This window comes from Chaetodon trifascialis, chromosome 12, assembly GCF_039877785.1.
Source record: "Chaetodon trifascialis isolate fChaTrf1 chromosome 12, fChaTrf1.hap1, whole genome shotgun sequence".
Taxonomy (NCBI): Eukaryota; Metazoa; Chordata; class Actinopteri; order Chaetodontiformes; family Chaetodontidae; genus Chaetodon; species Chaetodon trifascialis.
This window is the reverse complement of record NC_092067.1, coordinates 8826991-8897898: the sequence shown is the minus strand read 5'-3', so window position 1 is coordinate 8897898 and position 70908 is coordinate 8826991. Positions and strand designations below refer to the sequence as shown.

The window sequence follows — 70908 nt, the reverse complement described above, 5'->3', positions numbered from 1 at the left end:
AATTGAACTTCAAGACAGGGATGTGCAAGAGGTGAAAACAAGTATAAAAATAAGAACTTCCAAAAGGTCATCATGGAAAATGTTGACAAAGCTATGTGAGTGCCGAGGAGGGAAAAAAAAAAAAAAAAAAGGCAACAAAGTGTTTGCCAGCTGTGATGAATGAGACGGAAGCTCTGAGGCTAATGTCATTTCTTTCTTTTGTTTTTTTTTCTAACAGCAAAACTGTTTGGAAGTGTTCCACTGCTTCAAAACAATGTACACAAAAATGAATGCATACAGAGAGAGAGAGAGAGAGAGAGAGAGAGAGAGAGAGAGAGAGCAGGGGAAGACAGAGGCAGCAGCAGCACAATACTGCCTGCTGCACTGCAGCAAAAATCTACACAGCATACCGTAGCCACCACACAACCTCCAGCACTGCACAGAACAGACCCCTGTTCAGAGGGAGAGGAGTGATGGAGAAAGAGTGAGGTAGACAATCTGCATATGTGTGGGGGTGGGGTGGGGGGGGGGACAAGACAATTGAATGACGAAAGAGAAAGCACAATCTTAATTTCTGTTGGGACGTTCAACAAATACCATGAATCAGTCACATCAATCAAAAACCAACAGGACTTTGTGTGTGTCTATGAAAATGTGCATAAAACACAGTTAAACAAAACTAGTGAGCTCCAACTGCTACAAAGGTCTGTGTTGACACTAGCTGGTCATTTATGGGCACAGGTCCTCCAAGTGAGTATTCAGACTGAAAACAGCCCTGCATTAAAAGCTCAGGTGCTGATGAGACAATAGAATATTATCCAGGAAGTCATGTTTCAGTAATTCATCTGCTTCAGGGCTAATCAGACACCAAAACACTGCACAGCAGTTTATAGTATTACAAGGAAGGAGTTTACTGCTCTGGAAACTTATCACAGAGGCATCAGTTGATGTCTCATGACAGTGACTGCAAGGTAAACAGGAGAGTGTGGAGTTACAAAGTAATCCACCAGAAAAGTACGCATTTGCATATTTTACTGGCCAACGCAGCACCTTGCTGGGTGATGTCACTTTTCGCAACGGCAAAAGATGAGCCAAGATTGACTTTTTTTTTGCAGGGGGCACCCTCTGCACCCCTGCTGCGTCGACGAACTGGCCTCATTCAAATGAATGAGAGGGCTGCGTTTTTTGTTTTTTTTTTCATGCGGGGCTTAAATCAGTGCACAGCCTCAGCAGAGACTTCGGAAAATCTGGAGCAAACAAATTACAGCCAGAAGAAAAGCACGTCAGTGCCTGGACATCACAAAAACTCAACGTGAACATCAAAGCAATTTAGCACTGAACAGACCATGCGGAGTGGCTGGAAACAGAGGACCTGAAAGACTGAAGTGGCCACAGCCTGGCCTCTGAGACACACCTGGCAACAACGAGGCACAGACAGAGCAACACCGCTATACTGCAGCCTGTGAAACAGACACATTCTTCATCAAAATAAATTGTAAACACCTAACACACTCCCAAACCAAAACTAAATTCAATATTTACTTGGGGAAAAATACCGGCATTGCCAGGAAAGCAGCAAAATACAGTATGTCAGAGCAGGTCACAGCCTGAGGGAAAACAAGCAGAGCAACATATGAAACCATCCCGAGCTCCTTCAAAATCTGACTCCTCTTTTTATCTGTTCGAGCTCAGTTTTCTTGTATAGTCCTCAGCATTACCGTTACATTCAACTGGTAAACCATATGTGCAAAGAGAGAGAGCGAGAGAGGGGGAGAGCATCCTGCTCAGCTTATCCCGTCAGCAGGGAGCACAGCCAATTGATGGACAACGGTAATAAATGAGCTGCAGACCAACAGTGAGTCATGAAATCATATCAGCAATCAATCATAATCAAGTCATTAAAATGTACTTCCAGCACAGGAAAGAAGCACACCCAGCTGACCTCGCTCTGTGCTTCCCTCCACCAGTCCTCACTGCTCTAAAAGCACAGCAGCACGCCATCGCCACAGCAGTGTGTCTCTGTGCTGTAGGATCTGTAGTAACGCATACTGTGGCTCAATAACACACACACACACACACACACACACAGAGACACGCCAGTATGTTCAGTCTGGTGTGTTTGATAAAGGTTAAAAACACTACGCTCCTGTCACCAGAGCCACGGGGAACATGACCCAACCTTCTCGCCGCGCAGCACAGCAACATGCTAATGTGGCTGCATCATATTGTGCTCCGAGATGACGGCCTGGAAACAACAGGACTGTTAAGACTCACTCAGCACACCCTGTCAGCCCTTAAACTCCTCAGTTCCTTAATTTTTCTCCTTGAACAACAGGGAAAATACCAACAGGCTCGATTAGCATATTGATGAAAAAGCTCAGTCAAATCTTTTTGTCTGTATCAAAATGACAATATTGGAAACTAACATTTCCCATGAATGCTGATTCTTCGATGTACCACTACCCCTGTTTTTTGTTTTTGCCATAATTTGTTTCCATAATCCATTTCAGTGGTTCAGTGTTAACATCTTTTATACTACATGTTATTTTTTTATTGAATTTATTTAACCTCAACTGCATCTGTATTTTTTTCTCTTCTGCAAACAGAAAAAAAATATATATATAAATGTATTACATTTGAAAAAAGTGTCGGTGGTAGTAGAAAGTCTTTTTCCCATGCACCGATGCAACATTTTTTCCTGGCTGAGAGAATACTGCATACCGATCCAATAACAGTGCTCTCATTTTCCCAAATTTGAAATCTGTGTATCACTGAGTGGAACTCCAAATTTTTATGTAGGTTCGCATGATGCCAGGGACAGCTGAGCCACTAAAAAGTGAGTCAGTCAGCTCAAAGTGAGTGAATGTATGTAACTGGTAGTAGAAAACAAAATTTTAAACCCAGTCCACCTAATGAGCTCAGTACAACTTTCCTTGAGAAATGCAATTTTCTTATTGTTTGCCTTGATTAAAGTTTAGTTTATTGTATTAATTCACATTATAAAGATTTCAATCAGAAAGGAAAAGTGATCAACATCATCTACAACCTCTTTTACTACATTTACTACAATACATTTCTGGGTATAGCCACATGTACTCAATGCACACACGTTAAGTTCTGTGCGTGTATTCAGCTTTTGCCATCTTGGATGACACTGTGATGACGCAAGTTACTCTTGACATCACTCAGCACACACTGGTGAGTGCTACCTGGAGGATTTTGGTATGTGGGCATTGCCTTTTACACCATCTCCAACGTGTTCTTCCATTCGAACGACAGTGTGACTGAACTGGAAGAGTTCCAGTGGTTTCAGTGAGCTACAGGTCACAGGAAAGCTCCTGTTGTGTTAAATTGTTTGTTTTCAGCACACACATAAATCAATGTGTTACAGTAATACGCATATCTCTGCGAGTTATAAAATCACAGCATTACTTTGGGTCGGATCCAGATCTGTGGTAATACTGGAGAGGAGAGGAGAGGAGAGGAGAGGAGAGGAGAGGAGAGGAGAGGAGAGGACTGTAGCGTGACTGTTAAGATAGAGGCAAACATCTTCAGACAAATGTGTGTGAGAGACTGAGCAACGATGGAGTGAAAGCAGGACAGCGAATGTGGATAGATTAAAAAGGCTAAGCAGTTAGCAGAGACTGGTCTGTAAGAGGTACAGTTTAAACCATGCAACATCTAAAAACACAGCATCAATCATACATTTCTCTGGGGGTATTTTGAAGTCTATTTTGCCAGTTTTTAGGAGCTTGTGTGGATTATGACATCTGCATCACTGATGAGGAATTATGGAGTCAGTACGTACGGCAAGCACGGCAAACAGCTTACAGCGGCGTGCATCAGAAAACTTAACAAATGGTGAGAGGACGAGGAGCTGAAATCCAGGTGAAAAGGAGTCTGTGCAAACCTGCTCTTTGCAGAATATCTGAATCATTTTCATCAATGAGCCTTGTCACAGCTTTTTGCCTCTGGTGACCATTTAAGGCGCCTCATATAGACAATCATATCTTTGCAGCTTCTCAGATTATGTTATGTTGACTTGCATGGCCGAAATTATAGCTCTCCAGGGTTTCTGTCAGCAGGAACTAAATACTCCCTTTAAGTACATCTCCACTATAATCAAGTCAGCTTTCAATCTAAAGAGGAGATGTCAGTGGGTGAGACGATTGTTTAGGAGTTGTTACCACAAGGCGAAGGGTGTTGTCACTGAACGAAGGGGACGGGCCTCAGCAAGAGTACACATGGAGAACAACAGCTCATTTATCAACACCAAAACAAATTTTACATTTAGCAGAATATGAAAAGAAATCCCTGGCCATTTAGTGGAGGTTTCACTCCAAATAAGGTGCACCCAAATAAACAAGCACTATAGAGCTGTAGCACTATAACACCACATAAATATGCATGACGTTCAAATACTAATAGCAGTAACGACTGCGCAGGAGTCAGGAAGTGTTACCAGTTCTCGCTAGAATTTCTAAGGGGCCACACTCTTGTAGGTGAATCACTGATCCCAAACACAGAGGAAAGCTTGCCACCTGCTGTGTTAAGTTTCTGAGGGTTGGCTTTTTATAGTGAATGCATAAACTGCCACAGATAATGGAAAACATTATTATATAAAGAGCATATTTTGTTCCTTCTTTCGTTTAATTACTGTACAATCACAGTACACCCTCACTGTTAAAAATATACTTAAATCACACTTTTCTAACAGACACAAAGTCACAGCTATTTCCTTTCTGAATACAACACTGCACCAGTGCTCAGAGTTAACTTTGCATTAGCCTCTGGTCCACTGGTTTCTGTAACTCAATGCAAACTCCCATTCAGTGTTGAAAAAATGAAGCGTGTTCCTGAACTTTCCAGAATGTAAGACGAATCACCCTGAACTACAGCACTCAAAGCCTTCATGATTTCAACAAAAGTGAAACATTAATTACTTCAGGAGCACAGAATGAAGCACAATTCCCATGAAACTTCTAAGAGCGGCAGCACGGGTACTTATTCTATTCTAAAGTCATTTTTCCAACTTCTTAGCTGTAATTGCTGCTGTTCTTCACTGTTCAGTCCTCTTTGTCTTGTTGTCATTTACGCCACATCTGAATTACCCACGACACAGGTCTGGATTTTCAGTTATTGGTGTTGTTACACATGTCAGATGGGTTTTGAATGGGGTTTTCTTACATGAGCATCTGCTGATGTCACAGCACTGGACCCGGGAGTTAATAACTTCTAGTTTCTCTCAGCAAATCATAAGGATGGGATCGCATTGTCACATTCAGCAAGACACAACTGAGAGTTTCAACAATGATGTCCATATTACGGCAGCAAAACATGGTAGATTGGTTATAGTGGCATCAAATCAGTGCTGATTCGATTTTAAACATGTTACCTGTATTTGACAGCGTTACATTACACTGAACTCTAACAGCAGTTTCATCGTCTGAACTTTAAGACAAAAGCTCTCTGTAGAGACAGAAGCCCTTCACACAGCCATTAAAACGCTCTCATCTGCTCTCACAGTGTTAACATCAATTGTACACAGAGGCATTTCTTTTGGTAATGATGATGAACTTCAAAAAGGCGCGTGTGTCTCTGTCAACTCTGCAGCGCAACTGTCTACAACTGTTCAAACTTCTGGTCCAGTAAATCAATAATCTCATAGTCTAACAGCATTATTCTCTCTTGCTCTTCATCTCTCCCTCTCATCACTTTGTCACTTTATAGTGATTTAGAGCACAGTACATCAGCCCTGCACAGCAGCTCCACAGCAGCTATCATGTGTCCCACCCTCTGGGATCCTGCAAGCAGCGAGCGTTAAAATGTGTCGTGTTGGAGAAAACCTGCTTAGAGTTGTGCTACACCCCTACCCCTCAAACAACTCCACACCTACACTCTCTGAAGTGGGATATGTCACACAGCTCCTACTATTAAGGGCAGAGGATGAGCCAAATTACAAGATGATTTATGGAGACTCCATAAGACACAGTGCAGAAAACCACGTGGGGACAAGCATAGGCTATATCCTGCTGTGATGACTATTTTGAGATGTACCTCAATTTCCCAGAGTTCCCAAGCTTTCAAAATCATGCGTGTCCTCAGTAAGGCCAGTTACGAACTATCGAGGTCAAATAACAACAGGAAGTCCTTGAGATGAATGTTATACGATCATTTTCAAAAAGTTACACTTGCACTTGCGTCTTCAATTTTAAGATAAGGTAAATAAGATAAAGGCACTGAATGTTCACAAATATTCAAATGCAAAGACAGATATATTAAGATACAATAAGTATAGTATCACAAACAGCTGCCCGTTCAGTAAACCAATCCCTCTGGCAGCATTGTCCAATCACGGCTTAGGAAATGTAATTAGGCACAGCGGGCATCAGTTTGACGCAACCAATCAAATAAGTGCACGCACACTTTCCTTGTAGATTACTATTGAGAGCGCCATATTTATTACTTCTGTCTAGTTTAGTTTTAGCATCTAATTAGCTTTCACATTTATGGATCCTTTACTTAAACTGGACTTCATGGATTGTCCCTCATTGTCTCGCTGTTGCCTGAAACAACACAACCGCACCAACGCAGCCCCTTGTGTTGCTGTGCTGCAGGGCTGTTTTCGGCCTGAACGCCTGCTCATATATGTAGAAGAGACCTAAAAATGTGCTTTGATGTCATTTCTGGTCTTGAGATCAGATATTGAAACATTTAAAATTCCTCTTTGGCATTGATTAAACCCCTAAAAACTCATCTCTGTTCATTTGAATTTCCATGAAATTCATGCAAATAGTCCCGGTCTATCTCCACCCACCCCTCCACCGCTCACCTGCAGCTTGAACATACCTGCTCACCTTTGACTCTGCTCATCAAACACAATCTTCTGCTTGTTGCCTGTTTCAGTAGCTACTGTATGCTACACCATGGCAATGCTCACATAGTTGCCTACAAGTTGATGTATCAGAATGGTGATGAATTTATAGTATTGCTCTATACAGTGTTAAACATAACGACCTGACAGTAACTGCTTATTTTGCTCATCATATGTCTTGTAATATATAAACTTCATCCCATGGACTTGTTAACAAGGTTAAAACTTGATTTTCACTGAAGCGGGTCTTTAAGGACCATGGTCAACATATCACTCATGGTCTAACTATTAGTTTCACTGACCTTAGATCACTCAGACTGATTTGAGACACAAAAGTTCGTAAAACTGACAACCGTGAAACAATTTATTATACTACCTTTCTTCAAATCTGACGAAACCATGCCAGTACCCATCCACAAATGGCCAATTTCATCCCCCTGAATCAAGCATAACTCAAACAGCAACAGAAACAGAGCTGCCGTCAGAAACCGTGGACAATAAAAAGTGTCAGATGCTTTTGAGCTTTTCTTAGAGGTTTTTCAGTATGACTGCTTTCATTCTGCTGAATATGGCATAAACAAAACACAAATAAAACACTTCCTCACAAAGCTGTCTTATTTTGATAAATCAGCACCTTGTAATTCGCGTTCAGTCACATGATGCTCCTCACAGCAACCTTTCACACCACGGAGAACTGTGTCTACGACTCAAATCACAAAGCAATCAGCTAATCGTTGCTCCTCGCTCACATTCTACTTGTGGTTCCTTTTCAGGATATTTGTTTGGCCTTTAACAAGGTTGCAACAACTGTCAGGCATTCAATGCGCTTCATAACGCCAAATTTGAGCAAGACAGGAATGTCATCTTTTTTGGCTTCAAGTGTTTTTTGTGGGAAAGGAAAGATGCATTAGATGGTCGACCAAAGAAAGATATAATACTTTTGAAATGGTTACCAGGGCTACCACAGCTTATTCAAAAAGACAACAATATCTCTAAAGTCCTCAATCTACTAAGTGCTAGTTACAGTAATGGTGGCCTCTTGCACCATTAGCTACAAACACAGATCCATCCTCTGTGCTTGGCCTGCATTGGGAAAGACCGACACTGTGTTATTATCTGATATGCAAGCCTATACTACTAACCCCATGAGCTGACAGAAAATCAATCACATAAGTCAAGATGGCTTTGAAGAGCAGACAGATCAGGTCAAAAACGAGCTCTCAAATGATGATGTTCAGTCTTTTCTCTCAAACTAAGCCCCATCCTTCAGTTTGCGTTAATGCACTGAAGGTTTAAACCTGCGTTCACAGACTTTTTTGGACACTTGTACCGACACATGTTGGTCCACTATTCTCCAGGGTTTTAGCTCTGTGGAATATCTAGCTGCTGAATGCTATGTCACTGCACTGCATCCATCAGCGAGCTGCTAACCACATCTGTCTGCTGTTTGGTATTGAGCAGATAGCATCAAGTGTGTTTTTAGAACTTTTTTTCTGAAAACTGCTGCCTGCTGCGACTGGAAGTGATGCTAATGAGAGCAGTGGGAATGAAGTACAACAGTGAAGTTGTTGTAAATTAAAAACAAAACGATGCAGACGGAGCTGAGAGGACCTGTGGGGTTGCTTGAGCAAAGACTTCACATTCATTAAGTCATTTGATCCGTTGTTAATCTCAAAACATTGATTATAGCAGCTCTAAATCCGATAATGAAATGTATAGTGCTTAAGAGAAGACATATAGAACATGTCTGTTTTCAAAAGGGTAAGATGCATGATCAAAGACATGTCGATATACACCGCATCAGTGCATTTTCCTTTGTGCACGCACACCGACACTAATAGACCTCTACCTAATTATAAACGTCAAACACCAGAGTTTCAGACAAACAGACCTGAGAGGACTGATCCTTTTCATTGTGTCTGCCCTTCAAGTGAACTTCCCATCAGGTTGAGAGAGCGGAGAGCAGCGAAAAAATCCACCTGCAGCTCCACTGGCCAGAGTCAGCCTTAAAGGCACCCAGCCAGGACCACATGTCCCATCATTCCTCTCACCACTGCAAACGGGAGTACCCAGAGCATCCTGGGAGATGCTTTGCGTAAATGCAGATTTATTTGCTACAGACATTAATCCTGCTCTTCCATAGCCCATTTCCTCCTCTTGCTCTCCTTTTTTCCATTTCCCTCTTCGTAAATGCTGTATATACATTTGCCCTCTCGTCTGAGCTGATTTGTATGTAAACTTGATTGTCTCTCAGAGGGAGCTAGAAAGGCAGCCAGGGACTCGAATCTCATCACCCCTGCAGGTCACATTTCTCAAGAGCAGGACAGACAGCCAAAATTAATTCACTGAGGAAACTGATGATGCTGCTGTCATTATTGTGCCCAAAAAAGATGAGAGTGAAACAGTGTTTCTTGTTGACCTGTGACATCTCCACTGCAGCTACACGCGACTTCATCTCTCTGTCCAAATGATCCCAAAAGCATTGCGAGGCAAACAGTCACTGAAAACTTCAAGATTCAAAATAATTTAGCTTTAAAAATATTATTATTCGCTTTCATCCTTTTTTTCTGTATTTAATTGCATTACGGGAATATGTGCACACTCAGAAACAAAGAGGTTCATCAATGTGATCTGGAATTTGTAAGACTGCTGGTTTTCGAATGGCCCTCGTAATTGTGCGAGCATTTGCTCAACTTGTTACCTTTAAAACCTTTTTTTCTTTTTTTTACCTAAGCTGTGATAATGGCAGGGCCTGCCAAACCTGTGCGTATTATCAGAAAAGCTCTTGCAGTTCAGCCATTTACAAACTTACTGCAGTGTTTTGTATGAAACCTAGCAACATGCCACGGTGGTTGGAGGAAGGTATTTTTAGCCAACCCTGCTGTTATTCTAATTGTAGGAGTTCTTGTTTGAATTTTACCCGTCCCCTTTAATTACACTGCCGTTTCTTTGTTACCACAAACTAAACTAGCGTGGGTATGTTACACAAATGAACCAAGCATCTTTCAACCATATGGAAATCCTGGCCCTTTTTAAATTCTCGAATGAGCATGATGAAGCTGAATTTGAGATTTAGCTCTTTTGCTCTTAGGTGAGAATTAGATGGAGAAAAGACACCAGCAGCATAATCTGAGTTATTAAAACGCATGTCATTTCAGATTACACTATGACAGTCAGCAAAAAACTGTGCAGAGGAAAAAGTATATTTTACTCAGAAAAATGAATAAACTCGATATGACAGCAAACAGCACCTAGACAAAGAACAAGCACCTTAGCAAGGGGTCATTCAATATGCTGATGCAGTCGTTCTTTGAAAAGGTATTAACAGTCTGTTATCTTTACAGATAAATAGTTTCCATTGTCCAAACAGGTGCCTTTTGGTTATTTATGTCTCTTCTTATTCACTGTTTTTATGAGTTTAGGAGAAACAATAAATTATTCCACTAAATCAAAACATTTTCATTTTCAAAGTTCTCCAATTTTAGCACCAGTACAATGTTATAGTCTTTCAATAGTCAGAATGGTTGGCCATGCCAGAGACTAAAATAAATTACCTTGGGTCACTGCTCCATGAGTGTGAGGTCAAGCTAGAGCTTTGGGTTAAAGCTCCAGTATACACATGGAGCAAACACGAGCAGTGGCATCACAGCGCTGGAGCTTCGGTTCGGCCTCCTGGCTCTGTCACAGTCGATAGAGTTGAGTTTCACTTGATATGCTATGAACTATCCTCACGTGGATGCCTGGGTGTTCTGTGACCTGTGCTGTCACTCTGCTGTCAATGACCCGCTGCTGTGTTACTGTGAGGAAGCCAGCGACTGACTTCCACTGCAATTCTGCTCTTTCAGCAACCTGGCCATACATCTTCCACATTTACAGCATTCAACTCTTTATGAAACTACAACGGCCAAGAAATGTCAGCGAGAACCCATCAACTGTCCGTATGTTTACCACCAAATGTCCTCGTTAGTCGCCTGCTAGTATGATGCACTCAGTGACTAGTTCTAAAAAAGTTTTAAGATGACAACTGTGGTCATCTGGACAATCATCAATGCTACACAGGCTTCAGGGTGTATCTCAGTCCCTTCCACTCAGCTAGTTCATTACTTAATTGACTTAATGAAGTGTGTTCACTCAGGCACATGCTGGAACATGAGAGTGAGCATTAAGGCTGGGCCAGCAATGGCAGTTGTACCAGACCACCAACCCTAAGGACGAGCTACCATAAATGAAACAAGGATTCAGCTAGAAATCAGCGACAAGGCTGATGTGATTGTAAAAGCACAGTGAGACTACATTCATGTTTATTTCATTTTAGAATGGACATTACTCATTAATTAAGCACTTGAATCCATTATGTAAATGTGCCATATTAAGCCATACAGGCTAAGTTTCATCTGCTGCATGTTTGATTGTCCCTTTACATGGTGGACAAACTGCCACCATGTAAAGACAAGTGAACGCAACATCTCTTGGTGGTTTATCTTGTCTAAAGCCTTGTGAGAAAGGACAGCACTGCTGGAGAGTGGATGAATACAAAGGGAGGAGATGCTTTAGACCATGTAATGTCAATGCCATGCACAACCCATTAAGCTACACAGAAACACTGCATTCATGACATCGGGCTGCCACATAAAACCAAGCTATTTCAAGAATTCTCCATACGTATCTAGCATATTTTTTACATCAAAACAGCTGGGACGAATGGATTATCACTTAGGTTGAAACAACACAGTGCATATTTACTCCCCCTGGTTCTGTAGATTGAATGGCAAATAAAATTCACAATATAAGGGATGCAGACAAATACAGTATGATCATATAGAGAGTTAAAATCTCTAATGTAACATTGAGATAACATTGGAGGCTCACAAACATATACAAGCACTAGTATGAATGTTGAAATCAGTCGATCATGAAGCTATGATGCATCACTTTACATCTAATGGTGTTGGTGAACAAGTTTCTGACATGATTAAACTGCATAGTTTTATTTTCCAATCCATAAATCTACGATGATGATCCAGCCAAGACTTGAGCTCTCTGTGTAGAAGTCCTAATGTGCCTATGAAGAAAACAGCTGTGTCTATCTTACACTCTCTGCTATACAAACATGTAATTGCAGGTTCCTATGCATGCTCTCCACACACATATGAACACATACTAGCAACATATACAAAGATACAAAATACTAAAAGATCTTGCTCTCACTTTGCCCCTTACAGGTAAATATTAGTGCACAATAGGCAAAAAGAAGGAGCCATCTGTTGGAGCAGAAGGCACTTAAAGAATCAACACTCTCTTCACCTCTTCACATGCTCTGGGGATATACAGTGAGTAAGGCCAAGTTTACTTCTAGTTTATGTGTTTGGAAAAAGCTACAGATAACAATGTAAGACAGATGTTCCTATGCTGACAGTCTTATTGATACAGCCTGGTTGGCTTAATCTCTCTCTGTTCTCTCAGTTATGTTGTGTTACTAAAAATACAGCCAAAGAGCTGGAGCATTATATCTAGGTCTTTGCAGCTCAGGCCTAGTGAGCACTACACTGGAAACACCTGGCTCTGCTGACAGAGGGCCACACAGAGGATTCTCTGTCCTACTACGACAAAAGGTACTAGAAAATCCTCTGAGGTTGTATAAGGCACCTCTGTAGCTGAAACTAATCTGTTGTGTGTTTTGTTTGACAGTGTACATGCAATGAGTTAGCAGTTTTTAGTCATAAGAAACGATGCTGCACCCCACTGACACAGTCTGCATCTTGGCCTACTTCATTTCCCAGTAAACTACTGGCTCTATCTGCTGCTTCAGCACAAAGCCTGACGACTGTGCCCACACCATCAGTTTATGATAATTCAACAGTGAGTCCCCACAAGGTAAATGTGGGCTACTCTCACTTTGAAAGGCACATGGCTTCGAATCTCAGACACCTGACAGTGAGTCGCAGCTTTGATCGACTGGCTGCCTGGTGTTGAGCACCGGTTAGGGGAGTGAGTGTCTAACCGTTGCTTTTCCACTGAGTAGCAATCAGTCAGTTATCACCCCAGAGCCTACTGAGGCTGAGCCCCAAACTGAGCCTGTCACATAGTCCACATTTTTACATTTTAAACATTTTGCACAGAGACATTTGCTATGCTGTGCTGCCCTGTTTTTGCTCATGTAAATACATGCAAACTTTGAAAAAACTCACAGGTTGTATGACGATACTCAATTTTATTTTATTTATTTATTTATTTTCAGATTCTTTCAAACATCTGGAACAAAAACAAAATATCCTGTTTGCTATGCTAATTTCCAACTCTTTCCGCATCACAAGGCTACTTGTTAAAGCAAGCAAACATGGCTGCCGGAGAGGACATACCTTTGTGCTACAAAAAGTATACATGAAAGCAATTTGAAATTCTAAAATAAAATAAAATAAAATAAAAATACTGTATCATATGATGAACTGAATAACATTTTCTTTTTTGTTGGTGTTGCTTCTAAAAGGCCAGTAGTGACATATCTCCCGCTACGTGCATTTGGCTAACAGTTATGTGCAACTTGCTACACCAGTACCACGTCTTTATTGTGTAGCGCTCTGATTATTTTTGTCCCTGTAGTTTAGGAGAGCCTTGGGGGAATCTAGATATGTCTACAAAGTTGTGTCAAGTCTTTTCAAATGACCTGAGAAGTATGCCCAAAGTTTAGCTTGTATAGCTCCTTGTCGGCTACGGCTAGCGGGAAAATGATGACAGCTGCGTGAAAGGGACAAAACTGAGGCTTTGACTTTCATCTGAACTGTAAACACCGGCCTAGATTAAGCTATGCTGGGGAAGCAGACTGGTTTAAAAAACTGCCTGTGTTTGTAGTTGATAGTAGACAATGTGTTTGTCGTTGCTCCTGCAGTGTCAGCAAGGCTAAAGAGTCCCGCTACAGTCTGATGATGATCTACTACACCGCAGCTGCAGTGTGGACGGACTGAGCTGCTGCTGCTGCTGCTGCTGAGCACATCATCTTCAAACCCTCAACGTGAGCTAACAAGTAGTCCGCACTACATGCTGTCCACCTGGGGCTTCTCCTCCATTCCTCCAACAGCCTGTTGAAACAAGCATTTCTTTGTTCACTGAAGCTCCGCATTGTTAAATTTAATTGGCTGCAAAATATAACTAAGAACCAGGGACGTGGCACTGGAGGCATGGTTCATGCATTGCTTCCCCCCCCCCCCCCATACACACACACACACAGAGAGAGAGAGAGAGAGAGAGAGAGAGAGAGAGAGAGAGAGAGAGAGAGAGAGAGAGAGAGAGAGAGTCCAGAATCTGAATCCAAACGATGTCTACTGCTCGAGAGCAGGATTTGCATTAGTGCGGTGGAGCCCGGTTCCTTTCTACATGCCCTGCTCGCACCTCAGCTCCCCTGGCTTCAAAATCAACTCAAGTGCTCGTATCAAATCGTATTTGGCCAGGCCCGCATGATGAACACTGGCCTGCAACAGCCAGAGAGACAGACATGAAAGAATAGTCTGTCTCCTCCGGCTGGCTTGCTGAAAACACAGCGAGTAGCCCATTTCATCGAGAAGTGGTGTTGCAGAGGGGGGAATGCTGCTGCAGTAAACCCGAGGATGGAATCGTCTAGTTAAGAGAAATCACGTTGGGCAGAAGAGCTGTGTGTGGATTTGATCCACTGGAGACAAAAAAAGAAAAACATCGTGTGTGTGTGTGTGTGTGTGTGTGTGTGTGTGTGTGTGTGTGTGTGTGTGTGTGTGTGTGTGTGTAGACTATGTGTGTGAGCGCTATTTAAAAAGTTAGGAGATCATGGTGCCGTGGTGATGCAGGGGGGGCTTTTTGTGTGTCTGTGCGCTGCGCGTCCCCAAACCCGGGCTCGCCGATAGTAGCTGCACAGAATAAGTTGTTCCCCCTCCCAGCGCCTCTGCATGAGCCACACGCTGCATAAATACGATTGCAGATCTATCACCATTACAACAAACAAACGAATAACGCAGATCCACACAAACACACACACACACACACACACACACACACACACACACACACACACACACACACACACACACACAGTCTCACACTCACGCACGCACAACGCCGGCTCACAGCGAAACGGAGGAGTAGGCATAATGGTGATGAGCTTACCACTTGGATTCTTGTTTTTCTTAAGACTCTTGCCACAAAGACACTGCAGCATATGCGTTCCTTTGCTGAAAATGTTCCAAAGAAACCACATTGATTTGGGCGAAGAGCAATCCAGTGGCTTAAACACCCAGATATAGATGAGATCCTTGCGGTTGCATAATAACACAATTGGATCAGTTCTCCAGGACAAGGCTACCAATTGTATCATAGAAAAATAGGTATATCCAAGTCCTATGCGTTTTCATTCACGTGTCAAAATATTCAGCATCTGTCAGACTTCGTAATGATGGTGTGTTTTCTTCTTCTGGCGTGTAAAGGATGCCTCCTCAACTAGTCGATAATAGAAAATATACTCTGTAAATTGCATGTGTCGCACCGGGAGGAGACGGGCCGCCAGTAAACAAACACAACTAACGTGAAAACAGTAAAACACGGCGGATTTCCGAGGAGAAAATCATTGCCTATTAGTTCATCACTCTGAGGAGAGGAGGGTGGATCTGCACAGCATCAAAAGCCAAGGGAGGATGCATCCTATGCACAGACTGCTGCAATGATAGCCCCAACAAAACACCACATTGCCGGATCAAGTCCAATTCGTTTCTCCTCTAAACCAGCTTGATTGGCGAGGTCAGATCACACCAACCTCAGTTTTCATGTCTTCTAAGTCCCACACCGCAGCGCTGCTGTTGAAGCCAGGCTTGGGCTCTTGGTGTGTGTCCGTGATTCCTGAAGTGTGCGTTTCTTCCCGTTTGTGGGGTATTTTCCTTCAAGCCTTTTCAGCACCACGCCACTGGCATCTCCAAAAGTACGGTGCGCCTATCAAAACATTTGCACGAATTTCCTTTTAGCGTCGGACCTCTGTTAGAAATAGACCGGGAGGAGGGGTTAAATTGAAAGATTGGCTTTCCATTACGTAAACACGTGGTTTCTGCGCCGTCATTTCACTGATGCTCTCGGAAATTTTTATGATCCGACCGAGACTATTGTCCCGAGCCGTTTAAGCTCGATTTCTTGGAAATGACAGCGGCTAAGAAGTGGATTTTCTGCACGAGGGCACGTGTGCACTGCACGTTAAAGACATTCACAGCATCGTCTCCATGCCATTTCCACTTGACGTTTACATCTTCTTCGCTGCAGTTCCCTAAGTTGTGGCGGCTTTGTGCATCCGGATGGGTGTTAACCGAGAAATTGTGCACGAAAGCCCCAAAGTCACAGGTGTTACGACTCACCTGCGATAGGTTGGCGGGGATGCTTCCCTGCGTTTGTGTCAAGTCATCTAAGCTTTGCTGAAGCAGGGCTGCAGAGTGCAGGGAAGCCTACAGGGCACTGCAACAGATCACTGTTACTTCGGCGAGCTGAATGAATTGCATCCAACATTAGCTGCAGAAAAAAAAAAATGTATTCACAGTAAAAGTTGATAGCAACATTTAAACATCTCAGAGTACAATTTGCCCCCGTACAAAAATATATGATAATAATACAGAAAAAGAAATTTCTTGACAAAACATTCAGATGTAATACTGCATGTTTATTGACTAGCTGTGTTTTGTTCCTTCATCCCTGAGGACAAGAGGCCTGTTAGTGTTGCTCGTGACGACTGTTTCCATTGTATGACTTCTTTTCTCTGAGGATTTAAAGGTTTTCCATCACAGACTGAGCAGGAAAAAGACACCGTGTCCCCCTCATCGTGCATGCCGTCGCCAGGCAGCGGTTGCACTGAAACAAAGTTTTTGTCCTGAGTGGGAAAAACTGCACATTTTGACATTGTGAAATGCAGTTTGGAGCAGTCGTGGTTTTGCTGTTTTATGGCCCTCTGTTGTGTGTCTTTTTCATTCTTCCGATGTAGGATTAAGCTCTTAGATCTGTCAGCGTGACTCCCTCCCAGCACCAAATGGCAGAAGTCAGTTTGTCTGCCAGTGTTTGGAAGTGGACCCATCAGTTGCTCAGTATAGTGTTGACCCCTCTCACAGGTGTTTGATACTGTTTGCCAGTATGCCATCTTCATTAGGCAGGAATACAAACAAATACAAACGAGCAGCATTATGGCCCCGGCAAGAACAAATGACCTGTTTACAGACAGTAGTTTCATTTTTACATTCTTCCCTGTAATATTGGAAGGATTAGTCAGGGATGAGTATCCAAACAGGAAAGTAGTGCTGCATTAGATCACTTCATTGATCCTTCCAATTCCCAAATTACCTCCAAAACCAGAATGGACTATAAGTAAAATCACTTTTTTTGTTTTCTGTATGCAACACATTCGTCTCACCCATCCTCTGGAGCTAATCTGTGTTTCATAATCACATCCTTTATGGACAACCAGTGATAAGTTAGAGATGAACTCTGCGTGAAAGAGTTCTAATCAAAAGCTTTTTTTATCCGATGTAACATCGAGTGAGCAAAAGCCGAGATTTGTGTAAACAATATTAGCCACGGCACAGGAAGCTTGATGAGAGACTGGAGGGGTTCATTAGAGGGGTTGTGTTGTGTGTTCATCTCTGAATTACAGCATTAATCCACTTTAATGACCTAGTTTTGTGGCGCCCAGGTCTTGTCAGTTGTCTGTGATGACTGGTTCCTCAGGGACGTGGGCCACTTTGAAACAAAATGTTTCCTGATTGACTTTCTCCACATGGCATCATAATTTTGCTGTGTCACTGTTTAAAGGCCAGCTGTAAAGAATTTCTTATTGATTTTGAGGCTGTCAGTTTTTCAATTGCTGCACACGTCGTGTAGCAGCTAGCACATTTACTGTACATGCAGCTGCATCAGGTGCACACATACGCCGAGCCACAGACCACCTGCACACATACAGCGCGCCACCTTAGACAGGGGGTGAACACAGTTATTTAAGCAATTTCAGCAATTTACACGTGTGTGCTGTAGATTTACGTCCACGTGTCCTGTGAGGTCAAAGGGACTCACTGTGGAATCATCACGAGTTGGAGCAGTGCACTGCAGGCTCTCCGGCTTTCCTCCTCTGCAGAGGCCTCTCCTATCATCCTCGCTATCGATCTGTCTACTGTAATGTAAAGTATCATCGCACCCTGGAGGATATCGTCTGACAATTTTGTCAGGGATCATTAGAATACTTCTTTTTGATTGCCCAGGCTGTGGCCGGCAGGAAGTTGCTCCCTTGTGACTTTTTAACGGCCTGTTTTCTCCTGGTGAGGAAAAATAACTTGATTTAGGATGCGTGGAGATAAATGGACTGGTTTCACTTTTACTCATGGTCTCTGTGGTTTTACTGGACATGTTTAAAAGGCTCACACATGGGGGAGTGTGGCGGTTGCATGGGTTGCAATTGAGTGTTGATATGGTCGATAAATATGGCAGGATTCATATCACATTATCTAATGCAAAAAAATGAACATAACACTTGGCACTTGAACTATTTTTGGGCTTCTCAATGACACTATGCACACTTGTAAATCGTAATGTTAGTGAACTGACCCTTTAAATTAGCAAGCACAGTCTAATGTGAATGAGGCTGAAATTGATTGGAATATGTGCTGAAGAGACAGAGAAGTTATTTCTGCTATCAATTTGAACCAGTGTTGTTAAAAAGGGGTATGGCAAGCTGTGCATTGACATCAGAAAAGGCAATGTACTGCTGTGTAAGTAACAGCTGTGTAATATAATGAAACAATTTAAGCAGTTCAACGTGACGCCATTCTGTCCTTAATGCAGAAAGCAATACGTTTCAAATTCAGCTTGCTGAGGTCTAATTTAGAAGCTTGTGCACTGACCCAAGTCATGGCCAATGCTTTCAGGGATTTGTACATTGGGACCAGATGTATATCCATGTTCAGTAGCAGCGCTGAGACCATCCGCTCCCTTTCACTCAGCATGCCCACAGCCAAGATGTCCGCCAATCAGAGAAGGAGAGCGAGCTTTGTTTGGCACCGCTTAGAGCAAATGAGTAGCAAATGAACAGCTGCTGTGAACCAAGTCATGACCAAAGACTTAATTCAAACACACAGACACACACACACACACACACACACACACACACACACACATAGATAAACACACATTCTTATTATTAACAAACTGTTCTTCTGCTCATCGCCCAGTGATTCAGTGATTGCCCTTCTTCAAGTTGCTGATGTCCAGCGATAAAGTTGAGACACAGAACTACTTTCTGCACTTCACTGGCCTCAAACTGCAAGACTACACAACATTATGCAACTTCCTGGTTATCACTAATTTATAGATATCAGTTTTGTCAGAATGGGCTGATGTATTTCATTGCATCCTGCACAGAATATAGGCCTGAGGACAGTTGGCATGATTAACACATATTAGCATCCAGCATTGATTCACTGTCAGTTACTGCTTGCTGGTACTTGGCTAAGATGTAACACCATACAGTATGTGATGTTTAGACATGGGCTCTAAAAACCTCTCCAGCGCACCCACATTCTGACTAATAGGGCAAAAGACCAATAGCACAAATTGAGGAATCCCACACACATAATAACCAACTCCTCTTTAAAATCCATTGTGACCAGCGATATTCATTATTGCGGAGAGATAAGGGCAATGACACTGGCCCAGTGCAGATTCAGGCATCCTCCACCGTATAGCAAGCCAGCCCACATTCAGCAAATACAGAGTGATAATTCCACCAGCATATACAGCACAGTGTCACAGCCCATCATGACGATCTGAGGCCTGTGTCTTATTTCCCCTTTCATCTGTCTTGCATGTGAGTTTCATGAGACACAATTTAAGTCATAGAGTACTGAGGAGTCAGAGTTCATAGATGCTCAGTAAACCCCATTCTCAGAAACATTAGGAGCATTTAAAGATTTGATCACCTCTGCATTGATTTCAAGTGTTAAATGAATCTGCTTCAATGTTGGACCAACGTTATGTTCTTCTGACAAGTCCATTTTTCCCTTTATTGACAAGCAAAAAAGTTCTTCACCGCGGTCTTGCAGTCTATATTTGGACACACCTGTTGCAAAGGCATGTGGTTGAAAGATAGATGTCAGTTTTGCAAGAAGTGCCTTCACTGTTTAGTCACCCAAAGCACGAGGAAGGGCGCGCAGTCAAATAGAGCAGTGAATAAGTGTGCGGATATTCGTAATGAATGCTACAGCGGTCACTCATGCCAAGCATCGTCTGGTGATGCCGCCGCCCTCCCTCTGGCCTTTCTCCCCTTGCCATCATCTAAACTTTACCCAGAAGCGATATATACATGCACATGTCTTGATGTGCAGGGCCTAAAATAAAGCCCACTCTCCAATCATGCCCTTTTATAATCATCTCTCTGGGAGTTTCCTGTCCAGTGAGAATTGTCTTAATCAGCATATCTGCTTCCTTATCATGAAAACACTTTCCATTTTTAGCCTCTCTGAGCTCTCTTTGCACACTTCAGTTCGAGCCCTTTGTGACTTCACCAGTTTCATTTTTCAAGGGACTGTCTAGTGTCTTTGCAATGTGTTTCTTTAATAGAAGTGAGATGCATGGCACTGCTCTATATGGCTGCAGCAGTACAGTTGCATAGTCAAGCTCGTGAGGCCGGAGTTCACCCCAACATACGGCCATGCGCGGGCATGTGATTGATTGGTTCCTGCACTGCCAATAAGATAATCAATATTTCAGCTATTTCACTCCCTCTTTAGCTACTGATCTGCCATGTAGTGAACCGTTCTGTTCTGCTCTATACACTATCTTTATCCTGTACATCTTGTGCAGATAGTACAAGTCACTGTAACTGCAAGGATAAAAGATTGCCTTGTAGTACTTGTACCAGAAAAAAATACAAGTAGGTGGACAATGAGTGTGATACCATCAGGTTATTTTGAGTGTCAGACATGAGGTGGATGTCTCCTCCTAAACTTTAGTCCGTGCTGGAAGCTGCAGTCTTTAGCACTACTTTACCATCCAGATCCACTGAGTGGAGAAACAATCAAACGGCCTCAGTTTAATTTATTCACAGCAACTTGGCAGATGACATTATATTTCAGCAGGCTTATTTTTCTGTTATATTTTGAACTGCTTCATGTTGTACATCTTGTCTTCAAATGTGTAGATAGATGGATAATAATATTCTAGATATATTTTGTTATCATTCTGTCTGTTAGGGGTTTTATCAAATATGAACCAATTATGTTTATGAAGCTTTCATCGACCTGTTAAATTCCCTTTATTGTTTCCATGTAGCAGCTCTTGAATACAGCGCTGTTCTGCAGACAACTCTCATATTTCTGAGCTTCCTACAAAACACCTGAATACAGCACAAGTTAGCAGTAGACTTTTCACACTTTCAGCTGCATTAATACGAACTAACAACTGGGTATATGCACTGACAAAACAATCTGAGTTAACCACAAGGAAGTTTCGTTTCTCAAGTTTTTTTCACACATTCAAGTCAATAACATTGTATGCTTTGGAAAATGTGTGCAAGTCATATAAAGAATGTGAGATACATGGTGTATATACATTATAGATTAGCTCAAAAGCTGCACATCTGGAGTCTAAGATTCATCTTTGACATGGACATCGAGGGTATGTGTTGGGGACCATGCTGTATTCTTTAACTTATGGACATATAGCATGGAACCATACACATCTAGCTTGTATTTCCAAGTAATTTGTAGTACATAGGTTAAAAAACCCAGTTAAGCATGTGACTTCAGGCATATGTCACCATCACAATGAATAAGATTAAAAGGTTTTTGCATAATTTAGGGAAGAGAGAAAAGAGTGGGTAACATACACAAAACAACATGCTCACTGCGTGACAGCAAACATTATGAATTATCGTATCAGATACATGATGATGAGAGGAATTTTCTGTTTTTGCAGGTTTTAAACCAAGATAAAAGGACAAGGGACCTTGCCAGTAACCAAGAAGCTGAGATGTTCAGAAGAGGTGAAGTTGCCAAGGGAAACAGGAGAACATTTATAGTCATTGAGGAAAACTGGGGTTACATTTAAGAGGACCAATCTGAGCATAAATCTGTGTTAGCGTTAGCTTACTGCAGTCGATTTGTCCGGCATGTTACTGTACTTGGCCTCACTCCGCCTAATTTGTTATCCTCATAACTCATTCCACTGTTATGTAACAGCACTGTGGGTCTTTTCTAACTTGTAAAGACTGCATCTTTCATTATTTATAACCTTTCATAGCGCAGATCTATCTTGGATATAGGCCTGTATGGGTTTGAGTATTAAAATGGGGCAAACTTCCTGCATTCAGGAGGAAGTGCAGCATGTGTGTGCCCAACTGCCATCAAAAGAGCCACTTTTACAGGGATAAAGCCTATTTCCGAGTCAAAGCATCCATTCCTCTGTGGCTCAGCAGCATTAATGGAGCAGCAGGGCCGAGAGCATAGTGCCTCAGAGTCGTTACCTATTCTACCATCCATTAGCTGAAAATTGAGTTGACTTTAAAACTAGTTTCTATAAATCAAGTAAGAAGGGTTTTCAGCTTTTGTTAGAGTTAAAGTTTTGTCAGTGTTAACCAGGGGAAGTGATATGTTTAGGTTTAGTTTAGGTTTTTGCACAAAGAAAGGAGCAGGTGAGGGGGACAAGAGGGCCTGATAACACTCTCACATAAGCGTGTTTTCTGCATTTTCTGTAATGATAAAATGTGATGTACAGCTTTATCTATCAGAGTTCATAATGGCAGAACAGGATCAACTCCAGAAGAAGTAAATCGTGTGCCTAGAGATGTCTCTTATGTCTGTTTCTATTTTTAAAGAAGGTCAAAGATAGTGTTTATAATGCTTAATCAACACCAGTCAGATGGATGATCACTGAGTATGGAGAAGAGAGCTTTTAAGAAGAGACCTTCTGTTGGCAAGAGCTTCCTGGTCAGTGCAATCACAATGCATCACTTCTGAGGCCTGCTGATCTGAAAGGTATGAATAAAGTGTTGCATTTGAGCCAACTCACTGCATGAAGAGATGGTGAAAATGAAGCTTTAATTGTTCCACTGAAACACATTTGGCATTGAAGGACTGCACTACATATGTAAAATATGAAAATCATTTTCCCAAAGGAACACCTTGATTGCCGGCTTCTGCTTAGTAATCCTAACGAGCCGGTGTGATCTGGCCACCTCCAAACAGGATCTCCTCATGGGTCCTGTTACCGTAGTCACTTTCCATCACACAAACTTAAAGAAAAAAATAACTTAATCCTGACCTTGGGGAAATGCACAGACTAGAAAATATGAGCTCCAAGGGAACTCTTGATACTTGTCTCAATCAGCGGAGACAGGCAGGCCAACAGGGGAGATGGTGTGCCTGTTGGGTGGCAAGAAACAATACAACATGTATTAAAAATCACGCAGAATTTACTTCAATTATTCGATTGGATTGCTCTTCAAAGCACAGTACTATACTATTTTCTTGAACTTACAAGCAGCTGTATACCTGCACTACCATAAATAACATAATCAGATAGGGATGGTGACAAGTTGGATAGGGTCTCAGAGTTGTTGTCATGTGATGTGAGTGTGAGACACACAGGCACACACACTGTTTCTGTTATGTTGATAGGTGTTATCAGGTCTTCCAGTGCTTCGTCTGTCCCAAAGAGATCGTCTTTCTTAACACTTATTCCCACAACAGTGCAATGGAAGATCCACCAATGAGACTTGCACGGAACTGCAAGCATCCCCTGCCGTCCTGAAGAAGAAAACAAGCTTCATTACTTTAAATACATCATTATCTCCCTTGTTAATTGATGATGATACTTCCACAGCATACACAAAGTATTTGACTTTTTCATGTCAAATGTTACATTTCGACTTTGGCACAGCTTGGCAGTGTTTGTGTGAGTAGGCCACTAGCGAGGCCACCAAGAGACCTGTGGGGACTAATTTGTTGGTCACAAGGTTCTGTGCATACAACAAATTGCTTTTTCTGTGTTTGCATGCTCTCCTTTGGTTTGTGTGCTTCCTCCAGGTGCAGCACGTTCTACAGACCAAAGGCCTACAGGCTCAGCGACCCACAGTAGAGACTATGTTAGTGTGAATGGTTGTACCCCACCACTTGGCTACAAATGTGTGACGTGTATACATGTACATAATTCACTGTGGAAAAACAGATATGATTTCTCATTATGAAACACACAGTGGAAGTATTCAAAATCACTGCATTGATTTTACAAGCCCAGTGCACATGATTTTTGCAGCATCCCCCTTAAAGACCCAGCTCCATACATTGCAAAGGAAGTTACACGTGATACAAATGAATCACAGAGAAAGAATGCAGGAAATCGAGAGGCAGCTAACACCCAGTCCCTATTTTATAACCCTGGTATCTGCCATCTGTCCCATCAGCACGTCTCCTCTTATACAACAACGTAACAAATTGGACTGGAAACGTTTTATTGTCTATAATTCATTCATGAGGGCTCTTCCCATGCACTTGGATGTGGCTGCACTGAGGGGAACAATTAATTGGCTTGTGAGGGCATCTGTGGGGAGATGAACGCCCTTTGCCATGGCAGCTTTATATAGCAACTTCTACAGTTACACACTGCTGCATTATTCTGTAACTACCTCATAAAACTACACGTGCAGTTATTTGCAAGCATATTGTTTGTGCATTGGTAGTTGGCTGCACAAGTAATGCATAGGCCGGTTAAACATATCTATATTGATTTTGTTTTACCAGTCCTAAACATACACTGAATCTTGCTGCTCTAAACATTACATTTAGAGTTTATCATGGTGCTTTAAAGGCACTGACATAATGATCCATTAGACTTTAATCTATTACAGGTTCATGAGTGCTTTCCTTGTTCATTCTGGCATGGGGATTTGAATTATTTACAGCTGTGAGCTCTGTCGCACCAAAAATCAACATTGCCAGCTGTGGTCAGTAGGGGGCAGTGTTGTAAAATAGATCTTCATTCATGAAGTCATGTCACCTTAATGGGATTCATTAAATAAATCTTTGATGATGGGCTCCATTGTGTTGTACTGTCCCAAACATACATGTGCTCCTTCGCATGATACCACACACTGCTGTGCACACAGCTCACAGCATGCTGTGCAGTGCTGTGTACTGTATGTATTAAATTGCATTGAATGCAGTTGCACAACTTTAAATAAGCTTAAATTTTCCATGTGAAATGTTTTTTCATGACCTGACATGGACCTAGTGTGTGGTTTATGACAGAAAATCATCTGTGTGTGTCTTCTGTACAAACTGTGTCTGCTGTGTGTGTTACTTTAGGTTGCTGTGATGTAAGTTTCCAAGTTACTGTTACCAAGGCTGCAGTTCAGTACAGCTGCCTACATGCCCTCATTGATTCAATCCTGTCAAGTTCATTTTTTGTATTTTCATGAAATGCAATAGTTTTCTGTTTGATTTAATTATTTCATGATCAGCATGTTTAAAAGACCCTTTGAACTTTAACTGCAATAGGAAGCCTGATCAGCGCTCAGAAATTAGTGTCGCTTTTTTAAATCCCTTGCAGGCCTGAACAGTTTGAAATAGCACGGGCACATTGTGAAAACAGTTTGCATCCCGGCTCATTTTCAGCTCTGAACTGTGTGAAACAGAGTCTTCACACAGCGGCTCATTTTACAGTCACTCTCTCCACAGTCTCCTCGCTAATTAGCCTATCTCTATGCCTGTGTGCGTTTCTCTGTGTGGAACTTGCTAAACAAGCACATCGTTTGAAACCATTCATTCATCTCCGCTCTCTCCAGCTGCTGTCATGGCAACCATGTATGACTGGCAGAAAACAGACTGCGGTCTCTGAGCTCCAGTCAACCTGGACGCTTCAGAGCATGAACACACTCTTATGAGCAGATGAAGAGTTGTGAAATGGAGACAGGGCATTCGCACACTGTGAGGTGAGTCCAAGAGGCCTGAGGGACTGGGTTAGCTAGCATACTGCTCACTTTTTATGTGTTTGATTCTGGACCACAACACTAATGCCAATGATACATCATAACAATGTGTGTTTTTCTTTATGGTGGGTGCAGGGGGCTTGTTGTAGGCTTATTGCAATGTAGTTTAATGTTCTGTCTTGACAGGACCGTGATGCATCTGGCATATCAACCGCTTCCCGGAGGAAATAAATACCTGCAGCAGAAATGGGACAAGGCTTCATATGATTTACACAGGAGAAAGGTGAGGAAAAGCATGTGCTTCGGCTTGTGGAGTGACTTAATAACTTGCTATTACTGTACACACTGTGTCCCATACACCTTAACCTTTAGCTCAAGACACAAAACAACTAAATTTTTTTTTTTTTTTTCACCAGTTTATCACCCTTCAGAGCCTTGTACGAATCTATATGTTATATTTTTCCTCCCCAGGTGAAGTCAGCAAAACCAACAATAAACACAACTCCACCAAAGACATATGGCCACCTGGCTCTCAAGTCAAAGAAGCTAAAGGTTGCAGTTTTTTCTCATACTTTCACCTTAACTCACATCATGTCCATAGGGTGGCAGCACGTGTTTCAGTGCTGAAACATGCAAAGTCTCAAGCTGTGAGAAATTAATAGTCAAGTAAATATAAGATTTGTTTTAACCTCTATTCAATATTGAACTGTTAGTGTGAAAAGTGGGTTTATATTTCTAATCATGTGTTATTGTATTAAGCTTGAGGAGGAATGGACAGCTAAGATTCAGAGGGAAAACAAGATGCTTATGGAGAAAATATCACACATCATGAGGACAACTGGAGGAGTCGACAACAGGAATAATTATGAAAGAAAAAGGTTAGTTAAGGTTGTGGCAGAACCATAAGTGTAAATGTGCATATTTACGTACGGCAACAAGTTATATTGCCAGGAAATAAGATGATCCTTGAAAGTAAAAACCCAGTTGTAAAGCTTGTGTTTGTCATTATAGCCTTGGCAAGGAGAAGCGACAGGTGGAGTTGCTCCGTATTACCAAGGAGAATCAACTGATCCTGTTCCGTCTGAGCCAGTGCAGGCCTCACTACAGTGTGAAGAGCTGGCATGAGGACTGGCACAAAACTCTGAGGGTGATGGACAGCATTGCACGTTACCCACGAGGAAGAGCAAATCAGCAAAAGGTTGCATGTTTTTCTTCTTTTTTACATATACTAACATGACTGCTGTGGTTAATTTGTTAAGCACAATCAGTAATGTCTGCTCTTGAGGCACTGTGACATCAGAATTCCAGTGACATCCTAAACTCTATCATTTCATCTTTTCTTGTATGCCATAATAAAGACCTCATTTTATGTGTCAATTCCAGGGACCAAAAAAACCTGTGAAAAAGTGCAGTGACTTTGATAAAGAACAAAAGATCAGTGCTGATGCAACCACACACAGCCCTGCAAGCAACAAGGCCAATGGTAAAGCAGAGTCTGAGGAAAATGAAAAGAAAGAAACCAGCAAGAAAGAAGGCACAGGAACAGCAATCCAGCAGGGTGTAGTGACACACCCCGCCACTGAACCAAATGTACACCAGAAATCCATATCACTAGGTAAACCTGAGACTCCTGGTTCTTCTGACACCATTCAAATTCAAGCAGATGACCCTCACACTGCTTTAACATCGTCCTCTCCAGGTGGAAATGAAATGTCCAACACTCCTCACACACCTAAAACACGCAAGCTCAAGACTGCAAGTCCTGAGGAGGGATAAAACGCCTTGCAAAGTCACGTTATACACATTAGTCTCTGTCAGTTCCTCTGTAAGCGGTATTGAAAAAGACAATCTCAACTCCAGAGGAACTGCAACTACATATTGTATGGCACATATTTGATATCTGGTCATGGATTAATCTAAAGTAGAATAGTAGTATTTGTATAGGCTGAGTACCTAGATAAAGTTATGAACCCAGTATTTTTGTGGATGATGTAGCATTCACAAACTGAACATTTTGTAATTTGTTCCTTTGATAACAATGTGTATGTATTGTTGTTATATTTACAGCATTATTTCACAGCTAGATTAAAGCGAAAGTGAAAAAAGACAGCGTTAATGTGGAACCATCTGTCGACTGTGAGTTTCCCTACGGCGCAATTTTGCAGAACACTTGCTGCAGAGAGAAGCCGCGGATTTGATTTCACGCAGCTAGCAAGCTAGCACGTACTGTTTTGTGAAGAGTTTGATGCACTGTTTTTCTCTGTCTCAAACAATGCCACGCTTTTGATAGTCAGAGCCATAAGTCAAACAAGAAAAAATCAAAATGAATCTCGACAGGCTTCGAAAGCGAGTACGACAGTACATCGACCAGGTAAGAATTAGGATTCTTTTAGTTCCTGTGTTGCTAGCTAATGCTAGCTAGAAGACAAACCTGGCGTAAATGGTAGCAAAGCTTCATCGTTTTGCCTGCTCTGGCTAATTTAAAGCTATTGCCCGGTCAGGCAGCAAAATGTATATTTGAGTGACTCTCACCTGTCTTTGTGTGTGTTTACAGCAACAGTATCAAAGTGCTCTGTTTTGGGCCGACAAGATAGCATCTCTTTCTCACGGTGAGTGAGTGCCGTTAGTGCTGTTCACGACTAACGCTAGCCGGAATTATAGCGTAACGAAATAAACCTACCAGTATGTCACCTAAAGGTACAAAGCTGATGTTAGTATGACTGGAGATTTATAGGGAGAATAATGTTATTCGTGATTTGCATGTGTATTGTTTGTCATTAGTACGTATCATCAGCTGATAAACTTTTTACTAATGCTGATGGGGGCCGAAACAGCAACGTTAGCTTGCAACCAGCCTGTCAGTGATGTTTTTCTAACGTCAGAAACTAATGACCTTATCGTTACCTCTTTGCTTGACATGCAGAGGATCCCCAGGATATTTACTGGCTAGCTCAGTGCCTTTACTTGACCTCACAGTACCACAGAGCCTCCCACGCCCTCCGTTCACGAAAACTTGACAAGGTAATCGCAGGTTATGTGTGTTGTCGATATGCCAATCAAATCTTAAGAGTGAGTGAGGAGGTTTATGTCAAAATGAAACCAATTGCAGCATTATCAGTGGCATATCCTCCCTTATGTCAGTCCTCAGTCTGAAAGAACACTTGTCTTCTCACACACAGTTGTACGGAGCCTGTCAGTATCTTGCTGCTAGGTGCCATGTAAGTAACTGGAAAATACAAACTGTGTCAGTCTTAAACCCTCACCTTCAGTACGTACAATTTACAGACTGTAATCCAGAGAAACCTGATAGATATTTTTCATTAGATTTACAATATTCTGGCTGTTTTGTCTAGTACGCTGCCAAAGAGTTCCAGCAGGCCTTGGATATCCTGGATGCAGAGGAGCCAGCCAGTAAGAAGCTGCTGGACAGGAGTGGGAAAGAGGACAGCGGGGCACCAGAGTCAACCAAGGACTGGGACATGTCCCCTGCTTCTGTAAGTTTGGGCTGCTACTGAGATAATGGAAAATGTTGAATACAGTCCATGATTTGCTTGGTGCAATTAGACTTTAGAGTTTGGACTGTCTTATTTTTTAGTAAGACAGTAGGTGGTCTCATACATTGATTGACAGTGTGACAGAGTGTGTAAGTGCTGCTTACTGTAAAATGAAACTTAAATGACATTAATGCTAGCTTGGTAGCTATTTAAAAGCAAACGTATAAACTAAATGAAATGTCCTTTTCACCCACAATAGTTGCATGAAATCATGGGTTTTATTTCAATGTCAGATTTATTTATGATGTTAAAATACTTCATAACAGATTTGATAATCCGCACTGACTTGATGTGAGGGAGTTCACATGCTCAAAACTGGCCCTGCATTACTGGCTAGGATGGTATAAAAGATTGTATTCAGCGGTTGAAAATGATTAAGTCTTTCTCTGAATCTAAATAAAACATTGTAGTAGCAGTTCAGTGCAGCAAATGTGATTTTGATTGGAAAGTTATGTGACATGTAGTGTTGACATAAGATATCCTCCATGTCGGCAGGTCAGAGATGTTTGAAATTGCTGCCTCAGTCCAGTCTTCTTAATGTTGTGAATGGAGCTTTAACACTATATGAAGTTATGAGCGATATTATGGACATTTACTTGAGACTCGCATTTCTTATCCCCCTCTTCCCTCTGAAATATTTCAGGTCAACAGCTCCATCTGCCTCCTACGAGGTAAGATCTATGATGCCATGGACAACAGACCACTGGCCACCTCCAGCTACAAAGAGGCCTTGAAACTGGATGTGTACTGCTTTGAAGCCTTCGACCTTTTAACGTCCCACCACATGTTGACTGCGCAGGAAGGTGAGGCTGATCTGTTGTGATGCTGTGCACCGATTTGTGCTTTTTAACTCATGTGTGCCATTTATTATCATTTCAATAACACATAAAATATGTTCATTTTTCAATAGAGAAAGAATTCCTTGACTTGCTTCCTCTGAGTCAACAGTGCACTGAGGAAGAGGAAGAGCTGTTACACTTCCTTTTTGAGAATAAGTTAAAGAAGGTAAGGGGCCCTGCATTTAGCTTGGAAAGTTATTTTATATTATATATGTGTATCCATTATTGTCCAAAAATGATTAAAAGCACATCATTGAGCCACATGTCGCACATGATGATCGTCAAAATAAATTCAGATGCTCCCATGTTTCATGAACATGCATGCATGAACCAAATGGTGCTCTCCAGTATAATCATAATAAATTGAAATGCAAATGCATATTATGGATATTCTGGCTTGTTTTTGTTCTAACCCCTCTTCATCTGTCTCCTTGTCTCCTCTCCTTGCTCTATCTCTGCTCCCACTGAATCATATTTAAACCCCACTCCCACCTTTGACACGCATGCATACACACACGCACGCACGCACACACACGCACACACGCACACACGCACACACGCACACACACACACACACACACACACACACACTCTCTCTCTTGTTTTTCTTCCTACTGCAGTATAACAAGCCCAGTGATTTGGTGGTGCCAGAGATGGTCAATGGTCTTCAAGACAACTTGGATGTAGTAGTGTCTCTTGCTGAGAGACATTATTATAACTGTGATTTCAAGATGTGCTACAAACTCACATCGATGTAGGTGTCTCCAGGTTTCCTCTTAGTTATTTATTTTTGTGCATCTGAATTTTGATCATAGTTCATGCAAACAAAAGGTGAATTCAGATTTTATTTCCTTTGACTATTGACTGACTGGGAGTGAATGAAGGTTGAGAGATATTTCACTTAGCCTTGTGTTTCCCTCTAGAAAGTTGACACAAGTTGATTTTCTCAGTTATCATTTTGTGTTTTAGCTGAAATGATGTGAAGAGAGCTTGATGGGTAGCTTGGCCAAAGTGAAATAGATGTTTCTCTTCAATATGCATGCATTTGATTTTGTTTTTTTAATCTGAAGTTGGCAAATGATTTGGATTCCACACTATGAAGATGTTAAAACGTTGTTGAATTTCCCTGCTGGGGATCAGAAAAGGTTCATCTTATGTCAGCCTTATAAAAACCTGAAAGACCATTGAACACAGCTCTGTTTCTGTGTTTCAGGGTGATGGTCAAAGACCCCTTCCATGCCAACTGTTTGCCAGTCCACATAGGAACTCTGGTGGAGCTTGGAAAAGCAAATGGTAAAATCTATACCACCCATTAATTCATGCATAAAGAATGTTATGCTGAATTTGCTCGCTTGGCCTGCCCATCAGTATAATGCTTCAAGTCGTTTTGTCTTTTTCCCCTTGCAGAGTTGTTTTACCTCTCACACAAACTTGTAGATTTGTATCCCAGCAACCCAGTAAGTGTTGCAACTATATCACTATACATCTATTTCCCTGTTTGCATAATTTACTGTAATTGATAACCAAATAAAACTTTTTATCAGGTATCCTGGTTTGCTGTTGGGTGCTATTATCTCATGGTTGGCCATAAAAACGAACATGCTCGCCGATACCTGAGGTATGTTTTCGTTCACTCAAAAGCAATGACATCTGTTTGAAGCCACGCTCAGGCTGTTTAGGTTTACTTATATACATTGGGTACTGCGTATCTCGTTTAGCAAAGCCACCACGCTGGAGAGGACGTACGGTCCTGCGTGGATTGCCTATGGCCATTCATTCGCAGTGGAGAGTGAGCATGACCAAGCCATGGCTGCCTACTTCACTGCTGCCCAGCTGATGAAAGGGTGGGTACACGTCCTGGAGTTCTCACCTCCATATCTTTTATAAGTGGATGTCTTTGTAGCTCTGCCAGGTTCAGGATTTATGTGAAAAAACATACCTGTCCTGTCAGCCTATATCGTAGACAGGAGCTGCAATAAAGAAAAGCATATCTCTTTAAGTAATGTCTAATGTCTAAGATCGGAACACACCCAGTCTTGTGTGACGTCTCCCGCACTCTCTGATCCAGGTGTCACTTGCCCATGCTCTACATCGGCCTGGAGTACGGTCTGACCAACAACTCCAAGCTGGCTGAACGTTTCTTCAGCCAGGCTCTCAGTATCGCTCCAGAGGACCCGTTTGTCATCCATGAGGTGGCGGTGGTTGCCTTCCAAAATGGAGAGTGAGTCACGCAGCCACAAACACACACAGTAACACTTCGGCCTCTACTTTGACAATGTTACTGGCAGCACGAAGCGACGTTGGCACACAGCAGTGGTATTTGTAAAAGTTGGTTTTAAAGTCTGTTTTAAAATACGACGTGTGTGAGCTGTCCAGCCATAAATGACTGTACAACCGAAATAAAATCACTGAAGGGCCAATAACCTGCTCGACAAAATGAGGAGCGGCTATGATGCTTTTCTTTGAAGCTGTCTTTCCGTTGGTGCAGCCATGTCTGCTGCTGTTCATTTTTGCCTGGAAGTGTCACGGCTGGCAGAAAGATTTAGATCAAATGACAGCGATTTGCATTACATCGAGCATCAGCTAATACTTACATTTTGATATAACTACCATTAATTAAATTGAACCATCTTATAGGAAAGATCTGAAGTATCTCTTCATATAGTTGGTCAGATTACAAAAATACATATTTTCTCATATAGCCCCAGTGGCAGAGTGTGAACTCTGTACTGACCCTTTATAGATAGGAAAGCATGAACAGCATATACTCAAATTTTAATAATTCATACTGCGTCTTAATACGCACTTACACCCTTATTGAAAATTCAGATGTGCTGCAAGAATGTTTTTCATGTCTGTTGTTTCAGCTGGAAGACAGCAGAGAGGCTGTTTCTCGATGCAATGGAGAAGATCAAAGCCATAGGGAATGAGGCAAGTGCTCATTTATTAAATCGAAGCATAAACGTGTGAATGATGAGCGTCTTGAAAACATGACATCATTGCGAGGGTTACTTAATCTATGCTTTTTGCTATTTTTCTTGAAATTTAAGGTTACTGTGGACAAATGGGAGCCTTTGTTAAACAACTTGGGCCACGTGTGTCGGAAACTGAAGTAAGTGTAGAGCCAGTTCTTTAATGAAGGAAGATTGGTTCGAGTGCACTTTGCTCTAATCTATTCATTCCCCTCCTTATCTTGTTTTCTTTGTTTTTTTTGTCCACCAACCTGCTACAAATTATTTTCAGAGATGTGCTTAAGACATGTTCTGTTGCAGTCATTCAGCATAGGTAGCGCCCTCATTGAGAATTCATGAAAAAGCCTTTCATGAATTATACATAGGCAGCACTCAATAGATATAAGGGGCTCACAAAATGTGTGCCACGCAAGTGGTCGTTCTGAGAGGCTTGGATAGTTCGAGTGTTTCATCCATACAAAGTGAACGCCTCGTAGGTTGTTGGTGCATCATCGACACATCGTTTTTAGTCATGACCCTTCATTAAATTGGCTAACCTCACTCAGTCACTCTCAGCAGACAGATGTCTACAAAGGAGACCATTTTGGTCTTTTGGTCATTGTGAGACAAGATCTTCATATTCCTGCCAACATTTGCCAAAACGATGGCAGCAGCAATTTGCGGGTACATGTCAATGTTGCCACCTACAGTTGCACTCTTTGCCTAAAATTGCACCAGTTTCAAACTTGCGCTTGCTGTTGCGTTCCCCGTCTGTAGATGGCGTACATTGCATGGCTGTCCTGATGTTGCTGGCACTTTGCAAATGGATGACATTGGCTGATCCACATCTCTGCTAACATCTGCTCATGATATTTTGTTGACTACACTGAGATCGTCTTTGTGTGTAACTGTGTTTGCTCCCACAGAAAGTACGACCAGGCTCTGGAGTACCACCGTCAGGCGCTGGTGTTAATCCCTCAGCACGCCTCCACTTACGCTGCCATAGGATACGTACACAGCCTCATGGGCGACTTTGAGAGCGCCATCGACTACTTTCATACGGTAAAGTGTCCTTATTAGCTATAAGACAGAACCAATAAGAACTGCTAGCTGTGTAAAGCTGAAACAATAATAAAGACTAAATAGAAAAGGATATTGTGGAGTAAAAAAAGTGCATCAGCTGTGATTGGTTGATTTGATTTTTGCTTTTGTGAGAAGTGCTTGACGTTGGTTTGGGTTCTTCTTGTGCAGGCACTTGGACTGAAAAGGGACGACACTTTCTCTGTGACGATGCTCGGCCACTGTATTGAGATGTACATTGGTGACACAGATGCCTACATAGGTAGGATGCAGTTTCACAGGATTTGTTTTTGGCCTTTAATGGCTGGCTTGTAAATAATGTAAATTATTTCATTGTCCCAAATTCCAATGAAGTCTTTGACAAGAATTTGAAAACAATGCGTTGCTCCTGGTCTGCCGTGGAGGAAGGACGACCAGGATGGGTTTAAAGCGGAGAAAGAATTTCACAAATGCATGGCGTGTGCAGTCCCCCCCAACTCTGCATGTTGTGTATGTAATTGTGACTAATAAAGGATTTCTTCCTCTTCTTCTTGTCATTTGTTTCCACAAAGGCACAGACATCAACGACAAGGTGCGAGGCAGCTTGAACACTCCAGCGCTGATGAAGATGCTGAACACATCAGAGCCCAGCGACCTTCTAGCCACGCCACGGTTGGAAGACACCAGCATCACGTCCTTGGAAACGCCATTGTCTAATCAGGACAAGATGATGCTGGAGACGCCTCTGCGACTCTCTCTGACCCTGGAGTGCGATATGTATGAGAGTGATGTGATGTTGGACACCTTGTCAGACACCAGCACGTGATCTCACCCTGTCAGGAGGTGGAACTGACGTAGCAACAGGTTGTCATAGGTACACATATCCGAGCCCAAGGACAACTATCCAACCAAAACTTTGGCACCTGTCCTCAGCCAAAGGTTTCCTGTGGATTCTCCCTCTCGTGCATTAGATATGGTTGTGTCTGTAAGTGACAAAACATAGAACATGCCATCGTGAACGTTATGAACGTAAGTAAAAGAGTGTGAGTTTGTATACAGCGCCTGCTGTACATCATGTTAATTTTGCATGAGTGCACTTTAAAAGGGGAATTGACATGTGCCTTGGTTCAGGGGTTGAGTGCTTGGTTTAGCATTGAACTTTGGGTGAAGCCTGAAGACGCTGGGAATATGTGGTCCTCTGACACTTGATTGAACAGAGGAAACACAGCCGCACACCTCACATCAGATCTTAAAGACTATAGTCACTTATTGCTGCCTGTGGCAGGACGCTCCGTGTCACTTAACCTGTGGACTTACACCTTGAATAAAGAGCCAGCTAAATACAAGCAGTTTTGGTGAAAACAATTCCTGGAAAATTCCTACAATAAACCATGCATTTATCTTAAAAGATATTAGCACATCTGTGGTTTTCTGTTAATCTGAATAAAGTGTTTAATATGTAAACCCACAGAACATACGTCTTTATGGCAACAGGGCTTTGCAGCAACCTGTTGCAGCATGAAATCTTGCATACATAGAAGCATGTACTAGTAAACCATTAAATGTTTGAATTAATATTAGCAAACCAAACCATCATTTTAGTGTATTTAGTGTAGTATTTTTTTAATGGCAACTAAACTTGAAAGAGATGCTTTGATAATTATCCTGAGATTTGCTCATATAGTTACAGTTACCAGTAGTTCAATAATTAAACCAAACATCCTCACAAAATTAATTTTTCCAATGTTATTCAAGTGTTGAATGTTGTTTCAACTCCCATAACATGCGGACATTTACTACTGTGGAGTGTAAAAGTGTTAAAGCCTGCCTCTGTGTGTTTTAAAGCGGTGATTCAGTTGCAGTTCATGTGTAGAGGAGCAATGTGAAGCAGAGCGTTTACCGCTGGATTCCAGCCCCAAACCACGTGATGTGTGGATGCTGTGAAGCGGTCTGGAGCTCAGACCATCCTCATCCCCTCAAATGTCATGTTCCGGGGGAGGAGTGAGGTTTCCGAGCCTCGCATGAAAATACAACTCCTCCATCCCATCTGACATTCCCAGGCCGGACTCCTCCGTTCACCTCTGGAGCCTTTTTTTCCAATGGACAACGACTGCTGTAGCTTCAGGAGACATGGGCTGCACTCCGTCTAAGTCGGCCGTCATTTACAGCCAAGACAAGGTCTGCCGGGACCTGGACACCTGTTCCACTTTTGTTCCCAGCCTGAAGAGCTCCGTGTCGACCCCAGAGAAACCTCGGATGTGTGTGGAGACCAGCAATGGCAGGCAAACTTTCCTCAGTGGTGAGTTTATGGTGCGTTCATGAAACTACATCCCTGCATCTGAAACAGCGCCGGGCTGCTCCACAGTAATGATCCAGGCGATCCGTGCGATGATTTATTGCTACTTGGAAAATGGCTTGAAGATGAAAGTGAAATCCAGCCACCTGGACGAGCTAAATGAATGCCCTTTTTATTTTCCCCTCAGTTCCCTGCCGAGACGTCCACGGGCGGTCTGTGAGCCAGTCCTACCCTGACTGCTGGAGCTCTGCGGGCAGCGGCGCTCCAGGCAGCTCGTGTTGTCCGGATCAGTTCAGCATGCAGCCCCGCAGCCCGACCCCGGACCAGCGCGGTGACACTGAGGGCTGCGGGGCCGCAGCCTTGTGCAGTGGCGCTGGGACATAGACCGATCAGCACAACAAGGGGGGGTCGGTTTACTCTGACACGACACACACCTGTTGAGTGCAAAAACTGTTATTTTGCAGTGATGCAGCGAAGATTTATATGAAAAATACAGTGATCTGCGGTAAAAAGCGGCAGGAGACGTTTCTGATAACTCAGTATTTCTCTGATGATGGTTGTGGTTATGATATTGAAAAAAAACAAAACAAAAAAAAAAACACTACACGACCATTTCGTGAGGTGGTGCGCTGCGTTGGTTGAATTGATGAATGATGCATATTTTGTTTGGACTATAAATATGTGCATATGTTAAGAATGATGTGGACAGTACCGAAGGTTATTTACTCAAGTATCGTACTAGAGTACAGTTTTGGGGTACTTGAGTAATGTCATTTTATGCTCCTTTATACTTCTACTCCGCTGCAATTCGGAGGGAAACATTGTACTTTTTCCTTCACTACATTTATTTGATGCAGTTTTTAATGACTGTACCGTTTCACATTAATAATACACAATGTAATCAACCAATAAATTGATATATTATTTAAGATGTGTTGTGGAGGAAATATACAAGCCACAGAGCAGTAGGCTATATTAAGATTAGCCCCACTTTCACCACCTGCAACAATTAAGTGATGTACACATAAACACATCAATAATGTAACCCGATAATGTAATATACATCTTTCTGAAATAGACGGTTCTGCATAATGAGTAAGTCTGCTTTTACTTTTACTACTTTAAGTACACGAGAGGGATGTGTATTGCACGCGCAATTCATAATTCCCTCCCTTGCCTCAATAATAATCATACAGCCCCAGAAAGTAGCCCAAAACAATGAGGATATGAACACATCAGTACTCTAAAAAACCAAAAACCTCGGCAGGATCAGTCACTCGTGTTCTTATCTTTGTTTCACTCCTGATAGTAGCTGTGAGCGTCCCCCGCGAGGTATGTATAGACACGGCTCAGAGTGGCACGAGCGCATCCCAAGCTGTCCGTGTAAATCTCTCTCCACTCGCGATATCACCATACTCTCGCGAGCACACAGTGACGACGCGGACGAGAGGGAGATGGAGAGAAATGAGGTCTGAAAAGGACCAAATGACCGCTGGCAAAGAGAAAAGCGTCGTCGAGATACAGTTTAGAGACGCGAGAGAGCAAGAAAACACTCCCCCCAAGCAGAAAGAAGAGAAGAAAGAGATTTTTACCAAGGTACGTAGCCGAGCGGCTTGCGATTTGTCGCATTGTTTACACGGAGTGGAAAACAGACATGGAGGAGGCATGGAGGGAGGTGGGATCATTTCAGCACCGCGGACAGCGACGACGTGGAGGAAGAACTGGAGTGACGACGCTGCCGCTTTGTCTCCAGCCTGTCAGCTACACCTATAACCTCATATCAGATTAGATTTCACATTTCCCTCTTGACATTTGCAGCTAGTGATCGATGAAGTGTAGTAAACACAGGAGACTGTCACGCCATGTCCAGTCTGTACTCGCGCTGACAGCATGTATGTCATCAATCCCGGTTTGAGGCTCCAAATCCTCATTTCCCCAGTCGCCAAGGTGTCCTGTGAATCTGAATAATGCTGCAACTTGCAATGGTTTTCAATATTTATTACACTATAATTGAGTTATAGTGTATAAAATGTCACTGAATCCACCTGCACGTCCCAGAGACCAACGTGATGCCTTTAAAATGCTTATTTTGTCATATTTCTGTTCTCAAAGCCCTGACATAAAATAAACATGCCCCTTTTTATTTTCCTTAAGTGTCTTTAAGGTTAACAAGAACTCTGTCAGGCAGTATTATCTCTGGGTAGCTTCATTTTATTTATTTATTATTGTTTAATATTTTATTGCTGCACCATTACATCAAATCAAATATTCTATTTGTGTTGTGCATCATTTTACACACCTTAAAGTTCTGTCGGTTTGATCAGTGTTTGCCTTTGGCATTAGTTTATAATGACCGGCCTACTGACGGATCAGGGAGGTTTAAGGACTTAAACTCAAGCAGCGTAGCACTGCACTCTGTAAAGTGAAGCATGTGAAGCTCCAGAAATGTTGCAACCCACACGTCCCCTAACACAACTCAGTCACTGAGACGGAGCCACATCACACAGCAGAGCTCCTTCTGTTTCCTCATTCTTTAATATGTGATTACAGGTGGTGCTCCGAAGGCTTCCACCTAACCTGTCAAAGGACCAGCTGGAGGAACAGCTCAGCCCACTTCCATCTTATGACTATTTTGAGTTCTTTCCAGCTGATCAAAGGTAATAATGATAAACGATCAGTGAAGAACTTACGCTGCACTTGTGCTCATGATAGGACGTCTTGTTGCTTTACCCTTTACGTGAGAACGCTTATGACTTCTCCTCTTTCTCCTTCTCTCTTCCCACAGTCTTTACCCCCACCTGTTCTCCAGAGCATACATCAACTTTAAAAACCCTGAAGATATCCTGCTGTTCAGGGACCGATTTGATGGTTATGTCTTCATTGACAACAAGGGTATTTCATGAGTTTCTTTGAATTCAGTTTGTCTTTGTGGCTGGTGCAGAGGTGATGAACATGGGCGCACAGTGCAATCTGTTCTACTATATTAAATGCAAACAAAAGCATGTTTGTTTTACAGCTACAGGCTGAATATTATGGACAGAGAGGTGGCTTTAGAGCTTTTGTTGCCATTGTTACTATCTGATAGCGGGTCTGTTAAATGATGAGCTGCCTTTTGTTTCAATATTGACTCAGGTCAGGAGTATCCTGCTGTGGTAGAGTTTGCTCCCTTCCAGAAAATCTCCAAGAAGAAGCTAAAAAAGAAAGATGCCAAAGCGGGGAGCATCGAAGAAGGTACTGAAATACAAAGCTTGAGCCATCATAAGAAGTGATGTGCAGTCCTGATGTGCAGTAGACTGAATATTAGGTTGGAAATATATTCTCTCCTCCTGGATTTAAGACAGTAAATCAATATTTGGTATTTTTTGATGATCAAACATATGCTGCTTTCATTAATATTCATTCTGGCCCTGTCAGACCCAGAATATAAGCGGTTCTTGGAGAATTACTCATGTGATGAGGAGAAGTCTATGGCCAACCCTGAGACTCTGCTGGGAGAGATAGAGGCCAAGACCAGAGAGCTCATAGGTACAGTACAGATGCACAGAGGATTATTTTATAGGGAACCATTAGGATACGTTTCAAGGTTCAGACGTATATCAGTAGCAGCTGCGCTCAACATCTGTCTACCTCTCATCCTTTGGTTCGCTTTCAGCCAAACGGACGACACCGCTGTTGGAGTACATCAAAAATAAGAAAATTGAGAAACAAGTAAGGAAGAAAAAAAAAATTCTTCGACGTTAATACCCTCACGCTGTTTTAAAACATGTGAAGATTTTTTTCCTCATGTGCGCCATCTTTCTTTCCAGAGAATAAGAGAGGAGAAGAGGGAGGAGAGGAGAAGAAGAGAGCTCGAAAAGAAACGGCAAAGGGAGGAGGAAAAGAGAAAGCGACGAGAGGAGGAGAGGCGCAAGCGGAAAGAGGCAGAGAAGCAGAAGAAGCTGTCTGATAAGGACATCAAAATTAAGGTAATCCTTCATCCCCACAGAACGCTTTCACAGTATCCTGTTTCATTCATGTTTGGACTGTGTAGCATGTAAATATGGATTCTGTTAAATCTCACATTATCCACATGCTGTAGCTCCTGAAGAAGAGTGACAGGGACGATGACGTGGATTCAGATCGAATGAAGGACAAAAGTGACATTGGGGAGACAGACAGAGGCAAATGGGAGAAAGCTGGAGGACAAATGAAGTCAAAAGACTCCAAAGAAAAGTAAGTGCTGTGAAATGGTTCACTGTGGCTGAGCAGCGGTCTGTCAAAAGCCACTAATAAAGATTTGGTACCAATTCACATTCAGGGATACTCAGGGTATCCAAGCAAGTCATGAGTAATCTAAATTGTACAGTAAGTCATTTTGACCTGAAGAGACCCTCCCATTTAATGGATTTCTTACCTTGTGAAGGAAGGCTGTGGAACAACTGCAATAAAATATAGATATCAGCATTTACAGCTGCAGCTTAATGGGGTAATATAAAGTGGAAAACACACAGTGCTTTACTGAGCAGATCAGTAAAGCCTGCACTGATGCATATATTTCCATGAGACATCAATCCTGCACTTTTCAATGCCAGAAGATTTATTTCAGAAGGTCAGGGGTCAGGCAGTCAAGAGGAGCGGTCTGTCCTGATTAATTACACCAGCCAATCTTCAGGTTTATTAAATAATTTGTAAAGCATTAACATGCTGTTCCTAACCAATAATAAGATAATGAAGGGCACAATTATTGATCTAGATAAACAAAGGTGATGACACCTAAATTCAAATCTAAGCAGGCACTCACTGGATAATGATAAGGTGTACAAACACTGGATGTGATTTCGTAGACACATGGGAAAAGCAGTCTGATTCCACCTCACTTGATCTGCTATGAAACAAATAACTTGTGACAAACAAAAAAACACCTGTCTGTAAACTGGTACCAGGAATTCTCATGAGAACAACTGTCTGTGTAATAACTATGCGTCCGGTGTCTTTGCAATCTCCTCTCTGACCACTAGAGGTCAGCCTGAGAGTGACAAGGAGCAGAGGGAGCAGCACGGCCGCAGACAGAGAGAGAAGGATCACAGAGGGAAAGATGAAGAGAGGAAGCGACAGCGACACCACTATGAGTTTGACAAGTTTATGCGTCGTAAAGATGAGACCAAATGGGGGAAAGGCTACTGCCAGGACCGAGCCAAGAAAGAGGGTCACCATCACGGCTATTCTTACTGTCCCGACAGCGGAGACAAACTGGGAAAGGAGGACAGGGAGGACCTGGGTAACAGGAAGGAACGCCTCCGAAACAAGGTGAGCGAGAAGGTGAGCATGAGGTGGGGGGGAAGGTGACAACTAATTGCTCTGTCTCTCATGATATCTTGATGATTACCAGTTCAGAGGATTCATGTGTCTGTACTTTCAGTGTGTTTATGTCATAAAAACAGCTTCTCTTTCAGGACACCCATTGCCTCCAGCCGTGAGCTGAAGGTCTTAAAGCCAGCGCAGAGATAACACTTTTGCATATACAATGATATCAGTGGTCAGGCTCACTTGAGACCTGTGTGGCCCATCGAAGGAATAAGCAGGACAAAGAAAATGACTGAGTATATGTGTTGATATTCAAATTGTGTGCTGCTTGTCTCTCCCATGTCCCTGCTCTCTTGTCTCCCTGCAGGACCGTCCTGCCATGCAGCTCTATCAGCCCGGCGCACGCAACAGGAAGCGCATGAGCTCCGCAGGCAAAGGCTATGACTGCATCCCCGTGGGCCACTCGCCCGAACCCGGGACGGAGCATTGTTACGAGGTCGTCGGTCTGGCAACGGGGCTCGAGAAGGGCTTCGAGAAAAGCAAAGAAGAACAGTGAGCAGTCTGGGTGTTTGTAGAAATGATTTGGCTTTTCAGCTGAAGATGATGGTGACAGGTTTGACTGGTTATCACTGAGCTTTTAAAAATAAGAAACTCCACTGAGGGAGAAAGGCACTTAAAAAGCAGACAGTCTTTTAGTCGTGTTCATCTGCATTAGGTGGAATAAAATCAGAGCTTTGAATGTTGGTCAAGACTTTTGTTTTGCTGGAGCATGAGCATTTTTAGTACACACACTAACTGTGTCGCTGTTTAGTATTCAAAGAATGATCAGAGCATACCATGAAGTTGAATCCTTGGAATAAACCATGTGAAAAATACTGATAACAGGGGCAACAACAGCACTCACCTTTATGACAGCACAACGGTTAAAGTTGATTTCTCACAGTTATTTGGTATATTACCTGCACTGTTTTGGTGCAGATGCACAGATTGATATAGTTAAGTCCTGCAAACTAGTTTTCAATTCCACCAAAGCTTTTCACACAAGCGTCATTTCCTTCTGTCTTTTTGTTTTTTGAAGCGTTTCCCAGTAAGAGGCACCTCTCGTTCGGTGTTTAACGCCTCCTCCGCTGCAGCAGATCTTGTTATTAGGCCTTTGTAGACTCAGCTGAATCTGGATGTTTTTAGAAATCCTATAGATAATTTTCAACCCTGCTTCCGAAAAAAAGATGGGCTGCCGTGTAAAACATAAAGATAGAATGCAGTGATTTCAAATCATCCCTTTCTTTTATATTTAAATGAATACAGTACAAAGAAAAGATAATTAATGTTCAAACTGGCAAACCTTATTGTTTTGATGCCTGCAGCACATTCCAAAAAAGTTGTGACAAGGGCATGTTTACCACTGTATTGTCTTGCGAGAATAAGGAGGGACGTCTCTGAAAAGACATGTGGATGGGAGCCTGTTGCTCCAGAACCTGTATGTGCCTCTCAGCATGAATGGTGCCGTCACAGATGTGCACGTTAACCATGCTGCATGCCTGTTGAACTTTGAGCTTGTTACAGTGTGGGTGGTCCTTTTCCTCCTCAGCCCAGAGCACACAATGATCATGGTTTCCAAAAACAATCTGAAATGAGGACTCGTCAGACCACAGCACGCTTTGGCGTCAGTCCATGTCAGGCCGTGCTTTGCATGGTTGAGTCTGATATTTGGTAATACCAAATGTAGACACAGCAACAAATTGTGTTTACCAACAACAGTTTTACATGTTCCTCTTTCACAAAGTGGTGAACTTCCCTCCATCCTTGCTTGTGAACGACTGAGCCTTTCCAGGATGTCCCTTTCATAGCCAATCATGATACTATCACCTGTTATCAATCAACCTGTTTACCTGTGGAATGTTCCAAACAGGTGTTTTTGGAGCATTCCACAACTTTCCCAGTCTTCAGTTGATCCTGTCCCAACTTGTTGGAAACATGTTGCTGCATCAAATTCAGGATATTAATTTCATCAAAATCAATGAAGCTGATGAGGTCAAACATTAAATATATTCTCTTTGTGCTGTTTTCAGTTGAGTACACATCAAAAAGGATGCTATGTTTTACACAGAGTCCCAGGTTTTTAAGGATCAGGCTTGTGAGCTGAACAAACGATGGATGTAGAAAATGTAACAGAAAAAATCCTGTGTGTATTTTTGTGTATAAAGGTGAGAGAATGAGAAGGGATAAGAGTTATTATTGATAAAGAGGGCAATATCAACATGTTTCACCGCTTTTCCCCAAATTTGTATGTGTCTTTTTACATGTGGTCGGTCTTGTTCTTAAGTGTCATAAAGCTGAGACATTATTGTTTTTGTGAGCAAAGCTTTGTACGCCGTCACCCATGAGCCGAGAAGAACACATTCTCTACATTTCTATAAAGCATTTCCTAGAAATACAATGTAAAGTTGCAAAGTATGACACAGATAAATGCATTTTCTATGCCGTGTGCATGGTTTTCTATTGAATCTCTCAACTAAATAAAATGGAAAAGCCACAAATCTTGATAAAGTAATATAGTCTGTTTACCAAGCCTTATGTTACTTTTGCACATGACTTAACATTTGTCTGGCATACCTCTTGTATCTTTTTTTCTTTAAGAAAATAAACCTCCCCAGCCATTACAAGAGATTAAACTGTGTTCCAGTCATTTTGATAGCTTTCTGACAGTTTGGGTGAGGCAGCATTTGTTTGCAGCACTACCCATAGCACACGTTACAAATGACAGATATGAGTCAATTACAGTTAGCTGTGTATGTATGAATACACAGCAGTAGCATGCGTTAGTGGATATAGAAATGCTTCGGTGTTTCGCTAGTGATACTGAACGTAGAGGATCCAAAACTAAGATGAAACCCAGCCCTTGTTTCTCTCTGAATGTTAGTTGAGATCACAGTGATAGCTGAAGCCAGGTAGTATGTTGTAATCGATGTTTTTCTCTTGTTGTGGGTGATGATTTTCTTTTATCCAGTGTTCTCTGTTGCAATAATCAGAATAATCTCACTGGCAGTTTCACATTGTCACCCAGATAAAGCAGAACTGTCATAATCAACAGGAAGCCAGCAGCACAAGATCACATCCCGTGAATTTTGTGAGCGCGGAGTTAAAATCTGGTGCTCTCACTTCACTTAAAAACACTTTGATGCAGCACCTGTGTGTGTTTGCGTATATGCGTGAGTTGTAAAGGGTAGTGGAAACTTCCTGATACCTCAAACCCTCTTATGGTGCCCTAAGAAACGTTTCATAATTCCAATTCTATCTTAGCACATATATATGGATTTCTTTGTTCTGCATTTGCATATGTCACAGGTATTGCTTTATACTCACTCTCTGGTTATTTCCCATTTCAGTGACAGCAGTGACCCAACTTATAATGTGTAAAAGTGAAAGTAACTTCCTCCAACTGTCAAGACTTTGAATAGGAAGGACATGTAATTTTAACTGTAGTTCCTATAAGCCAGTTATGGTGACCAGTCCACGTGTAAAAGTAGAATTTCAAGACTGTCAAGAAAAGTTCATGGACCACGTGGTGAGAAGTAAGGCAGGTAATCATAATGAGTAATGTGTGTGTGTGTTTTCCATGCAGTGTGCTGTCTAAGACTCATTTCCAAGATTGCATCTAACGGGTGGTTGTTGCTGTGGTTGGTAAGAATAAGTTAGTCACATGATCCATTTCCTCTCTCTGTAGCACTGTAACAAGTTCACAATATCTGTCCCTCCATCTGCAACTGACACTCATATTCTAGCCTGCCTCCCGTCTCGCCTGCCTCTGTGTTCATATAGGTGAGTGTTCAGCTGACTTTTACTGAGATTTATCAGGAGAGGCACTAACCTTATGATCAGTGTATTTTCATATTTTTATACTATACTCTTTTTTTCTTTTATCTCTTGTATTTTTGTGTGTTTCTGCAGTAAATTTGCTCAGTGGGTTAATATATGTATGTACATATATATATATGTGTGTGTGTGTGTGTGTGTGTGTGTGTATATGTATATATACACACACATATATACATATACATATATGTGTATATATGTGTGTGTGTATGTATGTATGTATGTGTATATACGTATATTTATGTATGTGTGTATATATGTGTGTGTGCGTGTGTATGTGTGTGTGTGTGTGTGTGTGTGTGTGTGTGTGTGTGTGTGTGTGTGTGTGTGTGTATGTGTATATATGTATATGTATATATATGTGTGTGTATATATGTGTGTGTATACACATATATGGACAAAATTAATATATAAAACAGCAGCAAATAGAACTAAACATCTGGCTTACATCTGAGGTGCATCATTAGTTCAGTGTATGTACAGTAGCATATGGCACACACAAACAGAACTGCGCACTCATATGAATGTAAAAAAATCATAGCATAAATATGCATAACTTAAAGAAGTGCCTGGTTCCATTACAGTGATACAAAAAAAAAAAAAAAAACGATCCACGGAGCAAGAAGGGAAAATAAATAAAAATAACTTATAACAACTTATAATTTTTATTTAAAAAACAAAACACAGAACAACGCTCTTTTTAGCTTTTTTACAATATGTTGTTCTCGTGTTCCAAAAACGTGTTTTACCATCATGATCATATTTGTAGTAATGGTGTACTTTCATTTGCATAATCTCGAGTGAACATTACAATGGCTCAGTGATGTATGTCTAGTTTGTGGTAACTTCCCACCGACCACCACCATGTGCACCACATGTGAGTGAAAGTGTTTGTATTCCCCACCTTTGTTGATGTTTACTCTCATGGCACAAACACAAAATGCAGCTTTTGCCTCACCTCCAAGTTTCAACCTTTCATAACATGATCTTTGGCAGTTTTGAGTCTGCTCCCCAAACATTTGTGCATGTGTTGATTATAGATTGTAGAGCTCCACCGAGTGACAGTTGGCACACCTCACCGCAAATCAAGCATGTCCTTTTCCTGTGTGAAACTCCACCTGTCACATGTACTACTCGCACGCAAACAACAACATAGTGTTATGGAATCCTGGTTAGAATGTAACAGTATCTGTTCACACCTTGAGATCAATCGAATTTACAGAAGGTGACAGATTGCACTCAGTGCTCTGCGTGACTTTAGACAAGGTCTAGTGCACTTTTCTCTTGTAGTGTATGTTGTTAATTCTTTACCTTTTATACATTTTAATTAAAATATCACAAAACAACATGCATGAACTAGGATCCGTGTGACATTTCTTTATTTCCACCAGTACTTTTGTAAGAAAAATGAACACTCTACCTCTTTGTCGAACCCTGGCACTCAGGTGATGAGAGGCCATTCTCCTCAGATCATGACGGGGAATTCCAGCGGCCTCAAGCTAGACAACGCCACCCTGCACCTGTTTAAGAACACAAACACCAGCATTGCCATCTCTGTCATCTACATGATCGTCACTGTCGTTAACCTGGTAGGAAATGGCCTTTCCATGTGGATCCTCCTCTTCCGTACCTCTCCCAAGACGGCCTCCATCATCTTCATGATTAATCTCACGTTCACTGACTTGGCCCTCGGCACTGCCCTGCCCTTTCAGATCGCCTACCAGCTTCAAGGATACAACTGGACTCTGGGACCCAGTATGTGCAGGTAATCTGTATGATTGCAGTATTAAGGCATTGACACAGGATGTCTCGTTTACCTTGTGTCTGTCAAGCAAAATGTTATTTATACATTTTCTACATCCATTGTTTGTAAGTTCCAGTTTAATTTGCAGCTACACCCAGCAGCCAGTTAGCTTAGCTTAGCATAAAGACTTAAAAAAGGGGCAAACAGCTACTCTCCCTCTGTTCAAAATGACTTCATTGTCTCCACTGGTTGGCTGGTAATCTTCAGGTGGCAACAAGGAATTCACTGCTCCCAGCAAATGAACAGGCCAGTACATAATATGATAATAATAGTACATGAATTGCTGCTCAAAGTGCTTTACAACAAAGAAATTATGTGCATCAAGTGAGTGCTTCACATGAAAAATACATGAAAAGAGGGATAAAAAATGAATCGAAAATAAGATAATTTTGCTATCAACTTGATAATAAAAGCAAAAGTAAAATAGAATAAGGATGAAAATAAAGACAATGCATCACATGAGATGGAAAAAAAAACACAGAATGAAATAATAAAATATAGGTAAAAATAGATCACACAGAATGCATAAAATCAAGTGTGTAAGTGCCTGGCAAAGCACAACATTTTCAGGCCTGTTTCAGGAAATCATGGCTGATTAAAGGCTTATTTTAAGAAGCTGGTCAAAATGACAATAAAACAAACTGACTTAGCTCAGTAACATTTCTGTCTTCACTTGTGTCCTAATTTAAAATTAGTTCCATTTTGACTTCGGTTTATTCAACCACAGCTGCGTGGGTTTGACATTCATGACTAAACCTATCACAAATGTAGGTTACTGAACATATTTCCATTTGAACGTTACAGAAACACCATAGGAACAATATCAAATTAATTAAGAAATTGATATTGTGTGTGCATAGTGTGTGGTTTCGCAGCTGACACACGTTGGTTAAGTTGGTAATGAGTGAAATGGGTTTGACATGTTTTCAGTTCCTTAATTTCTGACCTCATGTCTTCATTTGGAGCTCCAAAACACACTTTTGGTTTAGGTTAAAACTCATTTGGGTGGTTTTTGTTACATTTTGGCAGAGCCAGGCTAGCTGTTTCCCCATTTCCTGTCTAAACTAAGCTTTCCGGCTACTGACATTTATGAGAACAGTATTGATGGTCTTATCTTTCCCAGAATGTTGAACTATTCCTTTGATTATCATTTTGCTTTGACTAGCGATTCAATAAAACTGTCTTCTTCTATGTATCCGCCAACAGCTTCCTGACCCTCGTCTTCTACACCAACATGTACTGCTCCATCTTGACCATGATGGCCATCGGAGTCGACCGCTACCTGGGCATCGTCAGGCCCATGCTGTTCAGGAAGACCAAGAGGAGGAAGTCCATCGCTGTCGTCAGCTGCCTCCTCATGTGGGGTTTGGTCCTGGCCGTTCTGTACCCGCTGATGACCACAGACCTGACCTTTGAAGTTCCTGAACTCGGGGTTACCACGTGCTTTGACGTACTGAAGAAAAATATGCTCCCGTCCATGACAGCCTGGGCAGTCTTTCTCTTCAGCATGGTGTTCATCCTCTTCCTCATCCCTTTCTGTGTCACAACATTCTGCTATATCAGTGTTATACGCAAACTGACCAGAGATTCCAAGACAGTCCAGAAACAGAGAGCGCTCCGTCTGGCCTTCATCGTTCTCCTGGTCTTCACCCTCTGCTTCGCCCCGAACAACATCCTCCTGTTGACTCACAGTGTTCTGAGAATCTTCTTTGAGCGGTCTGTCTACATGGCCTACAAACTGTCCCTCTGTTTCAGTTGCCTGAATAGCTGCCTCGATCCGTTCATTTATTACTTTGCTTCCAAGGATTTCAGACAAAAGTTGCGGCAGGTAATAAATCTGCAGAGCCTGAGCAGTGCGGACTCAATGAAGATGGAGCATAAAGAGAGTTTGTACTCAGCACATTGTACCTTCGAAGGTCAAGAGAGAGAACACAGCAAGGTGTCTTTGATGCCAGGCACATCACAGCACGCAGAATGAGAGGAAGAGAGAAAAATAGCAACAGACTCGTGACAATGGAAGTGAGAGACAGATAGAGAGTGTTAAGAGTTGCACTCGTGTGTGTGTCACGCTCTGACAGTGTCTGTTCTTGGGTCAAGATCTTTTTACTTGTTTTTTTACGTGCACCACAGAACAAATGATTGTGGCTGGCAGCTGAGCCTCTTTGCTAACCGTTATTCCTGTGTTATTTTAAAGAATGAAAAGCCATTCATGCTTGCCATAAGCATCTGAAGAGTTCTTTTTAAGGAAGTACGTAGCATGCACACGGGTAAATAAACTGCGAATAAACTGTATTGTATTAGGAATTTATTGCATTATCTGTATCTGTATGATAGAAGGTTTCTCTGCCCAAAATATCTGACATTTTTAACATGACCTCTGTACATGTTTCTGTTAATGTCTGTGTACTGTTTTTAGATATGAATGGGGCCACCTTTGAGCATTGTTACTTAAGGAACTCTCAGGTTCCTCCTTTTCTAATTTTTCTTTTATGCTCTTCCTCTACAGAAATAAATGTATCATCGTTATTACAATCATTATTATTGTCAGAAGTTGCAGTTGTAGTAAAGCTGAGCAGTAGTAGATGTTGTAACTGCATGTGGTGAGAAGGATCTATCTAAGGATGCATCTGGAGTCGTGCAGACTGCAGACACGCAGACTTTACCGCATGATACACCAGCGCTTGAAAACGACAGTTGCGACACTCTCTGACCTCGCTACCATATGGTCGGTCACACGGTTGATGTAGCTCTCAATAGATCCAAACCACGATATTTCTATGTTCAATGCACATTGTAATTCATATTAGAATGTGCATTGATTACTACATGTAAAAAATAGAATCTAATGATTCTGAAATGGGCCGTTTTGCATTAGTACTTTTACTTTTTGTACTGTGAGTATATTTTAATGCTAATATTTTGAATGCAGGACTTGTAACAGAGTATTTCTACACTGTGTTACTCAAATAAAACATCAGAGTACTTCTTCCAGCGCTGATTTACAGTATGTGTGTATTCATATTTTCCTCGCGCTTCTATGGTCATAAGTACTCACATCCTAATGCTAAGATGTTCACATAAACATGCACAGCAAGTGAATATCAGTGAATGCCAACAACCGCTCAACTGAAGCCAAGAAAGAAGTTTGGTCATTAGAGCAAAACAAACAAGGCAACCAATTGAATTCAACAAAACATTTTATTATATCCTATATCCAGGGAAAGGATCAGTAAGTTTTTCCTTCCACTGTTACAAGCAGACCATGTCACAGGCCCAGAGCAGACTGAGCCTTGAGTCGAGTTGAGCCTCTCACGGCTGGAGACAACTGGAGGAAGTGAAAAAAGAGTGAACAGTGTTAAGGCTAATACACTGAGGGACAAAAATACACACCGAAATCTAATGTTTCCCAAACTTTCTCATGAGACTGAGATTACAGAAGTTAGAGTGCACACCCACAGTTAGGCCAGTATGTATTTCCACATAGACTTTCTGTAATTTTGTCTCTGTTGTCCAGCACAGAATCCGTCCAATTGTCCAAACACATGTTGACCTATCTGTATAAACCCCAGACCAACCTTAAACCTATAAGGTAGCCCAACACCTGAACGTCCCCCTCCTCCAATCACAAGGCCTCAGTCACTGTGGACACGGGGTGTGTTCCTCACCATCAGAAATCAGGGGTTAATCCCTGACAACGTTTCAGCAGTTGTCTCAATGCGTGATGCCGATGGACCTTGTGACAAACAATCTGCCTGATAACAAAAACAACAACACAGAAACAATCCTTCCAGCCTGCCTATGACCTCAGTAATAAACTTGTAATTGAATTTACACTTTGCCGACTCTCTAAACAAAAACTCACCCCAGTGCAGCGTAGCACAAATCAACACGGATGCTGACGAACATTTATTATCTTTTATTGATAAAAGAATGAACACTCATTGAAGTGGTTGTGGCAGATTGATTCTGGAGAAGCCAGTGGACAAACACGATGCTTACAGGAAGCTGTCGAGGTCAGTGTCATTTACATTGTTTCTGAGCCAACATCACAAACAGACTCTGGGCCAGATCTTGTTTACAGTTTCTCTGTTTTCTTCATGGTTCTCTTCCAGCCTGAGTGGTAAAGAGCACAGTGTCTTCACTGGTGTTGCTATACCTCTGCCATGAGAAACACTCACAACTTATTAATGCTTAGACAGTTTGTTTGCTGTAGAAATGTGATTTGTTGAAGCCCTTAAGACTTTGAGAACTTTTTAAATTTTCTATTTCTTGAACGCTCAGCAAAAACATCTGTGAGAAAAAAACTGAAAAACAGTAATTTCTTGAATGAACGGAATATGGGAGACTCTTCACTGGTGTGTTTCATTTCTAAACCTCCCTGCTGATGAGACGAAGCAGCGGACTACCAGCTGATAGAATTCTATGAAGAAACAAAGGTGAAGTTTGCTGACCTCTCAGAAAGCTTGCTGTGGGAGTACATCAATAGTGGCGAACCCATGTGAGTATGAACATTTGAACTTTTATATCTGTAATAGCTATTAAATTCTCTTGATGGAGTGACCTAGCCAAGCATTCGACCAGTGGAAACCGCTGGAGCCTCATTTCTGGACTTTGATGTCCGACTTTTTTTCCAGCTTTGTTTGCCTTGTCAGAGATCATGTCAGCCTGACATAAAACATCAATTTGCGTCAGGAGTGCATCATTTGATTTGTGCTGCCTGCATTTAAAGAACGCTCCATGAATGTGTGCAAGTGCTTCTGTATTCATCAGAGAGTATATGTTGCTCTTCAACTGAAACACCTGTGTGTGTGTGTGTGTGTGTGTGTGTGTGTGTGTGTGTGTGTGTGTGTGTGTGTGTGTGTGTGTGTGTGTGTGTGTGTGTGTGTGTGTGTGTGTGTGTGTGTGTGTGTAGGACAAGGCTGGCGGCTATGGTATTCAGGCACTCGGTGGCATGCTCGTAGAGTACGTTCATGGAGACTTCCTCAATGTTGTGGGTTTTGAACCCATACTGAAGTGGTTGTCCACATGGCCTTTGGGTCAAAGAACGGGTCTGCAAGAGTCATGGAGGGTGAACACAGGAATGCTGAGTGCCAAAGGGAGGGACAACCTCAGCCAGTTTACTCATTTATGACCTGCTTTTACAGACCAGTCATGAAACCGAGCCGCAACTGACCCTTGTAAGAGCCAATACAGGACCTGGATTTCATCAAGGACTCACACTCACACGATACCTCTCCTGTGATACTGGGCTGATGCTATGGATTAATGGGAACACTTCAGAAGCATTAGAAGATAAGTTGGGATTTTCCATCAATATAATTACAATATCTAATTACTACGGACGATTTCTTTTGGCTTCCGATCCCTCTCATCCTCTGAATGGTGCCTTGTTTTAATGTTTAGTCTTAAAGATTTCATCCATTTGTTCTTCTGTGTTTCCACTAATTGATTCATCTGATAAAGATATCGTGCTTGATCTGGTCTGATGTTCCTTGTTCACATATATGGTACATTGCTGCATTGTCGACTTCAGTCATTCAATCATTTATTCATTAATCGTTGTTTTCTTTGCATTTATTCATGGCAGCATTTAGCACATTCATTTGTTCTTACTTGTATGTGTAGTAGTTCATAGTCTTACGGTCACTGTACACGAGCCAAGATCTCCATAGCTGAGACTGAATTAAGCAATTAGCTTTCACTTTTTCCCTTTCAAAGAGTGGAGCCCTGAGGTCAATTTAATGCTAATGATAGTAAGTGAGTGTGGATCTGCTATTTGCTTTTACCACAGTTCTTTGCTATAATAATTTATCATCCTCAAGAAAGCAAAATATGCTACAGCTGTTATACACTTCTCCACCACCTCCTGAAAGAGACAGAAAAAAGTGTTATGTCGAGATTATATAAAATTTTGTGTCCAAGAAATGCTGAAGTGATCTTGGTCCAACCAACTCTCGACTTTACTGTCACATATAACTGTTTCATCATTGTTTTCATCAGTCTAATCAAAGTTGGGCGACAATTCCAGCTCCACAGCCGCGCTTCAGACATTCACATATCTTTATACACAAGGTACCAATGGATTCAAGCCTGTCATTGTATTCTATCTCAACAACTGCTCAAAACATGACCTCAGTTTTGTGGTCATGCACAAGCAGCTGGCCTAAGAGGCAGAGTGAATACAATTCCACATGCCTGGGTTGTTTTCAGTAACAGGTCTGCTCTCCCTGGACCTGGTCCCAACACACGGCCGTGCAGTCCTGGGACCGGGACTTTCTCTTCCATGGCATTAGGACTGTCCCTTGACACACACATATACACACGGTGAAGACCAGTGGCTGAAAGGAAGGATGTGTAAATGCCTCTGTAGTTCAAATCAATTGTGTCCCATCTGCAGTATGTACATATTTGCCAAAATGTGGACAAGAGCTTTTCTAGGTTACTGTTGGTGGGATATGGTGTTTGCACTCCACTACTCTCAAAACATAAAATTTTGGCATGTTTCGATGAAGCCTATAAGCATATACACAGTTGCCAGTTTATTAGGTACACCAAGCCAAATCTAATGCATCTATCAGTCCTGCAATAAATCCTCCCTTCAAGAGCCTTATTATGTTAAGTTTTTGTTGTTTAGAGGTGTTAATATAATTATTTAGGAGGTAGGTACTGGAATGTTCCTCATTTTCAGTAACAATTAGAATGTAAATAGCTATTGTATTATGGTAAACATTAACTAGCTGGCTACATAAAATGCCATGAGTGCAGCAACTACTCAGTGTTTGATCAATCACCACAGACGTCACTTCCGCACTCCCAAAGTCCATCGGTCTTGGGAAGTGTCGCAACTCTCTTTTTCAACAGCGCTGCCTAAGCCTATGGCAAGTATTATATTCACAAGTGCAAGTGGAGTCAAAAACCTCCAACAATACAGCAGTTTATAAAGGAAGTACAGTTTTATATGACCTCCTTACACAGTGTAAAAGACAAAAGAGCAATGAAGACTCTGGACATTTGTGAATCCTTTAACATGTTTAATTAGTTTTGCAGGTACCCTAAATGTTTATGTATATATGTACATTTGTATATATTGTATATTTGTATATACACTGGTGTTTGTATATATTGTAATGTATATATTGTGTGGTGGACACTATCAATTAAAAAAAAAAAAAGCCTCGCCGTTTCCTAGCTATTGTTAGACCGCAGATCGACCTCATTGCACTTGGCCCCAACTCGTAAGAGACTGCAGCCATGCTAGCAGCTCAGAGAGATCCCTATATCCGCCACGTCACGGAGCGTCCTTAAACGTCATCACGTATGCGCCGTCACGTTGATCGTCCGGACAAGCTGCTTTCGCTGCCAGTTTCCTGAGTTCTGCAGGTAAGCCAGACGCTGCATATATAGCATAACGCAATGCTTAGACCATGAAACCACTTCTTCTTCTTCTTTTATTATTTTTATTCATTGAGTGAGCTCTTTCAACAGTGTCCTTTTTTCGGGGGTGAACTCATTAAACAAACGTTATACAAACGTTTCGTTCCCTTGTTGTTAATGTACAGGAGCTTTTTCCTCTAACATTACAAAACCTAAAATCCACACAACAACCCCAACGAGCTCATAGCTAACAGCAAGCTAACACGTTTAAGAGAGCAGGGAGGTGAAGTATGCATGTCGTGCGTTGCTGATATTGCTAGGATATATGTTTGAAACATTCATTATATAACGCTACGTGATTAAGTTTGGCTACTTTCATAGAAGCCACTTATTGATTCAACACAGTTACTCGGAAAGCTGTAGCTTTCTATTGACGTTTCTGCCTTTGTGCATGAAGTCACCCTCCAATGTAACTTAAAATTGAGGTGTCTTTACAGTGATTACAGATGTTCATTGACTTATTTTTTAATGCATAATTCTATTTTACATGTATGCATGGGACCTATTGGCCTGGGGCTGCAAGTACCCTGAAGTTTACTGTAATAATTTAGTCCATAAACTGTCCAAAACCCCAAATGTCAATTTTCAACTGATTTAAATCAGAGAAATGCAACAGTTTTCCTTGATGAGTTACTTAAATGCTTAATTGATCATCTTATGTCCACATGTTATGCTGATTGTTTCAGCATTATATGTCCTCAGTGTCAGCACAGCAGTCGTCTGACTCCATATTGTCCTTCGCATAATCTAGGCCACATCTGCAGTGTTTAACTGGGTCGATCACCCCAGGGTCAGTTAGACGACAAGTCCACCATGGTGCTAAACCCTGTCATTTCCAAGCTGGCTGGGAAACTGGTTGTTCTGGCAAGTGCTTCCCCGAGGAGACTGGAGATTCTCCGCAATGCTGTACGTTTCCCACTGATTAAACTCATAGGAACCGAATGTATATCAGGAGAACTGCATGTTTTGTTTGCTAATTTTATTGTTGCTTTTTTCTCTCCTGCATCTCAGGGCTTACGGTTTGAGGTGGTTCCATCCTGGTTCAAAGAAACTCTTGACAAGGGACTTTTCAAAGCACCTCATGAGTATGCTGTTGAGACAGCCAAACACAAGGCCCTGGAGGTGGCCAGGAGGATGCCGTTGGTGAGTTAAGCTCCTTTTTGTAGGACAATAAACAGCACATATTACCCTGTTGAATGACAAATTAATAATGCATTGTGTATTAATTTGCTTTAGAAACACCTGAAGACTCCGGACATAGTAATCGGAGCAGACACTATTGTGGTAAGCAGAAGAAAACATTCTGTTTCCTCTCTGCATTAGAAGTTGCATGTTGTATGTTTTTTTTATTCTGGATACTGTTTGATTTCTACAGACTGTAGATGGCATGATTCTGGAGAAGCCAGTGGACAAACACGATGCTTACAGGATGCTGTCAAGGTCAGAGTCATTTACATTGTTTCTGAGTCAACATCACAAACAGACACTGGGCCAGATCTTGTTTACAGTTTCTCTGTTTTCTTCATGGTTCTCTTCCAGCCTGAGTGGTAAAGAGCACAGTGTCTTCACTGGTGTCACTATAGTCCTCTGCCACAAGAAAGAAAGTAAGTCACAACTTGTTTCCTGTAGAAATGTGATTTGTTGAAGCCCTTAAGACTTTAAGAACTTTTTAAATTTTCTATTTCTTGAACGCTCAGCAAAAACATCTGTGAGAAAAAAACTGAAAAACAGTAATTTCTTGAATGAACGGAATATGGGAGACTCTTCACTGGTGTGTTTCATTTCTAAACCTCCCTGCTGACCAGACGAAGCAGTGGACTACCAGCTGATAGAATTCTATGAAGAAACAAAGGTGAAGTTTGCTGACCTCTCAGAAAGCTTGCTGTGGGAGTACATCAATAGTGGCGAACCCATGTGAGTATGAACATTTGAACTTTTATATGTGTAATAGCTATTAAATTCTCTTGATGGAGTGACCTAGCCAAGCATTCGACCAGTGGAAACCGCTGGAGCCTCATGAACATGCTGCTTTCTGGACTTTGATGTCTGACTTTTTTTCCAGCTTTGTTTGCCTTGTCAGAGATCATGTCAGCCTGACATAAGAGCTCGATTTGAGTCAGGAGTGTGTCATTTGATTTGTGCTGCCTGCATTTAAAGAACGCTCCATCGCACATTCAACCCAATTTGTGAATGTGTGCAAGTGGTTCTGTATTCATCAGAGAGTATATGTTGCTCTTCAACTGAAACATCTGTGTGTGTGTGTGTGTGTGTGTGTGTGTGTGTGTGTGTGTGTGTGTGTGTGTGTGTGTGTGTGTGTGTGTGTGTGTGTGTGTGTGTGTGTGTGTGTGTGTGTCTCTGTGTGTGTGTGTGTGTGTGTGTGTGTGTGTGTGTGTGTGTGTGTGTGTCTCTGTGTGTGTCTGTGTGTGTTAGGGACAAGGCTGGCGGCTATGGTATTCAGGCACTCGGTGGCATGCTCGTAGAGTACGTTCACGGAGACTTCCTCAATGTTGTGGGTTTTCCCCTTAACCACTTCTGCAAACAACTGGACCTTATTTACAACCGCTGCACTTCCTCCTTAGACCAGGAAAGTTCGTCTTTCTTCCCAAGCCAAGACAGCACTCAGACCGTCACAATACTCACTCAGACCCAAACCAACCCGCCAGCTTCAGCCAATGACAAGCCATCATCCAGCCGCAGACCGAACAGCCCACCTGCCAGTCCACCAGACTGCACCCAGAGCAGCCCTTCAGCCAGTCCTGTCCACAAGGTTTGTTTTTCTCACTCTGTGAGCAACATAACAGTTTTGTTGTTATTTATAAGTGACAGTCTCCCCTTACAGGTGAAAAGTGAAGTGGGTGAGAGTTGCTGGATGTTGGTCAACAGCCTGTCTAAACATACAGACGAGAGAGAGGCCAGAGACTCTGAGAGTGCAGCATTACCACTGGTGACCAGTAGGGGGCAGGTGATTGAGCTCAATCTGACACAACATGAGGACTGTGAGCCAAAAAAAGAGGACTTGGAACGAGTCATTGAACTGATGGATGGGTTCAAAGCCTCAAAGGTAATTAGAGACACAGTGTGTGTTCCTATATTGGTAAAACTTTATATAACTTTTTTTTCATAGTGAAATATAACTTAATGAAGCATTATAATAGCCTGACATTTTGGGAGATGGTACGCTTAATGTACACTTATTTGGTTTCTTGCTGAGAGTTAGATTAGAAGATTGATCCACTCTCAGATATGTACATTAAATATGAAGCTACATCCAGGAGACATCACCTAGCAGAGCATAAGGGAAACAGCTATCTTGGCTGTTTCCACAGTTAAATCACCTCTACCAGCACCTCTAAAGATTACAGATTAACACATGATATCTTGTTTGTTCAATTTGTACAAAAACCAAAGCATAAAAATAGCAAGTTGTGGTTGTAGAGAGGGTGCAGTAACTTTTTGGAAACTCCTGATTGCCTGGTAAAGAAGGTGACCACGAGATTCCAGGATACAGATTGAACAAACCAGATGTGATGTTTTAATTAGTGTTTTACGTTTTACATCAGACTGTTCCTTTAAGACTATAAAAGTGGACTATGTGATCTTTAGTGTGCTGGTGTGGAACTGCGGTGGGACACAGAAAATTATATTTATATATATTTTTAAGGAACTCTGCAATCTGCAAGCATCAGCAAACCACACAACACGTCCATGTTAATAAAATGGCACGTTTGCTTCTGTATCCATTCGCCTTTCCCAAAATGTTCCAGGCACTATTTATTGCATCCAAGATGCGTGTGTTTGACCTGCTGCACTGCAGCCCGGGGCTGGATGCTGCACAGGTGGCCCAGGAGATCAAAGCCTCTGTGAAGGGGACTGAATGTCTGCTGGAAGCCTGTGTGTCTCTGGGACTGCTGAAGAGCAAAGAGAGAAGTTAGTCAGCACTCATCATTGCGTGATTGCCGCTTGCTCGTGCCTTTAAGAGGTAGCATCTCATACTGAACTTGAAATGTGCCTTGAAATGAAGTTTTGAATGTTTTCTGGTGTCTGCACTCCCAGTGTACGAGAACACAGATCTGGCCACATGTTTTCTACGGTCGGACGCTCCGTTTTCGCTGCAGGGGTACATCCAACATTGTAACAACACAGTGTGGCCTCTTTTCTCCCACCTCGAGAGCGCTGTGCGCGACGGAACCAACCAGCACGAGAAGGCTTTCGGCAAGAAATCTGAGGACGTGTTTCAGGTGATTTTCTCCAAGTTCAGCCTCATACGGGCAAAATGTGCGCGAAAATATCTGAAAATATTTGACTGAGCTATTTGTTATTTATTTCTTTTGTTCCTCCATGTCATTTGTTTCTGTTTACAGGATATTTTCTACAACAGTCAAACGGTCAAACTGAGATTCATTAATGCCATGCACAGCATTGCTAGAGTCACAGGCAAAGCTGTAGCAACAGCCTTCAACCTGTCCAGTTTTAAAACTGCCTGCGACCTTGGAGGTAATAAAGGAACATAAAGGTTTGAAGTGGCGTTGTTGAGTAATCAACCATTCTTTAAAGTGTCGTCTTTTTTTCCCAGGATGCACTGGTGCCATGGCCTATGAGTTTACTAAAGCCCATCCTCAGTTGTCTGTGACAGTGTTTGACTTGCCGACCGTTGTGGAGATGAGTGAACATTTCCATCCTCTGCGCACAGACAACAGGGTTTCATTTGTAGCAGGTCAGTTTGTGCATCTGCATCAAAATATAAGCTTAACTGTTGCTGTTTAATGACAGCACTGCTGCAGTGGTTAATGCACTGCAGTTAGCTCATTCAGTGGGTCTTTGATGCATGTTTGACCATAACTTGTGGTTTCACTGTCTGAACAGGAGACTTCTTCAAAGATGAATTGCCCAAAGCAGACTTGTACATCCTGGCGAGGATCCTCCATGACTGGCCTGATGAGAAAGTGCATCTCCTGCTGAGGAAAATTGCAGATGCATGCACACCAGGTAAAGTTCTTAAAGTTATTTCAGACTTTTTCTCCAAGTATTTTGGCTGAAGAAGGAATGCAAACACGATTCAAATTAATTATTAATATATGCTTAGTCTAATGTTCTCACTCATGAGCCAGTGAAACTTAGGAGGCTGCAGTTTTTCATTGTTACTGTAAGACTGCAGCAGCTGATCTCACTGACAGTCCCCACACTGAGGTAAAATCATGTGTAAAATCTGCTGCTGTTTAGTCTCAGTGAAAACCTGCAGACTCTTAAGTCTCAGCGGGACTTTGTTGATAACCGCCGCTGAAACATCTGAAACCTGTTATCGTCGGTGTTCAGATGATGTACAAGATAAAAATGATTGCGTCATTGTGATGTGGCAAACAACACTTTGTAACAAGCTGGCACCTTCAAAGCCAAGCCAAAGTACAAAACAACCACTATTTTTGTCTAAAGTTGCACATCTGCATACACATCACACGCTTACACCACTGTGCCAGGCTGTGGACTCCTGCTAAGTGAGATCTTCCTGGATGATGACAGAAGGGGCCCAAGTCGTGCACTGCTCCAGGCCCTCAGCATGAGCGAGGGGAAACAGAGGAACGCCACAGAATACAGTCTGCTTTTGAAGAGCCATGGCTTCATAACGGCACATGTCCGATACACAGACAGCCTCCTGGACGCTATGCTCTGCATCAAAGCATGACCGACAGCACCCTCAAAATCACTATACTGTAGGTCTTGTTGTGTACTGTATACTGTAGATAACCTAAATCAGGGGCTAGGTTTGAGTCTGTAAAGCAGCCCCTGCGATCCAGTAAAAGGTGTCTTTTGCTCAAGTATTTACTTTTTTGTGTTGTGTAAAGGCAGATTACGTCAAACATTTCTATGTAATTTCCTATACACTCAGGTCTTAATCTGTTTTGTTGGGCCTTAGGATGTGCAGTGCTCATAGCTGAGACCATGCTGGACAGACAGACACCATACTCCGCTCTGCAGTCTCTGAACATGCTTGCCCAGACTGAGGGGACAGAGAGGACAGAGAGCCAGTATGCAAACTTGCTGAACAAACATGGATTTGGACACACATGTGTGGTTCACACTGAGAACTTCCTTGATGCCTTAATTGCCATTAAAATGTAGCATGTGAACCATGCACGTGAATCCTGCTGTTTTTCATTCTTTTGTTTATGACGGGCCGTCTTCGCTCAGTTTTTGGCCTTTTGATCAGTGGTGGGAGATGAATGGGGCTCATTTATATTTGTTGAATTCTTATAGATAAATTATCTTTTGTTATTTGGTTCACAACAACAAACAATAATGACTGAATTTACAGGTAAGTTACCTGTTGCTGTTCTCCTTGCTGCAGGAGTGATGCATGCCTGGGGTTAAATGCAGTTGTGCATAGTAGATCAGCAGTTGTTTGGTTCTTCTGTAACACAAAGTGTATCAATAAGCAAGCTAACATCATTAGCATCCTGCAGCTGGGTCATCATCAACAGTACTGGGCTGCACGGAGGCACTGAGAGGCAAGAGAGGAAAACCAAAAAAACATTTTCTAAGTATGATCTGAATTGTTTTGTCTGTGTTTAAGTTTCTGACAGAAAGCACTGACGGCCAGCTTCTCCCATAGGCGATGCACTGCAGCCTCTTGTGGCCAAAATGAGTATTACAACAACAAATACTAATTCTTACATCTTTTTTTGGCACCTGGCAGAATTTAGAAAGGTTACCCCAGCAAGACCTTTTTTTCCCACCTCTTTTTATGTCATAAACACAGGAGACAGAACAATTTAGATCAGAAATAGAAAATGAATCACCTGAATTTGTCCTCTCACTTGCCTCTCAGGCCTTCCGTAGGGCTGCCTATACTTCGATATCTATTTTTCTTTTCACTATAAGTAAAAAAAAGTCCCTCTGTGACTGCTCTGTGTGTAGTCTCATTTAAAAAACACCTGTGCTCTGCTTCGCTGGATGGAGGCTGTGACTGGAGAGTGCACCCTACCTCTTCAACACTCTGTAGTGCCGTGTTGTGATGATGTAAACTGGATGCAAGGGTTATACTGCACATGTCATTTTTCCAACGGCGGACATGACTTCAACTTCATAGGAGGCTGGAAGAAGACTGGCAGCGATGAGGGCAGCTGAGCCTTCTTCACTGGGGCCCTGTCAGACATACTCTGAGGCCCGGATGGAGCCTTCGTCATGGTCTCATATGATGGGCTCAGTATATTTTTCTAAGTTGACCTTCATCCCCCCCCTTACAAACCCCACAAGTGTTATTTAAGATTTAACATCCTCCTGTACCCTGAAGCAGTTTGCTTGCAGTTGAAGTCACACTAACCAGTGGACAAATCCATCAAAGCAGCCTTTAAACACAGCATATATTATTGTCCCATGCGGTCTGTTTGACCATAATTGCCCCCCCCCCCCCTTTTTTTTTTTTGGCTAAGAATGATCAAACTCTGACTCCTTCTCCTCTGACATTAATCTATTTCAAATTAAAGCTGCGGAGAAAATATTTTGCTTGTCACTGTTTGACAGTAGATGCAGCTCACCTCCAAAGTGATATCTGATACTCTGGAAATGTAACCCAAATATTTATTCTGCACATTGCTGTCGCTCTTTGCTGTGTCAGTGAATCTCCTCAAGATGGCATCACAAACCTGCAGATCTCTCCAGAAAACTTGGACACAGACACGCGCAGGCTTCCCTGTTTTGTTTAACTGGCTTAATTCTTTCCAGTGGCAGCTCGACGTGTGCCACAGAGATCTTTAAACACTGAATGACATCAAGCAAGCTCATTTGTGCTTCATGCATATGGTCGAGTAGTTTAGTTTATTAATGCAGTGAAGCATATGACACCATCCCTTATTCTTAAAGCTCTTGGATTTCAGTTTTGAGGCAGTGGCCGAAGCAGCCAAACAGCTGATGGGAATGTGGGAATATAGCTATCTTGCCAAGATAAATAGCTCTTATTCTTTATGACACTGAAAGTGTATCTGGATTACTCTTCATTTTGGATCCCTCTCTAAGTATTTTCCTAGAAGGGTAATAAGGGTGGTCATGTTATTCATGGCTATTTTCTTGTCAGTCTGGGCTCAGGCTCTCTGTGACATCTAACTGATATCCATTACTCAGATTTTGTTCTTTGGACAAGGAGAGACATGCAGAGGGTGCACTGAAGTTCAAATATGACACTGAGTGTAAATCACACGAGGCCTCTTTTCTCGTGAGCACACACTGAAGGCATCAAAACGCCATACACTGCCATACTTCCCTGCCACAGCGACTGGGAAAGCCTGAGCTGACTCAATAAACTCAAGACTTCACACATTACTGATCAGTATTTTTCTTAAAGAACAGCCAAGTGAATTGTTGTGTAGCAGGAGAACGTCCGGCTGGTGAAACTCAGATGAGCGTCACAAATCAAACAGCAGAGCTTGCGCCTCTGCATGAAAGGATTTGCATATCCGTTCACATCCAGTGTCCCATCTGCACCCGCTCACCCTCAAATGCCTCCACTTTTGTGTACAAGCATCAGCGGCAAAGCCTCGGCTTTCTAATGAAAACCATTCAAGTCAATCAAGTTTACCAGAGACCAAAGGCCAGTGTAATTTGGGAAAATTGCTGAAACTCCAAAGTAATCTTCTGTAATATGATCTTGCCTATTGAACACTGGCTGTACTGTACGTGTCGGATAAGAGCTCAGTCATTTTCTTCAAATGCAGTCCTGACAAGCAGCATGGATATCCACCTGCAAGTAATCATCATTCTAGTGTTAAGTGCTTTGATATTAAAATGACTGATTTAAGACCATTTGCTGCTCGTAGATAGCGATTTTGAAAACACTTCCATATGTTGATAGGGAGGATAAGCTGGGTTTGTGAACTGCGTGGACTGCATGCTGTGTTCAGTGTTGTAGAGCGGCCAGTGGAAACACAACACAGCTCAGTCATGACTTCAGCGTTTCAGTTGAGAAAACAGTCCGTACGTTTAACAAGCACGACTTGATCAAAGCCTGCTAAATAATAATGAGTGCAAAGATTTAGTATGTGGATTGCTCTGTGATGTAAGCTCAATGTTCAATGCAACTTCAGGTGTGACCACTGGGGGGCAACGTTGGCTAAAGAAAACCTCCACAGGGGCACATTTCATCAACTTATATTGTTTGTTGACACTCTTATCAAAGTGACAGGAGAGGACAGACGAGTCCGCCGCTGAATATTTGAAAATTTGCAAACGTCCGTGTCAAACTTTTGTGTTACCTTGGTTGGAAAATAAACAGCATGGCTGTTTATACCGCAAGCATCTCTGTGACTTTGGGAAGCGTACACACAATCCAAATGGTTGCATGCGGAATAACAAACACTCTCTAATCAGTCAGTTTTCTGAATTGCCTCTCAAAACCAAACTCATGCTTGGGCACCTGTTTCAAAGAACAGGCTTGTTTATCAAAGGCCTCCTCTGTCAACAAACAGAATAAGCGCGATGATGGCTGGCTCCTCAACCCACATCTGATTTCAGCAAATGTGCAATTGTTCAAAGTGAGTTGTGCTTCATTGATTTGTTTCAAGGCAGAGGAAAAATAACCTCGGGGCTTCTACCAGTTAGAAATAACAATGGAGTCCTTCTCTGCTGTTTGTAGTTTTTTGGCCTGACATCAGTAGTGGAACATGGAGGGATTTTCACTGCGGATTTAACTGCCGGTTGCGACTGTGTGAAAGAGTGGTCTACTTTTCATGGGAGATGGGCCTTTATGTTCAGTAAATTACACAGTCATTGCACTCAAATATTAGAGTGATTCAGCATTTTAAATCGCTTATGTCTGCTTCTGTTTTGGGCGCCTCGTATGATTAAAACACGTCTTCAGTTGTTTGACTTCAGGTCATTTTGGGAAATATGCTATTTTCTATGCTTTTTTCCTCTCAAGAGGAAGAGGAGAAGAGTATCATATCAGTGCTCTGAGCAGGAGTAATGAGGTTATTAGCTTAGCTTAGCTTAGCTTAGCTTAGCTTAGCATAAAGTCTGGAAGCAAGGGGAACCAGCTATCCTGGCTCTGTCTAAACTTCAAAAATACTTAATTTTTAACTTTGTCATTTAGGTTGTGTTATCCAGCTGATCTCTCTAACTCCCAACCCTCACTCTTACAAAAGCCGGAATACATGAACACCAGCCGGGAAAATAGCGAACACTCCACCATTCTGCTCAGAAGCCACTTGGCCCCCGCTAAAAGCCAACAACAATCTCATTAACATATGGAAATATTTGTTGCGGTCAAATACGAGAGACTGTCTCCCCTTCCTGTCTCCATGTGATGTGTGAGGTGTCACTCAGAGATACAGTAGGGGAGGAGACTCTCTGTGCTGAAATGGTTGGTGACAGGGCTTTCATCCGACCCACTGAGGGCTCTTTGTTGTTATTTTGGGATCTCTCATGGGTGCAATCTGAGAGAGCAGCAGACAGACGGGTCTCATCTCTGCACGAGCACTCACACACACACACACACACACAGAGGCAGAGATGCACATGCACACACTAACCTGCATGTACGGAAAAATTTAATGACACGCTCACTGTCATGTCAATCAAGTTGGCTGGTTTTCTGGAGGTATGTGTGCATTATGGAAAATCTGTTCATTCTCAGTGATTAACGCACAAGTGGAATAATTCAAAACAGGAATTATTTGTTCCTTGAGTTGTAATGGAATTTGTCCAGAAGCCCGTTTTTGTGATGAAAAGGGAAAAAAAATAGATGAAAAGTTAGTCAAGACTAAAATAAGAATAATCACAGTAAACCAAAATTTTATGAGATTATCTCATAAAAAAAAAAATTCATATTTATAAAGAAGTTTGACTTTTCCCATAGTTTTGACTTTAATATTTGACCGATGAGGTTATTTCTATTTTCATCATGTCTAACTTTCAGTTCTTTTTGTCTTGTCTTGGTGTAAATGGGCCTCCATAGTTTCGGCCTCTATAGTGAACTAGAAGTTAAAAGACCTGAATGAGTACTGAGACTTGTGATATTATGTTATGCTGTTTAAATGTGAGTTATTTTATTTTGTGTTTGTTAAACTCCCTCTGTGGCAGCAATGCAACTTTTCCTTACTGCATAGCCACTTCAGGTATTTTTAATTCTATCTAATCAACAAAATTAGCAGTGAACAGTTTCGGAAATAAAAGTGACAAGAATGAAATTTATGTCTGTGTTGTCTTCTTTTTAGTAATACTTTGTTATTACAGACAGTTGAGAAATGAGTTAGCTAGTTTAGGGTTAGCTACATCTTTATATAAGATTCTTGTATGATTCTTACATGAGCATAAAAAAAACTTCCATTGTGCTCGGTGCGTAAAACCAAAATTATCTTTATGGACAGACACCACAAGGTCTGAGTGACGAATGTATGTTTTGTAAATTAGCTAAATTGACCCTTTAAAGAATTAAAAAATGCAAAAAGCAGCATATTCACTGGCACAGTAGTGTGTTTGAAAATGACTCTGTATGAATGGAAATGAAAGTCTGCAGCTAACAGCTTAAGTCTATTTGATTTCACATTCAAACAGTAACAACGATCGCAACCTCTGAGGGTTTCAGATGCAAAACAAATGTTTAGCCTATCAATGGTTTGTGCTGATAAGATATTTACGGGGTTGACAAAGTTGTCTTTGTGTCTGTCTTGTTGTCTGTTATCATGAGTTGAAGGTGCTTCTGCAGTGGCCTCTGACACAGATCACAGGCGGCTGCTGTTTAAAACAAGCGAGACGATGCATTCCTCTCACTGTGCGATGATAACCCTTGCTCTTAACCCCCTCCAGCAGCAGTTCATCCTCCAAACAATAACAATCAATTCCCTCCACATCTGACAGAGCCGAAGAACAACTTATAAATGATATGCATCTCCTGCTGGTCCCATGGCAACCGCCTTGACTTTATTGTTGCGTTTCTTTGATCCCGCCAAGCTTTGATTCATTTCTCTTTCACCCTTTTAGCTAAACATATCATGTGAATTTGGAGCTTTGTTCCTGACAGTCCCCGTCTTACCTCGCTCTCTCCGCAGGCTCCTGACGCCTCCCAGAGGAGCCGCGGAGGAGGAGAGGAATTCCACTGGATTCAAAGACTTCTCTGGGTTTCTTTTGACTCTTCCGCCTTCCTTGCCTTCCCCGTGTTGACCTGCTCCTCGTGATCTCCTGCCAAACCGTCTTCCTGGCCCTGGGGGACTGCGACTGCATGTGCACAAGCATGGGTGCGTGGAGGGTTTTGGGCTTTTATTGTGGACCAGCTCCAGTTGTAGGTTTCTCTGCACGTCCAAGCCTTTGATCCAATGAATGAGGAGAATAAACTTTGGCCTGACTCATTGGCCGTTTTTCATCAGGGCTTATAAGTTTGTTGACTGAGCTGTAGATAAGTCGCCAGGTTTCTTACAAACTGCAGCCTTGAGTGTATTCTTATAGATCCCACTGAGAAATTCATTGCAGGCAGTCTTCAAAAGAGCGGGACATGAAATCTAAGGGACTTTCACCGTAATGAAAAATGAAAAGTGTGTGTTTTCTCAGTACCATCTGGTTTCAATCACGTCAATATCCTAAACATGACCAGTTTCTTGAATCGGCTACCCTCAGCTTGCCTCCCAGACGTTAGGCACTCATTATTCTAGTCAGGCCTCTCTGACAGCTACACCAAAGTCAAACCTTTTCACCAGAAAAGCCCAAAAAGAAGTCAGATTTCTCTCATTCACCTCAGACTCGCTTTCCAATGGCTGGTTTCATTGTTGTAATGTGGTTCCTGATGGAAAACTTTTCATTATAGGCTCTTTGATTCAACCTGGTCTCTCATAAGGCTCCAAAGAAAGTGTCCTAAATGCCATTAAATTCATGCACATCTTGTACCTCACTGTTAGTTTGTCATCACACAAAAAACTGGATGTAATTCCTCCTTTCTGCGCTGATTCTAACTTCACACTGTCCAGCCTGTGTTTCAGTGGAATATTAGATTGTGTGAATAACAAGGCGGTGCTCTGGCTTTGAAGATACCCCCTCCTGGTTTTGTTATTGCAACCAATGGCACGCTGAAATCCAAAAACTCCTCCTCAGCTCGCTGGTGATGGTTTGAAACTCAGCACTTGTAATTCAAAAGGAAATTTGGCAATATTGGGTGCCATTGGTTGCTATAACAAAATCAGTAAGAAGGGAAACTATTTTTTATGACCTCGGTCTCGTTTTCATGATTTTGGACATCACTCCTGCTGGTTATGAGTGTCATGCTCAACAGGGATGAAAGCCAAAACTACAGAAATATGTAGCATATCACTCCACCAGCCTTTATTACTCTGTTATTTTTGTTCCCATATTGGTGAGTTGGCAGAAGACGCGTAGAACAGGATACAGTGAACTATATGTGTCAGTGAGAGAGCATCGACCTGCAGTTTCGACAGCCATGATGTCGATGCTGAGGTGTCAGTGCTGTGCACTGTAGGTTATACATTTGTTTGTCAGAGCAAAGTTTCATATGGTTGTGCTAATTCGTGCACTTGTGCATGTGCTTGCGTGTCTTTGTGTGTTTTATAGAGGGGAGGAAACAGGGCAGTTAAAGTCATTAAACAGCATGTGACATGAACTCCAGGCTCCATCCAGTTTAAAGGATTTTTGTACACATCAATATGTCATTTTAAGATAAATTGTTTGGCATAATAACCATTAACAAATTAAACTACTGTATGGTCTATGTGACTGCCCACCTCTGCCTCATGCCAGATGTACTATTAAATCAGCACCACATTTCCCATAAACTTCACTACTAACTGCTGTGAAGAGGGCGTTGCCACCTGATAGAGGCCCTGAGGGATAATTCTAGTTATTGGAAGCCGGGCCTCACATATACCTTTACAGTATGTGGCTCCAGTTAAACACTATTGAAACACATCCTTTCATAAACTCACAATTTGCATCCAATCAAAAGCCTCACTCCATCATAGATGCATGTGTTGTAGGAGGTGGAGATGGGATGGCAGGCTTTCCTCAGCTTTTCTCCAGTTTCAGTTTTTTGCTGATCTGTGGCTCCCTGGCTTCACACGTGCATTTTGGATGTGTATATGAGGTTCTGCGTGCATGTTTTCTTCAGAGGAATTTAATATAGGCTTGTTAAAAGGCCCTGCACAGGTGTTTTCACTTACGCTCAATAATTAGACCTCAGCTCAGATTGGAGTTGGGCAGAGCTGTGCTGGAAAAGTTAAAATCATCCAGCAACATGTACCAATCAGAGTGATAAAGGTGTAAGATGAGCCGTCCAAACAGGTGCATCAAAGGTAACGGGCGCAGTCTGTAGCTTCCTACACAGTGAAGAGAAGAGGGCTAATCAGGTAAGCGGTATAAACAATGTGCACTTCTACTCAGTCATGTCACTGATGTGCTCTTAAAGACAGTTCAGCAGAATCGTTGAATCACTTTGGAAATGCACTGATCTCGTCGTGCACGGCTTTATGGGAAGCACCCACATGACACAGAGCAGTAGCGCTTCTGCCACAAGTGCAACATAAGTCAAAGGAGCATTCATGACACTGATGGGGAGCTACTGGAAAAACGGCTTTCCTAATACTCTTAAAGGCCGTACAGCGTTTAAATATGTTTTTGTATTGTCTTGAGTAAGTGCAGCATTTTAAAATAAAAGAAACATAGCAAGATAAAAAAGAGTGGATGAATAATCAACCACTTGTCCTCTGTCCTTTTCTCCTCGCTCGTCATAATTCAAGCTAAGTAAAATGATGAAGATGATAATGATGATGGGAACCAATAAAAGAAAGTACCAAAATAGTTATTGGTGTATCAGTTTTTCCTTCCATCATAATCGTATCTGACAAACCTTAGCGAGCGACTCCCCCTTTTCTTTCATCACCCTCCCTCAGTGCCAAAGCACTTAGGCAGATAGAAGAGTATGAGCTGGAATATATTGCTTATTAAAACTTCTTACCCTCAATGACAACCATGTGTGTAATGCAACAAGTTTCAGCAGTCATGCAATCATTATTTTTCCACGCATTATGAGATAGAAGAGAAGGGCGAACACTACTTAAATTAATTGAAACTGATGTTTCAGTGATGACTACACTCAGCTATGCATAGTGTAATATTGCCTAAGGGGTGGCACAAAACCACACCCATGCTGTTTTACGAACTGAAATTCATCAATATTGGCAAATGGTATGAAGATGAATTTCGGTATCTAATGTTGACTCTTTGGCAGCGGAGTGATTATTATTTTGGACTGTGCGACTGGATGCAAAAGAGGAGAAAAACAGTATAGATGAGATCATGTGAGCAGAAAATCTTGGAAAGAAACCTTAACTGAAACAGACCTCCTACCTCAAACATGACTTATGCTTTGGAAGCAAGGGGCTGGAAATTGGACCTCGTAACGATCAGCGGATCTTAAGAAAATGCTGTGCGTCATCATGATGAAGTCTTTCCTCGTTGTCAATAATTTTATCCCACCTGCCTCTAACAACCCTGAACCGCTATTAGTCAAATTGGAATGTCAATACTGACTTCATCCTCAGCGCAGTTGTTGTAATATGACTTTTAACCAATGGAGGGCAGTATGACTATGATGACGAGCAACACGCCATAGGCGAAAGCTCAAATAAGCTCTGTTCAACACCCTCAGACACAAGTGTTTGGGTATATAGTGCCTGATATGTAAACTACACGGTGAATTTTGAGTCTTCTGCCATGCAACTGTGACACTCAACAAGTTTAGATCCCTGTGATTATAACTGCTGGATGAAACTTATATTGTTCATGTTGTTTGGATTTATCACCTCAGTATGTTGCAATCAGGTTTTAATAAGCATGGGTTTTTCCATGTATACTCCTGCTGCTAAGTCCATTATCTCAGAGGCTTTTTCCCTCTTTAAATCATTATATTCGGACCTTGTAAATACCAGAGTAACAGATTTCACGAATACAAAGATAATTTTCTATTCCTTATATTGATGAATCTATGAGGTTTGAGAGCATGATTACAGATTGAAGCA

The 70908-nt window shown here is 42.0% G+C and overlaps 5 protein-coding genes across 10 annotated transcripts in view; 4 read left to right on the top strand and 1 right to left on the bottom strand.

Moving 5' to 3' along the window:
* fgf14 (fibroblast growth factor 14) overlaps positions 1-15825 on the bottom strand; it is a 93443-nt gene extending 77618 nt beyond the window's left edge. Inside the window, exon 1 of the mRNA XM_070975304.1 lies at positions 14984-15825. Coding sequence (XP_070831405.1) covers positions 14984-15191 — 208 coding nt within the window. The 5' untranslated portion in view covers positions 15192-15825. The remainder of the gene's footprint in view (positions 1-14983) is intronic.
* A 12149-nt stretch (positions 15826-27974) lies between these two features.
* On the top strand, positions 27975-35624 carry cdc16 (cell division cycle 16 homolog (S. cerevisiae)). Its single transcript, XM_070976581.1, has 18 exons — positions 27975-28182; positions 28366-28420; positions 28735-28832; positions 28991-29029; positions 29165-29305; positions 30009-30168; positions 30276-30370; positions 30825-30958; positions 31418-31497; positions 31612-31661; positions 31749-31822; positions 31923-32048; positions 32273-32425; positions 33072-33135; positions 33255-33316; positions 34082-34217; positions 34407-34497; positions 34787-35624. Exons 1-18 carry the CDS (start codon positions 28135-28137, stop codon positions 35038-35040), a joined length of 1860 nt encoding a protein of 619 aa, XP_070832682.1. The 5' UTR covers positions 27975-28134; the 3' UTR covers positions 35041-35624.
* Positions 35625-37917: 2293 nt separating this feature from the next.
* Positions 37918-44463, top strand: upf3a (UPF3A regulator of nonsense mediated mRNA decay). Of its 2 annotated transcripts, none has more exons than XM_070975302.1 (10): positions 37918-38106; positions 39061-39167; positions 39296-39402; positions 39643-39741; positions 39925-40035; positions 40163-40218; positions 40317-40475; positions 40589-40722; positions 41508-41796; positions 42161-44463. In XM_070975302.1, the coding sequence occupies exons 1-10, from the start codon at positions 37975-37977 to the stop codon at positions 42347-42349; spliced, it is 1383 nt and encodes a 460-aa protein (XP_070831403.1). In that variant the 5' UTR covers positions 37918-37974; the 3' UTR covers positions 42350-44463. The 2 variants fall into 2 exon arrangements, with proteins under 2 accessions (XP_070831403.1, XP_070831402.1); XM_070975301.1 differs by having other exon boundaries at positions 41508-41808; positions 42161-44462.
* A 1100-nt stretch (positions 44464-45563) lies between these two features.
* Positions 45564-50460, top strand: p2ry8 (P2Y receptor family member 8). The gene is made up of 3 exons (XM_070976237.1): positions 45564-45612; positions 47112-47431; positions 48677-50460. Exons 2-3 carry the CDS (start codon positions 47115-47117, stop codon positions 49446-49448), a joined length of 1089 nt encoding a protein of 362 aa, XP_070832338.1. The 5' UTR covers positions 45564-45612; positions 47112-47114; the 3' UTR covers positions 49449-50460.
* A 4320-nt stretch (positions 50461-54780) lies between these two features.
* Positions 54781-61157, top strand: asmtl (acetylserotonin O-methyltransferase-like). 5 transcript variants are annotated; one of them, XM_070976663.1, is made up of 16 exons: positions 54781-54850; positions 55656-55810; positions 55916-56047; positions 56141-56188; positions 56280-56344; positions 56444-56508; positions 56710-56818; positions 57335-57671; positions 57744-57965; positions 58669-58831; positions 58958-59142; positions 59266-59398; positions 59478-59618; positions 59768-59890; positions 60379-60612; positions 60816-61034. In XM_070976663.1, exons 2-15 carry the CDS (start codon positions 55718-55720, stop codon positions 60582-60584), a joined length of 2022 nt encoding a protein of 673 aa, XP_070832764.1. In that variant the 5' UTR covers positions 54781-54850; positions 55656-55717; the 3' UTR covers positions 60585-60612; positions 60816-61034. The 5 variants fall into 5 exon arrangements, with proteins under 5 accessions (XP_070832764.1, XP_070832759.1, XP_070832760.1 ...); XM_070976658.1 differs by lacking the exon at positions 60379-60612 and having other exon boundaries at positions 60816-61157; XM_070976659.1 differs by having other exon boundaries at positions 60379-61040.
* Positions 61158-70908: the final 9751 nt, after the last annotated feature.

Coding starts and splice junctions, on each gene's coding strand:
- upf3a (XM_070975301.1), top strand. CDS start 37,975: ATGAGGTCTGAAAAGGACCAAATGACCGCTGGCAAAGAGAAAAGCGTC. Junction 39,742..39,924: donor AGCGGGGAGCATCGAAGAAG/GTACTGAAATAC, acceptor TGGCCCTGTCAG/ACCCAGAATATAAGCGGTTC. Junction 41,809..42,160: donor GAAACAAGGTGAGCGAGAAG/GTGAGCATGAGG, acceptor GTCTCCCTGCAG/GACCGTCCTGCCATGCAGCT.
- asmtl (XM_070976658.1), top strand. CDS start 55,718: ATGGTGCTAAACCCTGTCATTTCCAAGCTGGCTGGGAAACTGGTTGTT. Junction 56,189..56,279: donor TCGGAGCAGACACTATTGTG/GTAAGCAGAAGA, acceptor TGATTTCTACAG/ACTGTAGATGGCATGATTCT. Junction 56,345..56,443: donor GCTTACAGGATGCTGTCAAG/GTCAGAGTCATT, acceptor GTTCTCTTCCAG/CCTGAGTGGTAAAGAGCACA.
- cdc16 (XM_070976581.1), top strand. CDS start 28,135: ATGAATCTCGACAGGCTTCGAAAGCGAGTACGACAGTACATCGACCAG. Junction 33,317..34,081: donor CACGTGTGTCGGAAACTGAA/GTAAGTGTAGAG, acceptor TTGCTCCCACAG/AAAGTACGACCAGGCTCTGG. Junction 34,218..34,406: donor CCATCGACTACTTTCATACG/GTAAAGTGTCCT, acceptor CTTCTTGTGCAG/GCACTTGGACTGAAAAGGGA.
- p2ry8 (XM_070976237.1), top strand. CDS start 47,115: ATGAGAGGCCATTCTCCTCAGATCATGACGGGGAATTCCAGCGGCCTC. Junction 47,432..48,676: donor CTGGGACCCAGTATGTGCAG/GTAATCTGTATG, acceptor ATCCGCCAACAG/CTTCCTGACCCTCGTCTTCT.